The sequence below is a fragment of the Monodelphis domestica genome, chromosome 7 (genome assembly GCF_027887165.1).
Source record: "Monodelphis domestica isolate mMonDom1 chromosome 7, mMonDom1.pri, whole genome shotgun sequence".
NCBI lineage: Eukaryota > Metazoa > Chordata > Mammalia > Didelphimorphia > Didelphidae > Monodelphis > Monodelphis domestica.
This window is the reverse complement of record NC_077233.1, coordinates 221,751,738-221,823,826: the sequence shown is the minus strand read 5'-3', so window position 1 is coordinate 221,823,826 and position 72,089 is coordinate 221,751,738. Positions and strand designations below refer to the sequence as shown.

The 72,089-nt window shown below is 38.5% G+C and overlaps 1 protein-coding gene across 1 annotated transcript; it reads right to left on the bottom strand.

Moving 5' to 3' along the window:
- Window positions 1-21,658: 21,658 nt before the first annotated feature.
- LOC130455401 (cytochrome c oxidase assembly protein COX19) lies at window positions 21,659-44,906 on the bottom strand. The gene is made up of 3 exons (XM_056804317.1): window positions 44,635-44,906; window positions 39,669-39,784; window positions 21,659-21,883 (listed from the first exon to the last, which is right to left on the bottom strand). Exons 1-3 carry the CDS (start codon window positions 44,714-44,716, stop codon window positions 21,803-21,805), a joined length of 279 nt encoding a protein of 92 aa, XP_056660295.1. The 5' UTR covers window positions 44,717-44,906; the 3' UTR covers window positions 21,659-21,802.
- Window positions 44,907-72,089: the final 27,183 nt, after the last annotated feature.

Genomic DNA, 72,089 nt, shown 5'->3' with positions numbered 1-72,089 from the left:
CTCTCGGAGCTTGGGGAAGCGGCAGCCCATCCCCCCGCAGGCCGACGAAACAGCCTCACGGCCAGGGATTCTGAAGGCAACTTCCGGAAATCGAGCCAGGGGGAGAGTGTGGCCTCGTGGTCCGACCCTTCCATTCCAGTTCCAGTGAGGCATATTCAGTTTAACCCAGGGAACGCTCATAGAACCAACATCTGCCCAGGACTAAAGCCTCGGATCACCAGATAAAGACAAGAAAAGCCAATCCTCCACGTTCAGAGATGACAAACTCCACAGAAGCACAGAAGCCCCAAAATACCAAGAAAAATAAGAAGAAAGGGGCGACTCTGGACACATTCTATGGAGCCAAAATACAAAATACAGAGCAGATAGAAGAAGATATACAAGAAAATTCTCCAAAATCTTCCAAAGGAAATAGAAACTCTCCACAAACCCATGAAGAATTTGAATCAGAAAGGACCAAAAAGATGGAAGCCCTCTGGGAGGAAAAGTGGGAAATGATGCAAAAGAAATTCACGCATCTACAAAACCAGTTTGACCAAACTGTTAAAGAAAACCAGGCTTTAAAGCAAGAACTAATAAAGCAAAGCCAAAACACCAAGAAATTAGAAGAGAACATAAAATATCTCACCGACAAGGTGATAGATCTGGAAAACAGGGGGAGAAGAGAAAATTTAAGAATAATTGGACTCCCAGAAAAGCCAGAAATAAACACCAAACTGGACATGGTGATACAAGATATAATCAAAGAAAATTGCCCAGAGATTCTAGAACAAGGGGGCAATACAGCCACTGACAGAGCTCACAGAACACCTTCTACACTAAACCCCCAAAAGACAACTCCCAGGAATGTAATTGCCAAATTCCAAAGCTATCAAACAAAAGAAAAAATCCTACAGGAAGCAAGAAAAAGACAATTTAGATATAAAGGAATGCCAATCAGGGTCACACAAGACCTTGCAAGTTCTACGCTGAATGATCGTAAGGCATGGAACATGATCTTCAGAAAGGCAAGAGAGCTGGGTCTCCAACCAAGAATCAGCTACCCAGCAAAACTGACTATATACTTCCAAGGGAAAGTATGGGCATTCAACAAAATAGAAGACTTCCAACTTTTTGCAAAGAAAAGACCAGAGCTCTGTGGAAAGTTTGATACCGAAAATCAAAGAGCAAGGAATACCTGAAAAGGTAAATATTAAGGAAAGGGGAAAAATGTTATCTTCTTTTACTCAAACTCTCTTCTATAAGGACTACATTTATATCAACCTATGTATACTAATATGTGGGGAAAATGTAATGTATAAATAGGGGGTAAAGAAAGACCAAATAGAATAATGGTTCTCACACAAAGATTCACAGGGGAAGGGGAGGGGAAGAAAACTCTAGTAATGAACTCTGGCAGGGGTGGGGTGGAGTATATGCCCATAGAGAGCCCTGTACATGCCATCTTTGGCCTGAGTGCCACAGGTTTGCCATCATAGATATATATAATATATAATGTTACTAATACATTATATATAATATATATTACCTAGAAATATAATAGTTATATATCATGTTACCTAAAGATATAATTAATTTAATAATCATCTATATAATATGCATATAATTAGCTACATAATAATAGTTATAATAATGCATGATATGTATACAACTAGATACATATTTATTATAACATAATAATGTATCATATATAACAATATTTATTAAAATATAATATAAACATATTTTGTATTATATAAAATATACTAATATATGATAAAATATTTATTATACTAAGTTATATAATAGCATTTATTATAATAGAATAGTTATAATAAGATAAATATTTGTTTATATAAATTATTCCTCCCTATCTACCCCAAAGGGTCATTATGAATCTCAAAGGAGATAAAATATTTAAAATACTTTGCTAAATATAAAGTGCTATATAAACGGTTCTTATTATTCTAATAATCTAATACAACTTCCTCATTTCATAGTTGAAGAAACTGAGGCCTGAAAGGGTAAAAACAACTTGTTCCAGGTCACACAAATAGGTGGCAGAACCTTGGCTGGCTTTCAATATCAGTCCTCATACAGACTAGCAATTGCTATCTGAATGACTTCCCCAGGGTGCTGTGTAACAGTGTGACGACAGCCAACTGCAAAGATGGAGAGGTTTTTTAAAAGAAAATTTTATTGATATCTCCTAAATTTTTTCTTGTATCTTCTTCCATACTCCTCTCCCAGAGAACCACCCCATATAACAAATATTTTTTTAAGGAAGAAAAAGAAGACAAAAATTTAAGTTTGCAAAAGTAATCAATGTGTTGATTCCTGGGTTCATTCTCTGTCCCCAGATGATTGTCTAATCCTTCTCCAGCTGATGGGTACCTTCATTATCAGTTCTGTGCTACTATTAAAAAAGAGCTGCTCGGAATGTTTCCATCAATATGGGAACTTTCATAACCTATGTCTTAATTTCCACTCCTTCTTGTGGTTTTTGTAAAGCAGAAGAAAGAACAGACCAAAAATACTTTCCTATTATGTTGGGGAAGCAGGGAGGGATTAGAGTTTATCTCTCAGATATCTGCAAGCAGGAAGGCCTATTATCTTTCACAAGTTGCTGGATTTACTGCAAGAGACCACATTTTGCCTTTATCTTTGGTTGGCTTCCCTTTTGGGGGATGGTTTCTTTTCTTTCAAATCATTGCTTTTCTTGTTACAATCTTCTTGTTGGTCCATCACAGCAGACAGATTTTGCTTGTACTCTGTTTTGTATTTTACCTTAACTGAACCACAGAACAATTCTTTAAAAAACCACTTGGAAATGACCGAAGTTAAAGGGTCCATCTATAGTCATTTGTGGGTAAAATAAAAACTTCTTGATGAGTAATTCTGAATAATCCAATCAATTGTGAGCCCTTTCTGGCCTGCATTATGAAGGCTATGTATAAGGGCAGGCAAAAAAAAAATAGGAACTAACAGAACCATAACTAGGGTGAGGACAAGAAGAGCTTTGTCTTCTGTTGGGAAATTAAACAGTTACCTTCCACCAAGAGAGACTAAGGAAGTGAAGGAGGTCAAAGAGGGGGTTTAGGCTCTAGACAGATCCCGTTCCCTTCCTGGATACCAAAAAGAAATTGCCAATCACTGGCCATATCCTTCCTCCCATTTTCTTCCACCCACCTTCCTGCAATCAATCAATACAAACCTTAGTTCAAAACTTCCCTCGTGTATTAACTAGGTGTATGACCCTGGGAAAGTCATTTAACCTCCCTGTCTTAGTTTCCTTATCTGTAAAATGGGGATAATAACATTCACCTTATAGACTTCTTGTGAAGAGCAAATGGAATCAAATTTGTAAAGTGCTTTGCACATCTTTAAGTGCTTATATAACTGCTAACACAAAAGAGACCTGCTCCTTATTTGTCTGTCTGTACATAAGAACTCTCTTGGTCAAGTGCTAGATGGCCACCATTTTGGTCTGCAGTGGCCCAGTCACATGGCAGAAGGCGTTGGCATTTTCCTGGTCTATTGGTGTCCTTGGGATACTCCCTTTCCTTTGATGGAGAGAAGTTGAGATCTTTGAGTCTACTTTCTGTGTGAATGTTTTCCAATCAGAGATGTCCTGCCAGAGGGACTGAGTGATGACATCACAAGGAGTATATATTGGCTTGTGTCACAGGAAGTCACCTTATTTTTGGTCCCTTCCTTCTAGCTAAGCTACTTGAGTTTTTACTTCTCCCTCTCTCTCTATCCCTCTCCCTCTTTCTGTCTCCCTCTCTCCCTCTCCTTCTCCTCCCTCTCCCTCTCCCTCTATCCTCCTCCCTCTTTCCCTCTCCTCCCTTTCCCTTTCCCTCTCTCCCTCTCCCTGTCTCCTTCTCCCTCTCCCTATCTCCTTCTCCCTCTTCCTCCCTCCTCCCCCACTCTCATTCCCCCTCCTATCTTTCTCTCCCTGTCTCCATCTCCCTCCCTCTATCCCTTCCCACCATCCCTCCCTCTCTCTTTGTCTCTGTCTCAATCTCGGTCTTGATCTCTGTCTGTCTCTCTCCTTTCTTGATTAGCCGATTAATAAATTCACCTTTAATTTAGTTAGCCTCCCGAGAATTTCATGCATTCATTACACTAACGATAAATGACATGCATTTATCACAACCTACTCTACTTTAGGCACCGGTAATCCAAAGGATGGAACGATTTCTACTTGCAAAGATCTCACACTTCTCAACTGCATTTCTTCTGCAAGTGAAGCTTGCCCCTGTTGACAGTGAATGTTAATTACAAGGCTATACTGTGTAGAGGGCACCCTTGCTGCAGCCGGGGACCCGGATCCCATGGGTTTGCTGGGATCACCTTCCACGTTCCTTCCATCTCTCAGTCGATCCCTTACACCGCAGAGTAGCTAATTTCCCCTCCCACTCCAACTGAATTGCTCTTAATTACTTGTGCTATTTTCCCATCATGATGTAACAAAGCCAATCATGGTGCTCGGCCCAGTTGGTACTATTTCCCCAGAAAAGCTGGTGTTCAGATGACAAAATGGCTGGTAAGGGGAGGGGGGGGCAACGACCAGACTGATTGTGTGGGGGAGCCAAGGGAGGTGGCTTCTGTCACAGTTCCCCTACATTCCCTCATAGGAACCTAACAATAGACCTATGAGTTTGAAAGGGCAGATATTGTCCTTCTTTAAAGAATGGGGGTATTGAGGCTCCGAGATAAGATAAGTCACAGAGCTCCAAGGGACAGAATAAGGACTGGAACCTGCTGCCCATAGCTGGCAACAGTGTGATTTGAGGTGCACTGCCTGGGGGCAAATCAAAGTCTTCCACAGGTCCATGCAGTGAACATCTGCTAAAACGAGGAGGAGGGAAACCTGGAGGGACAAGGAAGACAAAGATCCCAGAAGGGCGACCTCCAGTGCCCTCACAGGGCAGTGTGTGGAGGAGGAAAGAGGTATGTTGTGTGACTAGGACGTGAACTCCAGTCTCCTGGTAACAGGATATTGGGGACAGGCTAGAGATGTCTTGGGGTTTTTAATTTTGCTTTATTGCAGGCTAGCTCCATCTCCCACCTGATAATCATCTAATCACCTGCACCTGGAAATTGCTACGGAATGGCACAAAAAACAATGGGCCCCAACAATTGCCCTGATGTTTCCTATCATGAAATGATTCTGGTCTTAGGTTCAGGCTCAATTCTTTATTTGGAAGGATCATATTCAGGGCACTGACAATATTCCATTTCCTGTTGTAGCTACAGACCGTGTCTCGGATAGCAGACCTTCAGAACAGGAACTCCATTTCTACTAGTCTGCATTAATTGCATCCTGCCTTTGGTGCTCAATATTCTGCAGGAAAAACTAGCTCCGATTTGTCCAAGTCTTCATGTGATGTTCTGTGGTTGTCTCCATTAGTCCACTAGGTGGTGCTTCATTATAACGTTTTTGTTTTATCCGAAAGTGAGACTGACAATGCCCAACTTTATTCATGTGAATGAATTAAAGGAAAAGAAGAGAAAGGAGAATTTTTCTTCTACAATTTTTTTTTCTACAAGTCTTTTTCTTTATTATCTCTTTGGGGTACAAACCCAGCAGTGCTATGGCTGGATCAAAGGGCACTTTTCATGTACTTATTGACTTCTTTAATTTCTTTAACTGAAAATTGCCTATTCATGTCCCTTGCCCATTTTTCAATTGGAGAATGGCTTGATTTTTTGTACAACTGGTTTAGCTCTTTATAAATTTGAGTAATTAGGCCTTTGTCAGAGGTTTTTGTTATGAAGATTTTTCCCAATTTGTTGCTTCCCTTCTAATTTTAGTTACATTGGTTTTGTTTGTACAAAAACTTTAATTTGATGTAGTCAAAATTATTTATTTTACATTTTGTGGCTCTTTCTAAGTCTTGCCTGATTTTAAAATCATTCCTTTCCCAAAGGTCTGACATGTATACTATTCTGTTTGCCTAATTTACTTATAGTTTCCTTCTTTGTATTCAAGTCATTCACCCATTCTGAGTTTATCTTCGTGTAGGGTGTGAGATGTTGATCCAAACCTAATCTCTCCCACACTGTCTTCCAATTATCCCAGCAGTTTTTTATCAAATATTGGATTTTTGTCCCAAAAGCTGGGGTCTTTGGGTTTGTCATAGACTGTCTTGCTGAGGTCATTTACGCCAAGTCTATTCCACTGATACTCCTTTCTGTCTCTTACCCAGTACCAAATTGTTTTGATGACCACTGCTTTGTAATATAGTTTGAGATCTGGGACTGCAAGGCCACCTTCCTTTGTATTTTTTTTTTCATTATTTCCCTGGATATCCTTGATCCTTTGTTCTTCCAAATGAACTTTGTTATGGTTTTCTCTAATTCAGTAAAAAAGGTTTTTGGTAGTTCAATGGGTATGGCACTAAATAGATAAGTTTGGGGAGGATGGTCATTTTTATTATGTTAGCTCGTCCCACCCATGAGCAATCAATGTTTGTCTAATACATGGTCAATTTTTGTGAATGTGCCATGTGCTGCTGAAAATTAGGTGTATTCCTTTTTGTCCCTATTTATTTTTCTCCATATGTCTACTAACTCCATATGTCTACTAACTCTAATTTTTCTAAGATTTCATTCGCTTCTCTCACCTCTTTCTTATTTATTTTTTGGTTTGATTTATCTAGTTCGGATAGAGGAAGGTTCAGATCTCCCACTAGTATAGTTTTTCTATCTATTTCATCCTTGAGCTCCTCTGGTTTCTCCTTTAGAAATTTGGATGCTATGCCATTTAGTGCATACATATTGAGTACAAATATTTCCTCATTGTCTATACTGCCTTTTATCAGGATGTAGTTACCTTCTCTCTCTCTTTTAACTAGATTTAGTTTTACTTTGGCTTTGTCAGATATCATGGTTGCTATTCCTGCCTTCTTTTTATCAGTTGATGCCCAATAGATTTGGCTCCATCCTCTTACTTTCACCCTATGTGTATCCATCTTCCTCATGTGTGTTTTTTGCAGACAGCATATGGTAGGGCTTTGGATTCTAATCCACTCTGCTATTCGCTTGCGTTTTATGGGTGAGTTCATTCCATTCACATTCAGAGTTATGATTACTAGCTGTGTATTTCCCAGCATTTTGATTTCTACTCCTGGTCCTGCTTTTTCTTCTTTCACTATTTCCTTCTACACCAATGTTTGTTTAGAGTCAGTCCCCCTAGTTCTCCCCCTTATTTTACTTCCCTTTCTACCCCCCTCCCTTCTTATTCCCTCCCTCATTTTCCCCTGTAGTCTTTTTAAAAATTTCCCCCCTCCCTCCCTTATACTGCTTCCCTCCCCACCAGTCCATTTTTTACCCTTCTACTCCCCTATAGGGCGCAAATCTATTCTCTTCCCCAATGGATTGGGTTGTTCTTCCCTCTTTGGGTCAGTTTCAAAGCACGTAAGAGTTGAGTATTTCCTATTTCCAACCTCTTTACCCTTCTAGTGTATCAATGTTCTCCCCCCTCCCACCATGAGCTTCTTTGTGACATATAAATTTACCCCCATTTGTTTCTTTTCCCATTTCTTTTAGTATTAACCTCTCTTTTTTTTAGCTCTGGTTATATATATATATATATATATATATATATATATATATATATATATATATATATATATATATATACACATACACATGTATATGTATTTATGCATCCATATATATATATATACCTATTTATGTCTTGTCCTTTCATTCTATACAGTTTGTCACTGTTCCCTCTTAAGTGTAATTCTTCTAGCTGCCCAGATGATAGCAACAGTTTTTAAGAGTTACCAATGACCTCTTTTCTTATAGGGATACATATCATTTTAACTTATTGAGTCTCTTAAAAAAATCTTGTTGTTGTTTTGTTTTTCTTTTTCCCCTATTTTTTAATTACCTTTTGATGATTCTCTTGAGTTCTGTGCTTGGACATCAAATTTTCTGTTCAGGTCTGGTCTTTTATTTATGAATGCTTGGAACTCTTCTGTTGTTTTGAATGACCATACTTTCCCCTGTAAGAATATAGTCAGTTTTGATGGGTATTTTATTCTTGGTTGTAGACCTAGCTTGCTTTCCAGAATATCATATTCCATGCCTTTCAGTCCTTCAGTGTGGATGCAGCCAGATCCTGTGTTATCCTCACCGTGTTTCCGTGGTATCTGAATGGCTTCTTCTTAGCAGCTTGTAATATTTTTTTCTTTGGTTTGATAGTTTTTGAATTTGGCTATAACATTTCTGAGTGTTGTCAGTTGGGGATTAAATACAGGAGGTGATCTGTGGATTCTTTCAATCTCCACTTTCCCCTCTTGTTCTAGGATATCTGGACAGTTTTCCTGAATAATTTTCTTTAGTATTATGTCCAGGCTTTTTCTTTTGTCATGGTCTTCTGGTAGTCCAATGATTCTTAAATTGTCTCTTCTTGAACGATTTTCTAAATTGTCTGTTTTGTGAATGAGATGCTTCACATTTTCCTCAATTTTTTCCTTCTTTTCATTTTGTTTTATACTGTCCTGCTGCCTTGTGAGGTCACTTAATTCCAGTTGTTGTATTCTGGTTGTTAAAGATTGGATTTCATCTCTGGCTTTTTTGGTCATCCTTTTCCTACTGGTCTGATTTTCTTTGAAGATCATCTTTCATCTCCTTTGCCTCATTTTTCATCTCCTTTGCCTCATCTTTCATCTCCTTTGCCTCATTTTCCAGCTGGTTGATTTTGGCGTTCAAGACAGTATTTTCTCGTTTTAGTTCAAGTGCCTCTGTTTCCAGATGACTTATCTTAATTTTTAAGTTCTTTTCCCAATTGTCTTCAGCCTCTCTTAGTTATGTTTTGAGTTCTTCCACAGCCTGTATCCAATTCACTGAGATTTCTGATTGTTTGCTGATCTCTCCCCCTCTGTTCCATTTGCTGAGTAGAAGCTCTCTATTGTAGTTTCTTTCTTTTTCTGTTGTTTGCTCAAATTCACCCCTTCTTTACTCCCCGTATTTGTCTGTGCTCTTGCTCCTCTCATTTTTTTGTTTTTTTGGGGGGCTTCTATCAGTCTCCCCTCTTGGAGCTTTAACAGAGGATCTGTAGTCTCTGGGGGAGGGTTGTTGGGGGTTTGAGCTTCCCTGGGAGGCTTTTGATTGGCTTAAAGTCCAGCAGTCAATGAGGACGGGTATGGAGCCTGGGCTTCCCTGAAACTCAGTTCTGGAGACTTTTGATGGGATTAAGAGTTCAGCTTAGTTGGGCTGGGTGTACTCTGAGTCCTAAACTTCCTGGAAGGCTGGAGCAAATATGGAGATCTCCAAAGCTCTGGCCAGGCTGCCAGGTTTATGCTCCCTCTCTAGCTCCTTCCCCGCCATCTGTGTTGGATGCTCTGTACTTGGCACAGTCCCACTCTCAAGCTTTGCCATTCAAACCAGCACCTTTGCCTGCCCAGAAGTTCCTGCTTCTGCTGGAATCTCAGCTCTCTGGGTGGGAAGGGAGATGAGTCCTGGGACCTTCCTTCTGTCTTCCCCTTAAACCCGAGTGTTCTCTGATTCCGGCTTTTGGGGGGGAATACCTTTTGAATTAAGTTCAACAGGAGGGTTCCTTGGCTCTGTCTTGTTGTTAAGATTGTTTTTCAGTCCCCTGGGAGCATTCAGTTTGTGATCGGTAAAGAAGGGTTTTCAGAGGTCTGAACTTCTTCTCCTGCTAGGCCGCCATCTTGACTCCCTCTTTAAAAAATTTTAAATTTAATTTTAAAATTCTAGACACTACAACATCCAATAAAATGAGTCTTTTCATACATATTGTAAAACAGAAGAGATTGTACATGAAACTTCAAATTTCCATTGTAGAGAGCTTGCTCTTCCTTGTAAGTAAAACACAGGAGGTTCTGGGTTCAAATTTGACCTCAGACACTTCCTAGCTGTGTAAAAATGGAGATTTGAACCCTGGACTTCAATCCCCAGAAGTCCTTGTGAGTTCCCAGATTTCCCTCTAATCTCCCTGGATCTCACTCGAGTTCGAGATCACAGATTTTATTTAAAGGGACTCCACCTACTGCTAGCTTTCTCTTCCTGTTTGCGCTTCCAAGCACATGTCTCACTCTTGGCTTCTGCATCTGGGCACACGGGGGTCTACCAGGCAGGATGTAGAGTGAGTGATTGTGAATGGGCTCTCTGGGCCTAGACATGTGCTTTCTTATTTTGTATTTTCTTTAATTCTTAATCTTTAATAAACCTCATAAAAATATAATACTTCTAGCAGAGAAACTAATTTTAACTGCTACAGCTTTGTGACCCTGGGCAAGTCATTTCACCCCCATTGCCTAGCCCTGACCACTCTTCTGCCTTCAAACCAATATTCCAGTATTGATTCTAAGTCAGAAAGTAAGGGTTTAAAAAAAAAGGAAAATGAAAATAATAGTATCTGCCTTCTAGGTTTGTTTTATTTTAAAGGATATAGGTAAAGCATTTTAAGGACTTAAAGGGCTTAAAGGACTATTTATATAATTGTTAACTACCATTCCTATTATTATTCTTATTTCTCTTTCCATTCTGGCTCTCAGAATAGACCACCTGGGATTTATTTACTTGGTTAGAGATCTCACTTCTTCATCTCACTTCATCACATTCCCTGATGGAAGACCAGCATTTTTGTTCTGGAGGAGCCTGGAGGAACTGCTCACTCTTCAGGAGCACCATATCCACCCCTTACTCTACTCCAGCAGCCAAATGCTGTGGGAGTTCAGAGAAGAGAAGTTTAGCAAATCAGAATGATCTGGGAAGGCTTCCTAGAACAGGAATAGGAACTGGCACCTAAAAAACTGGCAACCTTTGGACAGGGGTATGTAATACCTCCCCAAGGAGGGTAAAAGAATGGTCTGGATCTGCAAAAGAGTCTTTGGGATTTGGGGGCATTTGCTCATCTCCTGAGCCATGGACTGGGCAGGACCCAAGAGAGTCCAAGATAAAGAAGGAGGTAGAATACCAGGAGAGGAGTGCGTGACTGATCTTCCCAACCCACTGGGTAAGAATTCATTTTTCTCTCTGAGAGCCTAATTATGAGCCATTCATATGTTTTATAACACCAGCCTCCTTGTTCACAATACCCTGGATCTCTGGATTTGATGCATTTTTGCTGGATGTTTTCCATGCCTGGAATGCTCCTCGTCTCTCCTAACCTCTGCTGCCTAATTTCCCTGGCTTCCTTCAAAAGTTAGCTCAGAAAGAACGCAATCTATATCCTGAGAAAGAACCATGGGAGCAGAAACATAGAAGAAAAACAACTGCTTGATCACATGGTTGATGGGGATATGATTGAGGATGTAAACTCTAAATGATCACCCTAGTGCAAACATCAACAATATGGAAATAGATTTTGATCAATGACACCTGTAAAACCCAGTGGAATTGCACACCAGCTATGGGAGGGGTTGGGGTTGGGGGGGACATGAATCATGGAACCATGGAAAAATATTTTAAATTAATTAATTAAACTTTTAAAAAAAACTCAAAAAAAAGTTAGCTCAAGTTTCACCTTTTCCAGAGACCCTTCCCTGTCCTCAATGCCAGTATCTTCTGTCTGAAATTTCTTTGAAGTTAACCTTTTTTTTTTTACAAAGTATTTTTTTTTTATTTTAATATATTTTATTTGGTCATTTCCAAGCATTATTCGTTAAAGACATAGATCATTTTCTTTTCCTCCCCCCCCCACCCCCCATAGCCGACGCGTAAGTCCACTGGGCATTAGATGTTTTCTTGATTTGAACCCATTGCTTTGTTGATAGTATTTGCATTAGAGTGTTCATTTAGAGTCTATCCTCTGTCATGTCCCCTCAACCTCTGTATTCAGGCAGTTGCTTTTTCTCGGTGTTTCCACTCCCATAGTTTATCCTTTGCTTATGAATGGTGTTTTTTTCTCCTGGGTCCCTGCAAGTTGTTCAGGGACATTACACCACCACTAATGGAGAAGTCCATTACGTTCGATGATACCACAGTGTGTTTGTCTCTGTGTACAATGTTCTCCTGGTTCTGCTCCTCTCGCTCTGCATCACTTCCTGGAGGTTGTTCCAGTCTCCATGGAACTTCTCCACTTTATTATTCCTTTTAGCACAATAGTACTCCATCACCAACATATACCACAGTTTGTTCAGCCATTCCCCAATTGATGGGCATCCCCTCATTTTCCAGTTTTGGGCCACCACAAAGAGCGCAGCTATGAATATTTTTGTACAAGTCTTTGTGTCCATTATCTCTTTGGGGTACAGACCCAGCAGTGCTATGGCTGGGTCAAAGGGTAGATATTCTTTTGTCGCCCTTTGGGCATAGTTCCAAATTGCCCTCCAGAATGGTTGGATCAGTTCACAGCTCCACCAGCAATGAATTAATGTCCCTACTTTGCCACATCCCCTCCAGCATTCATTACTTTCCTTTGCTGTTATGTTAGCCAATCTGCTAGGTGTGAGGTGATACCTCAGAGTTGTTTTGATTTGCATCTCTCTGATTATAAGAGATGTAGAACACTTCTTCATGTGCTTGTTAATAGTTTTGATTTCTTTATCTGAGAACTGCCTATCCATTTCCCTTGCCCATTTATCAATTGGAGAATGGCTTGATTTTGTGTACAATTGATTTAGCTCTTTATAAATATGAGTAATTAAACCTTTGTCAGAGGTTTCTATGAAGATTTTTTCCCAATTTGTTGTTTCCCTTCTGATTTTAGTTATATTGGTTTTGTTTGTACAAAAGCTTTTTAGTTTGATGTAGTCGAAATTATTTATTTTACATTTTGTGATTCTTTCTATATCTTGCTTGGTTTTAAAGACTTTCCCCTCCCAAAGGTCTGACATGTATACTATTCTGTGTTTACCCAATTTACTTATGGTTTCCTTCTTTATGTTTAAGTCACTCACCCATTTTGAATTTATCTTGGTGTAGGGTGTGAGGTGTTGATCTATTCCTAGTCTCTCCCACACTGTCTTCCAATTTTCCCAGCAGTTTTTATCGAATAGTGGATTTTTGTCCCAAAAGCTGGGATCTTTGGGTTTATCGTATACTGTCTTGCTGAGGTCGCTTTCCCCCAGTCTATTCCACTGATCTTCCTTTCTGTTTCTTAGCCAGTACCAAATTGTTTTGATGACTGCTGCTTTGTAATATAGTTTTAGGTCAGGGACTGCAAGGCCCCCATCATATGTGTTTTTTTTCATTATTTCCCTGGATATCCTTGCTCTTTTGTTCTTCCAAATGAACTTTGTTATGGTTTTTTCTAAATCAGTGAAGAAGTATTTTGGTAGTTCAATGGGTATGGCACTAAATAGATAAATAAGTTTGGGTAGGATGGTCATTTTTATTATATTGGCTCGTCCTATCCATGAGCAGTTAATGTTTTTCCATTTGTTCAAGTCTAGTTTTAGTTGTGTGGCGAGTGTTTTATAGTTGTGTTCATATAGTTCCTGTGTTTGTCTTGGGAGGTAGATTCCTAGGTATTTTATTTTGTCTAAGGTGATTTTGAATGGGATTTCTCTTTCTAGTTCTTGCTGCTGAGCTGTGTGGGAGATATATAGAAAAGCTGATGATTTATGTGGGTTTATTTTGTATCCTGCAACTTTGCTAAAGTTGTTGATTATTTCAATTAGCTTTTTGGTTGAATCTTTAGGATTCTTTAAGTAGACCATCATGTCATCCGCAAAGAGTGATAACTTGGTCTCCTCCTTGCCTATTTTGATGCCTTCAATTCCTTTATCTTCTCTAATTGCTACTGCTAGTGTTTCTAGTACAATGTCAAATAGTAGAGGTGATAATGGGCATCCTTGTTTCACTCCTGATCTTATTGGGAATGCATCTAGTTTATCCCCATTGCAGATGATATTAGCTGTTGGTTTTAGATATATACTGTTTATTATTTTTAGGAATGACCCTTCTATTCCTATGCTTTCTAGTGTTTTTAATAGGAATGGGTGTTGTATTTTATCAAAGGCTTTTTCTGCATCTATTGAAATAATCATGTGATTCTTGCTAGTTTGCTTGTTGATGTGGTCAATTATGTGGATGGTTTTCCTAATGTTGAACCAGCCCTGCATCCCTGGTATGAATCCTACTTGATCATGGTGAATGATCCTTCTGATCACTTGCTGGAGTCTTTTTGCTAGTATCCTATTTAAGATTTTTGCATCTATATTCATTAGGGAGATTGGCCTATAGTTTTCTTTCTCTGTTTTTGACCTGCCTGGTTTTGGAATCAGTACCATGTTTGTGTCGTAAAAGGAGTTTGGTAGAACTCCCTCTTTGCTTATTATGTCAAATAGTTTGTATAGTATTGGGATTAACTGTTCTCTGAATGTTTGATAGAATTCACAGGTGAATCCATCAGGCCCTGGGGACTTTTTCTTAGGAAGTTCTTTGATGGCTTGTTGGATTTCAATTTCTGATATGGGATTATTTAGGAATTCTATTTCCTCTTCTGTTAGTCTAGGCAGTTTGTATTTTTGTATATATTCATCCATTTCTCCTAAATTGGTGTATTTATTGCCATATAATTGGGCAAAGTAATTTCTAATGATTGCCTTAATTTCCTCCTCATTGGAGGTGCTGTCCCCCTTTTCATCTTTAATGCTGTGAATTTGCTTTTCTTCCTTCCTTTTTTTAACTAGATTGACCAGTACCTTGTCTATTTTGTTTGTTTTTTCAAAGTACCAGCTTCTTGTCTCATTTATTAAATCAATAGTTCTATCACTTTCGATTTTATTAATTTCTCCCTTAATTTTTAGGATTTCTAATTTGGTTTTCTGCTGGGGGTTTTTAATTTGATCGCTTTCCAGTTTTTTCATTTGCATTTCCAATTGATTGATCTCTGCTCTCCCTTGTTTGTTAATATAAGCATTCAGGGATATGAATTTACCTCTGATTACCGCTTTGGCTGCATCCCAAAAGGTTTGGAAGGATGTTTCGCGATTGTCATTTTCCTCGATGAAATTATTAATTGTTTCTATGATTTCTTCTTTAACTAAACGGTTTTGGAGTATCATATTGTTTAATTTCCAATTGGTTTTAGATTTGGTTTTCCATGTACCATTACTAATCATTATTTTTATTGCCTTGTGATCTGAGAAGGCTGCATTCATTATTTCTGCTTTTCTGCATTTGTGTGCTATGTTTCTGTGACCTAATGTATGGTCAATTTTTGTGAATGTGCCATGTGGTGCTGAGAAGAAGGTGTATTCCTTTTTATCCCTATTTATTTTTCTCCATATGTCTATTAATTCTAATTTTTCTAAGATTTCATTCACTTCTTTTACCTCTTTCTTATTTATTTTTTGATTTGATTTATCTAAATTTGATAATGGTTGGTTTAAGTCTCCCACTAGTATGGTTTTATTGTCTATTTCTTCCTTCAATTCTCCTAGTTTCTCCATTAGAAATTTGGGTGCTATATTATTTGGTGCATACATATTGATTAATGATATTTCCTCATTGTCTATAGTCCCTTTTAACAAAATATAATTACCTTCCCTATCCCTTTTGATCAGGTCTATTTTTGCATTGGCTTTATCAGATATCATGATTACCACTCCTGCCTTCTTTCTATCAGTTGAAGCCCAGAAGGTCTTACTCCATCCTTTAATTATGACCTTGTGGGTGTCAACCCGCCTCATGTGTGTTTCTTGAAGACAACATATGGTAGGGTTTTGGATTCTAATCCATTCTGCTATTCGTCTACGTTTTATGGGTGAGTTCATCCCATTCACGTTCAAAGTTATGATTGTCATTTGTGGACTCCCTGGCATTTTGATTGCCTTCCCTAATTCTAACCTTTTCTTCTTCGGCTCTACCTTTTAGTCCAGTGATTTACTTTGAAACAGTCCCCCTTGTCCCCTCCCTTGATGTTTCCCTTTTTAGTCCCTCCCTTTTTGTTCCCTCCCCCTCCCCCCTCTCTTTCCCTCCCTTTTTGTTCTCCCTCTCCCCCTCCCCCCCTTGGTTTTCCCTTCTCCTTACCCTTGTTGGGTAAGATAGAATTCAAGATCCCAATGGATCTGGATGTTTTTCCCTCTCAGAGCTGATTTCCCTGAGATTGAGGTTTAAGTAACCCCCCCCCCCCCCTCTCTTCCTCTCCTTCTTATAGGAGTTTTCTTCCCCTCCCCTTCCCATGTGAATCTTTGTGTGAGAATGATTATTCTATTTGGTCTTTCTTTACCCCCTATTTATACATTACATTTTCCCCACATGTTAGTATACATAGGTTGATATAAATGTAGTCCTTATAGAAGAGTCTTTTATATTATCTTCTGTCTGCTCTGTATTTTGTATTTTGGCTCCATAGAATGTGTCCAAAGTCGCCCCTTTCTTCTTATTTTTCTTGGTATTTTGGGGCTTCTGTGGTTCTGTGGAGTTTGCCATTTCTGAATGTGGAGGATTAGTTTTTCTTGTCTCTTTCTGGTGTTCAGGGGCTTTAGTCCTGGGCAGATAGTTCTATGAGCTTTCCCTGGGTTAAACTGAATATGCCTCACTGGAACTGGAATGGAAGGGTGGGACCACGAGGCCACACTCTCCCCCCGGCTCGCTTTCCGGAAGTTGCCTTCAGAATCGCTGGCCGTGAGGCTGTTTCGTTGGCCTGCGGGGGGGATGGGCTGCCGCTTCCCCAAGCTCCGAGAGCACAGACTTTCACTGAGACTTGGATAGCAGGATCCAGCCCGTGAGGCTGTCTTGCCCGCCCTGAGGGTTGCTGTTGTTTTGACCAGCTCTCTGCAGCGGAAGCCCCAGGCAGTAACTTTCACTGGGACTCGGGTAGAAGGCCCTGAGGGTTCTGCTCTCTGAGCCCGGCCGGGCTGCGGCTTCCGGGAGCCTTGGACTCTGCGCTCCTACCCCTGAGGTCCGAGTGATCTCGGGTTCTGGCTTTTAAGGGGAGCCGTACCTTTTGAACCGGGTCCAGGTCCAGGAGGAGGGTTCCCAGGGTCTGTGCTGTTGATCGTTTTGAATTTCGGCGCCTTAGGAGCTTATCGTTTGAGATCGGTCGGGAAGGGTTTTCAGGAGATCTGAGCTTTAGCTTTCTCTAAGCCGCCATCTTAACCCATACCTGAAGTTAACCTTTTTATATAATGTGTGCGTACACCTGCAGACACATACTTTGTTCTTGTTCAGTTATTCAATCAGTTCTGACTCTCTTCATGACCCCATGGACTGTAGCTATCTGTCACGTTTTCTTGGTAAGGATATGGAATGGTTTTCCATTTCCTTCTCTGATGGATCCAGTGGATCCTTTTGTCAGGCAGAGGTTAAATGACTTGCCCAGGGTCCCATAGTTTGGAAGTGTTTGAAGCTAGATTTGAACTTGGGTCTTCCTGATGCCAGGCCCAGTACTCTATATTCTAAACTATTGAGTCAGGAGGATGTGGGTTCAAATCTGCCTGAGATATTTTCTAGCTGTGTGTGTGACCCTGGGCAAGTCACTTAACCCCCATTGCCTAGTCCTTACCGCTCCTCTGCCTTGGAACCAATATATAGCTTTGATTCTAAGACAGAAGGTAAGGGTTTAAACATTTTTTAAGCTCAGATGAATTATCTACAAAACTCATTAACTCTTTTACTCATTATATACACCATCACCCCAACAGTTCACTCTGGACAAACCCCTACATTTAGAATATGACTAGGTTTCCAAAGATATTGCGTGCCAGCATCTTAACTCCCATATAAGTATTCAAAATGCCAATGGAAATTTTCAGGTTTGATACAGTCTTTATTCTACCTTATGGAAAATGTAAAGAATTAATAGTCTGGGGTCTAATGATAAATGTTGGAGGGGATGTGAGAAAATGGGGACACAAATACACAGTTGGTCAAACTGTGAACTGATGCAACCATTTTGGAGAGCAATTTGGAACTGCACCCAAAGAGTTCTAAAACTCTATATACCTTTTAGTCCAGCAATATCACACTATTAGGTTTGTTTCCTAAGGTAACCAACAAAAAAGTAAAAGAACCCATATGGTTTAAAGTATTTATAGCAGTTCTCTTTCTGGTGGCAAAGAACTGGAAATACTGAAGAATGGCCAGATAAATTGGGGCATATGATTGTGATGGAATACGACTGCTCCATAAGAAATGATGAGCAGGTTAATTTTTTAAAAACATGAAAAAGACCTATATGAAATGAAGAGTGAAATGAGTAGAACTGAGAGAACATTTTATATACAGCAGAAATGTTTGAAAGATGACTTGTGGATGTCTGCCTCCAGAGAAATAAGTGATAAATAGAAAGAGGTAAGGCATAATTTTATGTATATCTTTTTGTCAAATGATGCTTTCTCTAGTGTAGAAAAGGAGGGGAGGGAGATAACTGGGAATTTTAATGCAAGAAACAAATTTTTAAATAATTGTTTTAAAAGAATTATGAGTCCCATAAGCAAAGCAGAAAACCCATAAAGGTTTCACAATAGCTCAAAAAGAATCCATCCCATTTTCCCCACGGTTATAATGCACTTTGGAGCCTTCCTGGAAGAAAAGCATACTTTTGACTACTACAAAGGCAACCTCTTCCCTTCAGAACCCTGATAACTTTACAATATAAGTGTTTAGGGAAGGGTGATAAGTTATTTAAGTGCAAGAACTTGGTTTCAATTAAACCATTTGGCATTTTGAGCCAAGCTGTTTCTCATTCTTCAAAAATCCTCTCTTGACCTTACTGTAGCTATAATCCTATAGACTTTCTCCTTTTCATAGTACAACTCTTAGAACAAGCTATTGAGTTTCACTATTTCCATTTCCTCTTCCCTTACTCACATCTTAATCCTTTGCAATAGTTTCAATTCTTATTCCTCAGTTGAAACTATTCTCTCCAAAGTTATCAAAGATTGTTTAGAAAAACTTTGATATCTTGTTTTTATATCACTTTTCTCTCCCTATGTGTTCTTGCCCCAGAAAGTCACCTCTTTTTAACAAATAAAAGGAAGGGGGAAATAAAGTGTGGGGGAAATCATCCAGCAATATTACCCAATAAATCCATTAAGTCTAATGGTCCATATTCAAGTGTTCCTCACCCATATTTGCAAAGGAGAGAGGTGCATTTTATGGCTCTTTTTCAGGACTCATCTTGGTGATTAGAAAGCATTGTTTCATATACTGTCTTATCCATTTAGATGACTGTAGTTACTGTGTGTCTTATCCTCCTGGTTCTTACTACACCTTGCATCCATTTGTGTCTTCCCATGCTTCTCTGCTTTTTTCACTTTTAGTTTCTTACTACAGCAGCATTCCATTACTCTCTTATACCACAATTTGTTTGGTCATTCTCTAATGGATGGGCATTTCCCATTTCCATTTTTTTTGTTACTATAAAAATGGAGTCCAACTGATCTCCCTGCCTTCAACTCTTCCTCCAAACAACTGCCAAAATGTTTTTCTAAGATAGTCAGTTTCCATGTTACTCTACTATTCAATAATCCCTCCATATTCAATGACTTGTTATTGCCAGGATCAATACAAACTCCTTTTTGGCATGGAGGTGGACATGCACACACTTAGCACGGCTCTTCTCTGACTTTTCCAGTTTCCTTATATGGTGTCCCAAAACTTAAAATGGCACAAAGACTTCTAGGACACCCTATAACATAATTCCCTTTCACTCTATGGTCCATCTAAACTAGCCTTAATGCTGTTTCACCTGACATTCCAAATCTCCTATTTCTCCATCTTTTCACAGACCATCCCTGCCCCCCTCATCCATGCTTACAACGTACACCCCTTCTCTTGGCGCTGAGTTTCATTGAAATATTGGCTCAAGCATCCCTTTACTTGAGGCCATTCTTGATCTGCCCTCCCACCATTTTTTTTAAATTTGTGTAAAGTTTCTACTTTCCTTCAGCATTGTACTTGGTTTGGACTCCAGGAGGCAAGATGCCCCACTCAGGATAATCTGATTATTTGAAATCTCACCACCATGCTGACTAACTCAGTTTTGGATACTCAACACCTTTCCAACTCAACTCTCAATATTATCTGCCTTCTTGGAATGGAGTAGGAGAGAGGGAGAAAAAATGGATTGCAAAATGTCAGAAAATGGTTATTAAAAAATTGTATCAAAGGGGCAACTATGTGGCTCAGTGGACAGTGAGGCTTGCCTGGAGTTTGGAGGATCTGGATTCAAATCTGGCCTCAGAGACATCCTAGCTGTATGACCCTGGAGAAGTCACCTATCTCCTATTGCCTAGCCCTTGCTGCTCTTCTGCCTTGAAATTAATACTCAGTATTGATTTTAAAACAGAAAGTAAGAATTTAAATTAAAAAAAGGAATTGAAGGCTAAAAGATCAGTCAATTTATGTTTCCTGGCCTTTAAAAAGCCAGTCAGCTCTGAAGAAAAGACACTCCCTTTAAGGAGTCAGTTGCTAGGGTTAACACCTGGCAGCTGAGAAGAGAGCCAGCTATGGAAGAAGAGCAGATCTTCGGAGAGAATTGCTCTTCATCTTTTACCTTGTAATTCTTCTGGAACTTAAATTGGGGAGGTGGGAGAGGAGTGGAGGGATTGATCTCTTCTTCTTCCATCATCAGCAAGACACCATTGCCATGGTGAGAAGGGAGGAGACAAATCTCCTTCCCCTTCCCCACTGGTACAGTGTGTATCAAAGATAGAGGAATAAACAAACATGAAAGTTGTATTTCATATCCCAACATAAAACTGTTCAAATGTTCCAGCTAAGTCTATTTCCAAATCTCCATTCTTAGAGAAGGGGCATTAAGAAGTGGACCAATCAGTTAATGCGGCAAAATACTGCAATTATTCAAGTACCATGCCTTGCCCCAAGTACATATGCCATGCATATACTTTATGTACTCAAGTATTAGTTAGGGAAAACAATAAAAAATAGTAACATAATTAAAACACTTTGTTCTTGACAGAGGACTTGGCTGTGACATCAAGATTTACAGAATTTCTATAAAAAGTAAAACAATGTGGTTTATGGGTAATGAAAAGAGCTGTGTAGATGAAATCTCAGATGTTCTATTTTTTAAGAAGTGAAAGTAGACAAGTTTTAAATCAACTTTATAAAGCCTGAGACAAACAATAAGCTGAACTATTTAGTTAGAAATATACTTGGAATCTGCTAAAATGTAATCTGAAAAATGTAGAATGACAGCATCAGAAGCCAAAATATTTCTCACTTCTTTTATATTTTTTCATTTTCTCAAAAAAAAAAAAGGAAATTTGTATATAATTCTGAATAGGGGAAGAAAATACTTTTTTTGCTGAGTAGCACTTTTATTTTCTGATAAGTTATATAAATACATAATTTTGTGGGCATTTAAATTCTGAAAAAATATTCACAATAATCTATTTAATATGACACACTTACAGGAGATAAAGGCTATTTACAAAAGAAAGTATTTTTTTCAAATCACATACAACCTTCTTATTTCATATTATGGACCTAAAAGTTGAAATGGAGAGGTTCACATATTGGCAAAAAGAAATCCACCCCCAAATCTCATATCCTTTTTAGGAGAGTCTCTAAAGAGAGATAATTACCAAATGATAAGCCTGAAAGGTTAAATTTACTTTATAAAAGTAAGCATTTTCCTTAATTTTGATTCACCTCAAGATTAAACTCTCTATCCATGGACTGACATTAGCAATGCTCTGTAATATCATTTTGATTTCTTGTCCCTTCCTTACACAATATAGGTAAATATTGGAAAGAGGGAGTCCCTCAAACAAAGCACCTTTCCCAAGTAATATTTTAATGTCGATGACAGGCAAATATTAATCTCTTACACATGACAGGAACACTTAAGAGAGAGAAAGTACAATATGTACTATGACAAAGGATTCCTGTAAGATGCAGTTCTATTGTCTTCTTCCCATTATGAGTTCTTTTTTGTTTCTGATTCTTCATCCATTAGATCTCTAAATCCCAGTTTTCCCAGTGATTCTTGAGCCATTAACTGCCTGAGAAACAAATAAAAAAAGATTTTTTTTAAAAAGCATCTTGAAAATTTTATTAATGTGTTATTACAGTGGTGCATATTTGCTGGATGTAGTTCGGAATAATCTTAGAAGGTCTGATAAATGATGAATGCTGGGTTGCAGACAAATAAAACTCACAGTTCCTCCCCTTTCATGGAATCTGGCAAATTTTGCAACTAATTTTAGTTTGGCTACCTGGACTTCTTTGAATGTCACTGGGGTCTCCAGTGAGAATTTGTTATTTTTCGGGAGAAATACTGGAAATAGGTGGTTGGTGCAGTGGAGAGAGTTGGATTTGAAATCAGAACACTTGGGTTCAAATCTCATCTTTGCCATCCCAGCAATGGTACCTGGGAAAGGATCTCTCTGGGCCTGTTTCCTTATTTGTAAAAAAAGAAGGAATGGAATTGAATAACCTTTGAGGTCCCTTTCAGCCCTAAGTCTATGATTTCTATAACCTTGGAAACCTGTTTTATAATTCTGTTTTTTCTCTGCATAAATGGTAGCTCAATTCTTCAATCACAGAAATTATTACATTGGGTACCGCTTCAAAGAAGTTACAAGAATGGCCTATGGAAGGAAGATGATTATTCAATGGGCCTTTCTAGCTCAATATCCTATGATTTTTTAGCACTCATACAGTTCTTTCCAGAATCAAAAGAATTTTTAAGCCTAAGATCACTGCTATACTCTTTGACATCACTGTTTAACCTGAAGTTAAAAGGTTAAGAGTTGGTAGAAACTAAAAAAAAAATAAATACAATCCCCTGCTTAAATGCAGGTGTCTTATAAATCCCTTCCATTGCTCTGTCTTTCCTTTCTCCTGGGCTTTATCTGCTTATTTGCTATGTGGCCCATGTTGTGCTACATAGTAAAAAAGATTCAGGGAAGCATGGTGAGGTGGGAAGGGGATGATGACAAGGACACATAAAGAGGTGATTTTGGTAGCTGGTACTAAAAACCCCAAGGTTCCTATCTGTATAACATGTCCACAAATATTCCTTACTATCACTAAGGAAAAGGATGGGCCTACCCTCATAAATGTATTGGTTACCTCCATCCCCTTCATGTTGTGTGGGTTTGAAGGAATTGCAAGATGGAGCAAGATAGAGCGACTGAAAACAAACAAAAGTGTTAGACAAGAAGATGTGCTTTATGATCCTCTTTTCCAAATCCTCACATCTTCAGTCCTTACTGAAGACTTCAAAAATAAATTCACTAGCTTTAGATTTCTTAAGCTCATACTACTAAAAAGACTGTTAGGTGATAGGGAAAGATATGATGCTAACATTTATTTACTACTTTAACATGGCAAGATGCTCTATAAACATTGGCTTATTATTTTAGCCAGCCCCATTACATAGATATTACAAGTATTAGAATCTCTGGGTGACAGATGAAGACAAAGCCTAAGGAAATTAAGGAAATTGGCCACAGTCACATAGTGTTAAAGCTGGGAAGGGATCAAAGTGCTCCTGACTCTAAACTTCAGGAAGCATACATTTTACTAGTGGGATAAGGCATGCAGTTAGCTATAATTTGAAATAGAATGCATATTAGAAAATTGCTAAACAAAGTGCTATAGAATATTTACCAGGGAAAGTTGTGACTAAATGAGGTTAGAGAAAGCTGCCTGGAAGTGGCATTTAAGCTGGGCAGGAATAGAGAACACTATAATCAAGACATAACAGAACAAGACCACCATTTTTGTCTGAAGGTGAAGAGTTCCCTAGTTTAGCTTGAAAAGAGAGAGAATAACAAAAGACAGGGAGAAGTTTATGTTGGCTTGTAGAGATCCTTGACACTAGGCAGAGGAATCTGAACCTGGTAGATAACATGAGCCATTAAAAATCTGGGAAAGAGGAGTGACATGACAGGATTAATATAAGATTATTCTGGCAAAAGTATAAAGATGACATGGGAAGAAGAAAAACCTCTAAGAAGACTATTGCAGTTATACCGGGGGGGGGGGGGGGGGGGGGAGTAGTGGGAACAGAGATGAGGAGCTAGACATAAAAGATGTTTCAAAACTGAGTCTAATTCTTAAAAAAGGGCACTCCCCAAATGACAACTGGTCAAAGGATATGAACAGGCAGTTTCTGGAAGAAGAAATCAAAGCTATCTGTAGCCACATCATGAAAAAAAGGTCTAAATCATTACTGATTAGAGAAATGCAAATTAAAACAAATCTGAAGTAACCACCTTATACTCATAAATTTGGCTAATATGTGTGACAGGAGGCTGGCACTAGAGAAAAGTGCCAGGCTGAAGAGTATGTGAAATTGATCACCTGATGGGAGAGGAGTCCGAGGGGTGGAATTGGAAGGAGGAGAAGACTCCGGCTGGGAGAGCAGTGAGTCTCTCAGTCTTGAGAAGCCAAAGAGAGAAGTTGGGGAAAAAGACTTTCTCCTGAGGGTTACCCATTTTTCCTGCTGATGACTGGAAATCTTTTCCCCCAACACTTCCCAATTGAAGGGACGTCTGAAGAGAAACCTGAGAAGACTTTACCTCAGCTCCTGTTGCCCAGGGGTGAGTCAACCTGACTTTCTCTCAGGGGGCTCAGGCTGCCAAGATCTCAGTTCCCCCCATAAACTCAAGGAGGGAGGGGAAAGGATTTAGATAAAGACAGGGACCCCCTTTCCCCACTTTTCCCATTCTTCCCTGTCCCTTATTTCCTTTGTATTACCTGATTGAGTTAACATTAAAAGTTATCTGTTCCCCAAGGTGAGTGTGAGTGAATGGATGGGGGGGGGGAAGAGGGGGGGACCTTTTGGACTCGAGTAGTGGAGGGGGGACAAGAGGGACAAGAGCAAATTGGGGAGAGCAGCTTTAGCTAAGGAGGGAAGGCAGAAGGGGGGAAAATCTTCAGAACCCTTCTCCTCTCTCTCCCCCTCTTCATATCAAAACTCCAAGCTTCCTGTAGGGGCACAAAACTTTCCTTTTTTATCTTTTTTTAAAATATATAAGACAGGAAAGGAAAATTACAAATGCTAGAGGAAATTTGGGGAAATGGGGACATTAATGCATTGTTGGTGGAGTTGTGAACTGGTTCAACCATTTTATAGAACAATTTGGAACTATGCCCACAAATTAATAAAAATGCATACCCTTGGACTCAACAATATCACTGCTACTAGGTCTGTATCACAAATACATTTAAAAAAAAAGGAAAAGGACCTATGTGTACAAAAATTTGTGGTGGCAAGGAACTGGCAAGTAAGAATATACCTATCAATTGAGGAATGATTGAATAAACTGTGGCATATGATTATGATTGGATTATTATTGTGCTATATTATGAGTCGGATTTCAGAAAAACCTGGAAAGACCTAAAAGATTTGACACAGAATAAAGTGAGCAGAACCTGGAGACTACTGAACACAGAAGAAATTAAATGCAGCCCTATGGCAAGTCTACATACCGAGAGGTACAGAAGAAGATTGAGGCAGGCAGCTTGGATACACAGGATAAACAGGAATGTAGTATATGGAAGAAACTGTATCTAGGAGGGAGTAGTCTATGTAAAAAGTTAAAAGAGGTCAGGGAGACTGAGGACTAAGAAAACAGCAATTAGAAGGTGAATGGTAATCTTTGAGAGAAAAGTTTCAATAGAGGGCTAGAGACAGAAATTAAATTACAAAAGGCTGAAGAAAGAGTAGATCATGAAGTTGTGGGAAGGGAACCCTCTGCTAGAATCACCCAAGGGATGTTGTCCTGCCTGCATCCCTGCTACATCACTTCTGTCAACTAGGCTGGTCACCTAGTTACAATACCTAGCATAGGGTTCAGGACTGTGACTCTGAACTTGATCTGAACATGAGTTTGAATTTGAACTGGATGTAAAAAGGGATAAAAGGTTTGAACAAGGAAGTGCCCTCTCTCTCTCTGTATCTAGTGTCAGGCCAAGGTGGCTGCTGTTGGAGCTCATAAAGGGAGAATCCACATGGAAGTAAGCTAGATTAGGCTATTTTTACTCTTATCTTTCTAACTGTTTCTCATGTTTTACCTATCCAAGTGATTCTAATAAACTTAGTTAATTTAAGGCCAGTCTCATAATTTTAATTCTTACAAGCAAACAGAGGCTTTGAGTGCAAACTTTTCCAAGAAATTTGGCAGCAAGAGGGAAAAAATAGACAGGACTATAGTGATATGGATGAGACGGGTCAAGCATAAGTTTTGCTTTGTTTTGAATAGAATGGGAAGACTTGAGCTTGTGTACAGGCAGGCAAGACATCAGGGATGAGGCTGAAGACATCTGAGGAAATGAATACTGAAGCTACTGAAGTCCCAGAAAAGAAAATCCTTGCTACCCAAGTCCTAGATATTGTCAAATGGTTCAATACCAGAAAATATTATTTAATTAGTGGAAATAAACAAAGGGCTTTACTGTTTTTATTACTGAACCCTAAGGTCCATGGGGCCTTTCCATCTTTGCAGTTGAAATCTTCTATATGCATTCTCTCACCCATTTAGAATGTGAACTCCTTGAGAACAGGGACCATCTGACTTTTTAATTTGGTTTCCCCAGTGCTCAGCACAATACTTTGCACATAGTAAACACTTAACAAGTGATCTCTAAAAATAAAATTCAAAGTCTTAGAGGATGGAGAGAATGGAATTGAGGATGCCAGTAAAGGGTTGTACAATGTACAAATAGTAGGTATCTCTTTACTGTGATAGGCAAGAAGAGATGATGATACTCCCAAGGCTGGTGGGAAATATATAATCCAGGAGAGAGAGTCACAGGATCTAAGTTTAAATCCTAGCAGATTTGCTTATTACCTGTATGATTGTGGATAAGCCATTTAAATTCTCTGAGCCTCGGTTTCCTCATTGATAAAATGAGGGAGCTGAACCAGATGATCTCTAAAGTCCTCTCCAGATCTAGACCTATAATCCTATATTTGAAGACTGAAGACTCAGGAACTGAGAGAGGGGGGTAACACCAAATACTTCAAACTTCTCAGTAAAGCAAAGAATTATCCTCTGTTGTGTGCTTGAGTGTATGCTCAGAATGTTCTGTGGTTAGAAAAAGAAATTGTTTGGAATGTGATAAGGAATCAATTAAAAAATATGAGTAGAATAGAAAGGACATACCAGAGGTTATATGGCATCCTAAATGTTTCTGCTTGCTATAGGTAAACTATAGGAAACAAAGCAAAAGTTATAACTTCCTTAAATACTTTTTTGGAGTCATGGTCTATTCAGAAGCCAAAATCCCTGAAGCTCTAGAAAACAAAGTTCTCAACACCAGTTCTTGTCTTTGTCAAATGGTTTAATATCAGAAACAGATATGATTTCATCAATGGAAACAAGACTAAAGATGCATCATTGTCTGAATTGCTATGGTACCCTATGGACAATTGGGCTTTTCTTTCCATCAGCCTACAGCTGAAATCTCCTCTATGTGCTGTCTGCCCCTATTAAAATGTGAATTTCTTAAGAGTAAGGCGATCTTGACTTCCGGGTAAGCATGGTAGCAGTCTAGACGCAGGACACCACCAATATAGACTACCTCAAAAGACCGAAAAAACTATTTTCATAAGAACAAAGGGACTCTACAGTAGGGCACAGCATTGAAGGTACATGGGATTTGGACATTTCCTTACTATAAGGGGGTGAAAAAATTCCCACCCAAATGTAAGCCGATCTACCCTTCCCCACCCCACCTACGGAGCCAGAGTCAGAGCCAGAATGCATCAGAATCAGAGAGTGAGCGAGGGGAACCTCTAGAGTGGGCAAGGGGCACCTCGAGATACTTGGGAACTAACTAAGACCACCAAAGACCTACCCCTGAGAGCAGCTACACCTGAAACCATGGCAGGCAGGGGAGCGCAGACCATAGGCACTCCCAGGAAGGTAGCACAGAGAAGAGCCGCGAACAGCAGAGGCTGTGGAGATTCGAGAGCTTGCCTCAGGCAAAATCCTTGCTCATTTACTCCATACACAGAGAACCTGCCCATCTCACTCAGATTTCTGACTAAAAAGGGAAGGAAAATTTTTCACAGTGATGGCAAATTGTACACAGGATCAACAAATGCCCTCCAAGAAAAACAAACAACAACAAAAAAAGGCAGTGACCCTCAAAAATTTTTATGGAGGAAAAACCCAGGCTACAAAGGAAATACAGGAGGAAATTCAAACAAAGAGAAAACCTTCTTTAAAAAATGGAAATTATCCACAAACTCTGGAAGAATTTAAATTGGAGCTTATCAAAAAGATGAAAACCTTCTGGCATGAAAAGTGGGAAATGGTTTAAAGAGAAAATCAAAAAAATTATAGCAGAAAATAAAAAAATTAAAGCAGAAAACTAGGCCTTAAGGACCAGAATTGAGCAACTGGAAACCAATGATCTTGCAAAACAGCAAGAATTAATAAAGCAAAGTCAAAAGACTGACAAAATAAAAGAAAACATAAAATATCTCACTGACAAGGTGACAGATCAGGAAAACAGAGGAAGGAGAGACAATTTGAGAATCACTGGTCTACCTGAAAAGCCAGAAATAAACAGAAATATTGACATCATACTACAAGAAATCATCCAAGAAAACTGCCCTCATGTTCTTGAACAAGGGGGCAAAATAAACATTGAAAGAGTTCACAGAACACCCTCTACACTAAATCCCCAAAAGACAACTCCCAAGAATGTAATTGCCAAATTCCAAAGCTTTCAAGCAAAGGGGAAAATTCCACCAGATGCCAAAAAAAGACAATTCAGATACCAAGGAGCACCAATCAGGATCACACAAGACCTGGCAGCTTCCACACAAAAGGACCTCAAGGCCTAGAACATGATATTCAGAAAGGCAAGCAAACTGGGTATTCAACCAAGAATCGCCTATCCATCAAAACTGACTATATACTTCCAGGGGAAAGTAGAGGCATTCAACAAAATAGAAGATTTCCAAGTATTTGTGAAGAAAAGACCAGAATTAAGTGGAAAGTTTGATATCCAAACACAAAAATGAAAAGGGAAATAAGAAAGAAAGGGAAAAGGAGAAAAATGTTTTTTTTTCTTTTATTCAAACTCTCTTCTATAAGGGCTACAATTAGATCAAATTATATATATTAATATATGGGGGAAATGTTATGTGTAACTCTCAAAAATTGTATGCATTAATAGAGTAATTAGAAGAATCACTCATAGGAAAAGATTGGGGCATTAAAGGCTATGAAATGATATGCAAAAAAAGAAAAAGGGGGGAATCAAAGATGGTATCAAGAAATACTTGAATAAATAAAATAAATAGGATAATCTTTATCATACAGAGATACACATGGGAAGGGGAGGGGAAGAATACTCTTATAAGAAGGAGAGGAAGAGAGTGCTAATAGGTAATACTTAAACCTTAATCTCAGTGAAATCAATTCTGATAGGGAAGAGTATCTAGATCCATTGGGATCTTGAATTCTACCTTATCCTACAGGGTAAGTGAGAAGGGAAAACTAAAGGGGGGAAGGAGAGAGGGAGTACAAAAAGGAGGGGAAGGTGAGGAGGAGAGGGAACTTAACAGACCCTAAAAAAACAAGAAGGGAAAAAAAGGGAGGGACCAGAAAGGGAAGCATATTAAAGGAGGGGATTAGGGGGACTGATTAAAAGTAAACCACTGGTTTAAAAGGATATAGCAAAAGAAGAAAAGACAGAACTAGGAGAGGATATCAAAATGCTAGGGATTTCACAAATGACAATCATAACTTTGAACAGGAATGGACTCACCCATAAAACGTAAATGAATAGGAGAGTGGATTAGAATCCAAAATCCTACCATATGTTGTCTATAAGAAACACACCTGAGGCGGGTAAATACTCATAAGGTCAGAATTAAAGGTTGGAGCAAGACCTATCCCAATAGGTCTTCAACTGATAGAAAGAAGGCAAGAGTTGCAATCATGATATCTGACAAAGTCAAAGTAAAAATAGACCTGATTAAAAGGGATAGGGAAGGTAAATACATCCTGATAAAAAGGAGTATAGACAATGAGGAAATATCACTAATCAACATATATGCACTAAATGCTATAGCATCCAAATTTTTAAAGGAGAAACTAGTAGAATTGAAGGGGGAAATAGATAGTAAAACTATTACTATTTGGAGACCTGAACCTACCACTATCAAATTCAGATAAATCAAATTTAAAAAAACAAATAAGAAAGAGGTAAATGATGTGAATGAAATCTTAGAAAAATTAGAGATAATAGCTATGGAGAAAAACAAATAGGGACAAAAAGGAATACACCTTTTTTTCAGCAGCACATGGTACATTCACAAAGACTGACCATAATAGGTCATAAAAACATGGCAAACAAATGCAGAAAAGCAAAAATAATAAATGCAACCTTTTCAGATCATAAGGCAATAAAAATAATGATCAGTAAGGGTCCATGAAGAGCCAAATCAAAAATTAATTGGAAATTAAATAATATGATTTTCCAAAATAGGTTAGAGAACAAATCATAGAAACAATTAATAATTTCATCAGAGAAAAGGACAATGATGAGACATCCTTTCAAACTCTATGGAATGCAGCCAAAGCAGTACTTAGGGGAAAATTTATATCCTTGAGTTCATATATTAACAAATTAGGGAGGGCAGAGGTCAATGAATTGGACATGCAAATCAAAAAACTTGAAAGCGAACAAATTAAAAACCCCCAGAAGAAAACTAAATTAGAGATCCTAAAAATTAAGGGAGAAATTATTAAAATCGAAAGTGATAGAACTATTGAACTAATAAATAAGACTAGAAGCAGGTATTTTGAAAAAAAATTGACAAAATTCTGGTCAATCTAATAAAAAAAAGTTAAGAAGAAAACCAAATTAACAGTATCATAGATGAAAAGGGAGAGCTTACCTCCAATGAAGAGGAAATAAAGGCAATCATTAAAAATTACTTTGCCCAATTATATGGCAATAAATATACCAATCTAGGTGATATGGATGAATATTTACAAAAATATAAATTGCCTAGATTAACAAAAGAAGAAATAGAATTCTTAAATAATCCCATATCAGAAAAAGAAATTGAAAAGGACATCAAAGAACTCCATAAGAAAAAAATCCCTAGGGTCTGATAGATTCACAAGTGAATTCTATCAAACATTCAAAGAACAGCTAATTCCAATACTATACAAACTATTTGACATAATAAGCAAAGAGGGAGTTCTACCAAATTCCTTTTATGACACAAACATGGTACTGATCCCAAAGCCAGGCAGGCCAAAAACAGAGAAAGAGAACTACAGACCAATTACCTTAATGAACATAGATGCAAAAATCTTAAATAGGATACTAGCAAAAAGACTCCAGCAAGTGATCAGGAGGGTTATTCACTATGATCAGGTAGGGTTTATACCAGGAATGCAAGGATGGTTCAATATTAGGAAAACCATCCACATAATTGACCATATCAACAAGCAAACTAACAAAAATCATATGATCATCTCAATAGATGCAGAAAAAGCCTTTGACAAAATAGAACACTCATTCCTATTGAAAATACTATAAAGTATAGGAAGAGATGGGCCTTTCCTAAAAATAATAAACAGTATCTATCTAAAACCATCAGCCAATATCATCTGCAATGTGGATAAACTAGATGAATTCCCAATAAGATCAGGAGTGAAACAAGGATGCCCATTATCACCTTTATTATTTAACATTGTATTAGAAACACTAGCAGTAGCAATTAGAGAAGAAAAAGAAATTGAAGGTATTAAAATTGGCAATGAAGAGACCAAGCTATCACTGTTTGTGGATGATATGATGGTCTTCTTATAGAATCCTAGAAAAAGCTAGTGGAAATAATCAACAACTTTAGCAAAGTTGCAGGATACAAAATAAACCCACTTAAGTTATCAGCATTTCTATATATCTCCAACATCTCAGCAGCAGGAATTAGAGCAATTCCATTGAAAATCACCCTAGAAAATGAACACAACTACAAAACACTTTCCACACAACTAAAACTAGATCTGAGCAATTGGAAAAACATTAACTGCTCATGGGTAGGACAAGCTAAAATAATAAAAATGACCATCCTCCCCAAACTTATCTATTTAGTGCCATACCCATCGAACTTCCAAAAACCTTTTTTACTGAATTGGAAAAAAACCATAACAAAGTTCATTTGGAAGAACAAAAGATCAAGGATATCTAGGGAAATAATGAAAAAAAAATGCAAAGGAAGGTGGCCTTGTAGTCCCAGATCTCAAACTATACTATAAAGCAGTGGTCATCAAAACAATTTGGTACTGGCTAAGAGACAGAAAGGAAGATCAGTGGAATAGACTTGGGGTAAATGACCTCAGCAAAACAGTCTATGACAAGTCCAAAAATCCCAGCTTCTGGGACAAAACCCCACTATTTGATAAAAACTGCTGGGATAATTGGAATACTGTGGGAGAGATTAGGCTTGGATCAACACCTCACACACAAAGAGGAATTCCATGTAAACTGGAACAACATCCAGGAAGTGATGCAGAGTGAAAGGAGCAGAACCACGAGAACATTCTACACAGAGACTGATACACTGTGGTACAATCGAATGTAATGGACTTCTCCATTAGTGGCAATGCAGTGATCCTGAACAACCCAGAGGGATCTATGAGAATGAACACTATACACATCCAGAGGAAAGTGGGAGTAGAAACACTGAAAAAAACCAACTGCTTGACTACATGGGTCGAGGGGGATATGATTGGGGATGTAGATTCTAAATGAACATCCTAGTGCAAATACCAACAACATAGAAATGGGTTCTAATCAAGGACACATGTAATGTAATGGCTGTGCATCGGCTATGGGGAAGGGTGGGGAGGAATAGAAAATGATTTTTGTAACCAAGGAATAATGTTTGAAATTGACCAAATAAAAAAATGTTAAAAAAATAAAAAAAGAAATGAATACTATGAAAGACTTAGCTACTCTCAGCAAATACAATGATCTGGGACAATTCTGAAGGACTTATGACAAAATGCACTTTCCTTGCTAGAGAAAGAACTGTGGGAGTCCGATGCAGATCAAAGCTTACTATCTTTCACATTAGTTTATTTATGATTTTATTTTGGGGTTTTGGTTTTATAGGAGTATTCTCTTATAACAATGACCAATATGGAAGTATATTTTGCGTGATAATACATGTATATCCCAGATCAAATCTTACCATCTCTGGAAAGGGAGAGGGAAGAGAGAGGTAGGGAGACAATTTGGATCTTTCAGAATTTCAGTATTTCTTTCAGAATTTCAGAATCAGTAATTTCAGAAAACGTATATTGAAAATTGTTATTACATGTAATTGGGAAAATAAAATGTCTTTGAATTAAAAAAAAAGAGTAAGGTGGTCTTGATTTTCTATTTGTACTTCTGGTGCTTAAAACGATGTTTTGCACATAGTAAGTCCTTAATGTAAAGGTTGTTTCACTATTCATTGATCACATATTCATTCATATAATTCCAAAATTCAAAGTAGCAAGCAACAATCTTAATGTTTGTACTACAGCTAAAATGTTAGCATTTGTTGGGGACAGGAAGCCTTTTTGTCTAACAAGAATGACTTTTATAATGGAAACAGAAGAATAAAAATGTCTAACAGAGAATTAATAACAAACATAAATAAATAGGAAGTAGAAGAGAATTACATTGTCCTTATTGAATTTAAGTTATTTGGCCTGGTTAAAATTCCATTCTTGGGTACTGGAAGAAGTGGTAGATGTGATTGCCATTGTTAGATGATGGAAAACAGAAGGGGAAGTCTATGCAGGCCTGGAGGACAAAAGTTATCTTAACTTTCAAAAAAAGAAAAAAGTCTGCCAACTATAGGCCAATGAACCTGACTGATTCCTGGGAAAGTTTCAGAAGGGATTATTAAAGAGATGGTTAGAGAAAATCTAGTAAAGGAAGCAAAGATCACAAAGAGTCAGAATGGCTTTAACAAGAGCCACTCATGCCAGATTAAACTTATTTTGGGGGTGGGGGGAGGGAGAGGGGGAAGTAGGGTTACTAAACTATTAGTTGAGGAAATTGCTGTAGACATTTTACCTATATTTTAGCAAAACATTTGATGAAATATCTCAAACTAACTATCCTTCCAGAAAAATTGAAGAGACATAGACTAAAGGATGACAAATAAGATGGACTTGGAATTGAATGGCCAGATTCAAAGAGTAATTGTTAATGGTTTAATGTCACCTTGGTAGGTCTGTACTTGGTCTTGGGCCATTTTAACATTTTTATCAATGACTTGGATAGGTCAGAAAACATTAAACACACAGATTATACAAAGCTGAGAGGAAAAATTAGTACCCTGGATGACTCCAAATGAGTTATGACTCCAAAAAGATCCTGACAGGTAAGAGCGTAGGACTGAATCTAATAAGAAGTTCAACAGGAGTAAATGCAAAGCCTTACACTTGGATTAAAAAAAAATCAACTTCAAGTACAGGATAGGGAAAGCAGGTATAGAACAATATGAATGAAAAAGAGCTTGAGGTTTTAGTGGAACACATGCTTAATAACAGCAATGGTTATGTGGTAGCTAAAAAAAATCTATACCACAATGTTGGAGTATACAAAGAAATGCATAGCTGGGGGAAGGTAGGTGGCTCAGTGGATTGAGAGCCAGGCCTAGAGATGGGAGAAAGAAAAGCACAACTTTTAGGAATAAAGAGATGAGTATTCCTCTGTATTCTCCCCTGGACAGATCTCATCTGGAATATTATGCTCAATTCTGGGTAGCACAGTTTAAAGACATTAATAACTGCAGGGCATCCAGAAGAAGGTAATAAGATGGTGAAGGACTTTCATGTGGTTAGATTGAGAGAACTGGAAATGTTTACCCTGGAAAAGATATCAAGAAAAGATGATAGCTACCTCCAAGCATTTGAAGAGCTGTCTTGTAGAAGTGGAATTATTTATTCTGGTTAGCCTAAGAGAGAAGAAGCGGGTATAATAGGCAGAAGTTGCAAATAAGCAAATTTAATTGATGTCTAGAAAAGCTTTCTAACAATTAGAATTATTCAAGAGTGGAATGCATTGTGTTGCCTCAGTAGGTTGTTCCCATTCTTGAAGGGCTTCAAGTATAGACTGGATGATCACTTGTGGGGTATGTTATATTGGGGACTCTTTTCAAGTATGGGTTGTACTAAATGGCTGAGGTTTCCTCCCAACTTTTAAAATTCTGTGATCTTATCAGTATAAATTAACTCCTGGTAAGAAAACATTTTCTTCTGATGCAGATCAGCAACTCACCTGCATCTTAAGAGTTTAGAGACCTGCCTCCCAGAGACCAAGGAGATTAAGTAATTCGTCCATGATCACATAATTAGCATATGTCAGAGGAATAATTTAAACATAGGTCTTTCCAAGGCCAGCCCACTATCCACTAGATGACAACAATAGCATAGAGAAATCAAATTTTATGATATAACACTTTTATTTTTAAATTTGTTTTATGCCTATATTCCTCCATTAAAGTTCTACTCAAATGTCTTTTCTATTTCATGGACATGACCTTTGGCTCTTGGAAAACTATGTTAATAGAACCCAGGCTTTCAAAACTCCTGTCATCATTTAGTTGTTTTACTGCCTTACTCTTCATGATTCCTTTTGGCAAAGACACTGGAGTAGTTTGCCAAAGCCTTGCCTTTTCCAGCTCATCTGACAGATGAGGAACCTGAGGCAAACAGAGTTAAGTGATTTGTCCAGGGTCGCAAAGTGTGATGGAGACATGAAGAGAGAGAGGTTTTGCAGGACAAGCCAAGATGCAGACCAAGGCTGGAGACCTGTCTGTCAATCAAGAAGAAGGTTCCAAACGGAATGTTCCCAGGAGGAGAGGCAGTTGAAGGTCTGGCCACACTGAGGGAAAAAGCAAAAACTTGGTTTTGATTTTATCTCTGTCTCTCTGACTCTGGGCAGTTGAAGCTGATAAGGAGAAACTTGGTTTTGAGTTGGTTGTCTCTTTGAGAGTTGAGCTGGCCAGGAGAAACTGAGAGACTTTGGACTTTGTTTTCTCTCTTGGAGAGTTGTCTCAGACTGAAGAACCCTTGAGGGGCTTCTGAAAATAAGCTGAGAGATCCTTGCTGACTTTGTGAAGAAGAAAGAAGTTTAAACAGCTGTTGTCCTCCATCTCTCTGTCTTAGAGTCACAGTTTGTGACTGGACTACCTTCTCAAATCCTCAATTTTCTCTCATCTTAGATTAGGGACATCCTCATCCCTCTCACCTCAGTTTCCCATCCTGTTATCCCAATAAACCCCTTGACTTGAAAAAGGAAAAGAAAAGAGTATCTTTATAGTTTACTCAAGGGGGGGAGGGAAGAAGCCAAAGGCTTCAGGAAGAACTGGGAGGTGAGGGAGGCAAGGAAGGAGAGGGTTGGAGAAGGGGAGGAGGTTAGGAAATAGATTGATCCATCAGCCATCAATAGGGATCAGTAGGCAGAACCCCAGAGCAGTTCCCCTGTGTGGCAGCATCCCTGTATCAGCATCCCTCAGTATCTCTCATTCAAACATCCATTACAAACAAGAAGTTTCAGGTTCCCTTCTAGCAGTTCTCCAATCACAGCCTACAGTCTCAGGTTCCCTTAGCAGCTCTCTCTAGTCAAAAGCCAGAGGACAGCAGTCATTGCAATGAGAAACAGTTTCCCTTCAGTTTCCTCAGTTTACTTATTCTATTTCAAAAGCCAGTGTCTGAGGCCACAGCTGAACTCAGATCTTCCTGAGTCTAGGCCTACTATCTCACTTATCCTTTAAAATTTACACTTTAAAAAGTCTATAGAACTTAAAGTATTTAAAACACTGACCAAACTAGAAAAGTCAACCAGTTGGTCAATAAACATTTAAGTGCCTATAATGTGCCAAGTTCTGTGCTAAGCTTTAAATACAGGCTCAGCACAGGCTAGCTAAGCTCAGAAGGCCTCACCACTAGGATAACTTTTTTTTTTTTTGCCATAGCAGCTCTAGAAGACTGTTCACTAAGGCATAGAGTAGCTGTGATTTGTTTGGTGGGAGACAGTACCTACACCAATGAAATCTTTAAAGAACTATATCTAGAGACAGTGCTTCAGAGCCTCTGAGATATATATATTTAATGTGTTTAGTACATTTAAAATGACATGCATTTATGTAATTCTTTCAAGTTTACAAAGCAATTTCCTAGTAACAAACCTTTGAGGAAGACAGTATGAACATTATAACAGCTGAGTGAACAGGTTATCCAGTGAAATGACTTGTCTAGGGTCACACATTTCATAAATATGCAGACCAGGATTCAAACCCAGATTGTCTCTCAGATGGATGCTCTCCTATACCATTGGATTTGTGTATCACATTTATAATTGTGCACAAATGGCACATACTTCCATAGAAACAGTCAAATGAAGGAAAAGTCTAAACCCTAGGTCTGAGTACTATCTCTGGTACTTCCTAGCTTTGTGACCTAAGACAAGTCACTAGCCTCATGTGCAAAGAAGATAAGAACCCTGGCACTAGCTTCTAACATGATCCATGCAAGTAAAGCATTAGTCAGAGTAAGGTATTACTCTTGGTTAGGAACACAGTCTCTCATTTTGACATTGCTCCTATGAGAAAGAACTCTGCAATTCTGCTTTATAATATGGTTTCTATGTAAACAGTAAAATAAAAAATTAGGAGTGTCTATTTTCCTGATTTAAAGCAACAAACATAAGTTCTCAATTAAACAATTTTTAAAATTCAGATGACCCAGTGTGGGGAAAAATGAATTAAGTCATATCAGATAACAAATCAAATGATTTAGCATCAAATGGCTAAAAATCCAAGTAATTGATTTTTAAATTGAAATTTTTTCATTTTGTTGCTATGATGCCATGCTTCAGAACCTGCATATTTTAAAACTTCCATTTGAAAATGACAAGAATGAAGCACAAACTTGTAAATCAAGCACAAACACATAACTAGCTAGCATTTTCTTTTTTAACTCAGTAGTAACTGATTGCTTGAAGGAAAAAAAACAAACAAACCCAAATGACCTCTTATTAGATCCCTTACATATATGAAGGTACTTTACAGTAGACAAAGAGCTTTTCTCATAACAACATGGTGATAGGTAATACAAATATTATTCTCCCCATGTTACAGATAAGAAAGCTGAGGCTAAGTGAGTGAGATTAAGTGACTTGGTTAATGCTCATCAGTGCTAAGTAATTCAGCCTGGGCCACAAAGCACATTTTTTTACTCCAGGTTTAATGTTCTCTCCATTAAACCACAGGGACCAGAAAACATGGAAGCGTTTAACAGTAATCTTACCACTCACTGCACCACCAGTGACCACCAGTGACCACCAGTGAAAGGGGTACCCCTTCCGGAAGTGCAGTGGGGGCTGGATACATGGCCTCAGGGGCCTGCATGTGGCCTGAAGCCAGTAGCTAGGGGAACCTTGTTTCAGTGGATAGTGCCAGACCTAAAATCAAGAAGACTCCTCTTTCTGAATTCAAATCTAGCCTCAGACACTTACTAGCTGTGTGATCCTGGGCAAATCATTAAACCCTTTTGGCCTGAGTTTCCTCATCTGTAAAATGAACTGGAAGAGGAAATGGCAAACCATTCCATTATTTTTCCCGAGAAAACACCAAATGAGGTCACAAAGAGTGGGACACAACTGAAAAACAAATGAATAACAATATCTATGTTTTGTGTGTGTGTAAAAAGAAGAAAAAAATCACATGCTATTTTTAAGAATGGTGGTAAAATTTAAGACATTTGCATGACAGTTAAAACATTTTTAGTTATTTATAAATACATTATTAAGTAAGATCTTTTCAGACTTATTTTGTTCTTCCAGAGAACTAAAGACTGACTACAGGGTTTAAAGTATAAAAACAAAACCATTTTGAAGGATCTTCCAACTTCACCTAAAACTCTTAAACTGCTTTGTTGACGTTTCTCTCAAACACTTCTGTGTGAGGCCTGAAGAGAACTGTAATATATTTTAGCCCTGAAGGAAATTCTAAGTTTGTTATGGGAAACTGAAAAATGGGGTTTAAAATGGATTGGCTTATATCAAGCTGTCACTGGCAGAGACAACCAAGTCTGAAAGCTGAATTCCTCAAGGAGCTAATGATGGGCTCAGATTCAGTTAAAAAGCAGAACTAAGTGGGTTTTAAAAAACTAGCTATTATAATTAGTAGCTACATACTTTCCTTTTTCACTTTAGAGAACCTAAAAGTACCTCCTACTTAAATTTAAATCTCTAAGGATCATCTTTGGGTGGGAGGTTTGTTTTAAAAGCAAATTTTAGTGTATTTTGGTCAAGACAGAAAGAATCTCTCATCTTTCATCTCTTTTAAAATAAGCTATTGTCTTCTTCTTCACATACCAAGGAGCCCTAACTCTCAGTAAATCAAAACAATGGAATGTGTATTTTTACAGTCTGGGAATAAGATAGAAACTCTGTACCCACAATTTTCAAATCTTTTTGTGCTGTCAGCATTTTTTTTTAAGTGCGATTTGAAAACCTGAATGACTAAGTTAATAGCACTGTCCAGGTTTGGAAAGCAAACACAATAGAGGAATGCAACCCCAAACCCCACATAATTCTATCATTCAATAAAATGGTCTCAGGATTGTTAAGTATCCTTTAGTACAATTTAATAGATAATCCTCAATTTCATGGGAAAATAATTCTATAGCTGTGGAATACTGTAGTTATGCCAGAAGCCTGGATTAGGCTCATTGCAATGAACTCCTAGAAAAAAATGCCCATGTGCAGAGATATTAAAAGTTGACATGTACTTGCCTCTCCATTCTGCATTCCAAATATTCTTTTGATTCCTTTCTGCACAAAGTATTTTCAAAATTATTATCACGAAGACACTTCATGAATTTTTCTTTAAAAGCTTTACATTCACCTAGAATTTAAAAAAAAATTTTCTTAAAAAAAAAAACAAAAAAACCCCGGGGAAGCAACAAATTGGGAAACAATCTTTATAACAAAAATCTCTGACAAAGGTCTAATTCCCCAAACTTATAAAAGGAGCTAAATAAATTGTACAAAAAAAATCAAGCCATTCTCCAATTGATAAATGGGCAAGGGACATGAATAGACAATTTTCAGTCAAAGAAATCAAAACCATTAATAAGCACATGAAAAAGTGTTCTCAATCTCTGATAATCAAAGAGATGCAAATCAAAACACCTAGCAGATTGGTTAACATGACAGCAAAAGGAAGTAATGAATGTTGGAGGGGATGTGGCAAAATTGAAACATTAATGCATTGCTGGTGGTGTTGTGAATTGATCCAACCACTCTGGAGGGCAATTTGGAACTATGCCCAAAGGGTGCTAAAAGACATAGCACTGCTGGGTTTGTAACCCAAAGAGATAATAAGGAAAAAGACTTGTACAAGAATATTCATAGTTGCGCTCTTTGTGGTGGCCAAAAATTGGAAAATGAGGAGATGCCCTTTGATTGGAGAATGGCTGAACAAATTGTGGTATATGTTGGTGATTGAATACTATTGTGCTCAAAGGAATAATAAAGTGGAGGAATTCCATGTGAACTGGAACAACATCCAGGAAGTGATGCAAAGTGAAAGGAGCAGAACCAGGAGAACATTGTACACAGAGACGGATACACTGTGGTACAATCGAATTAATGGACTTCTCTACTAGTAGCAATGAAATGATCCAGAACTATTTGGAGGGATATATGAGAAAGAACACTATCCACAACCAGAGGAAGAACTGTGGGAAAAGAAACACAGAAGAAAAACAACTGCTTGATCACATGGGTCAATGGGGATACGACCGGGGAAGTAGACTCTAAAATCACCCTAGTGCAAATATTAATAATATGGAAATAGATCTTGATCAATGACACATGTTAAACCCAGCAGAACTGCACGTCAGATACAGGAGGGGGGTGGGAGGAGGGGAGGGAAAGAACATGAGTCTTGTAACCAATGGAAAAATATTCTAAATCACCTAATTAAATAAAATTTTCAATAAATAAATCAATGGGGAAAAAAACCTGCCAGCATAAAATGAAATTAATCCTTGTGAAAAAATTCCCCCCAGAATAAGTCTATTCAATGCTAAAAAAAAAATTACTTACAAATATGTTTGCTAAAGTTTCGATTTTATCTATACCTTCCTACTGCTGAATACTCACATTAGGACTTTAGTCATAATCATGTATGTTTTAGTAACATTTTTAAAGCTTGGACTAAGTACAGTGGAAGACTTAATTTTAAATTCAAAGCCATTCCCATATTAATTGTAATTTTTTATAATTAGTAAAAATAATTATGTAAAGGTCATTTCTCCAAAGAATTCAAGTTCCTAAACTATTTAACATTTCTGGGAAAGAAATCTCATATTTCAATCAACATAAACATGACTATAGATCTATATAAGGACATGGTATGTATTCCAGGCAATTTGACACAGAGTAATTTGCAAAGACTATTGACTGAAAAAGGAGTAAATATCACAAACTAAAAGAATGCCAAAATGAAAAGGGAAGTATGCCTCCACTTTAAAGAAACTGAGATGAGAACTCCTAACTTACAGAGGTTATTTGCATTATATAGTTATTTATAGCAAGACTTTTAGCATATATTTTATTTGTATATAAATGGTAATATATTTGTTAAAATATTCTTAATCTTAAAACAATATACACATACAAAAATATTGATAACAGTCCAATAAACCATACAAGGGCTTCATAAAGTTAATTGCTCTGTTCTATTTTTATTCAATCTAATCTTGGGGAATTAAGTATTAAAAGTTAGTACTAGTTTATGTAACTTCTTTTCTAATTCAACCTAAGTGGCTTCTTGACTAAAAATGATCAATTTCTGCCAATGCCCTAAATAATGAAAAACAATTTTACTACTGAATCCTTTTCAACTTGCTAGAAATGCTAAATATCAGTTTTTAAAACCTCTATATACTTTTAAGGTCCTCTGCATATTGAATAGATTCCCTTTACCTTTAACCCAGGAGTATGTATATAAGGGAGGAAAAAGGACAAAAGATAGGTCGTGAGGGTTGGACTGCCATCTCACAGGGAGTACCCAAATCAGTAAGGTCACAGTTCCATGGTAAGTATCAAAGTACTTAAAGGGAAGTTGATGACTGGTTTTTTTAAGATAGATTCATAGCAGTTTTTTAAAAAATCTTTTTTGTGAGTCTGCATTAGTCATTCAAGAAGGCTAATCAGATCAAATTCTTGCTCGTTTTATTAATTCCTTCAAAAAACACCTTCCAACTATATACAATTCCAAAGTACAGCAATTTTAACACCGTGTTAGTAAATTAAGAATCAGACTTTTTTCCTCCCTATATTTTTAGCTTAACTATGAGAGAATAAACGGAATAAAGCTCTTTTTAAAGAAACTGCAGATGATATGTACTTTTCTGTTTATATTTAGAAGGAAAAGGCTTAAAAACAACTATAGATGTTTGGAGAATGTTATAATGTATATAATATTTGCACCATGATATATGTGACCCTGGTATCTTCTGATGACAATGATATATGTCTATCTTCCTAATTATGTTGGGAAAAGTCTATCATCTCAGGAAAGAATTTTGCCTTTAAGAGGAAAGATAATCCCTGTGTTAAAATTGAAATTTTGGTAGAATCACAAAAGCATTAACAACCTATCATAAATACAAATTATACAGGGCATCCCAAAAGTCTTACAGACACCCTATGGTTTTCCCCTTATGTACTTATCCAAATTTAATATATGTTATGTAAAAAGATTCACTGACTGCATCTTCTTATAATCTTCTAAAGCAGCAGGTGCAAACTGTAATTCTATGGAAGTCTGGCTTATCCAGCAATGGGGTCAGGGATTCTGTGAGAATAATTGGCATGAGTGACATTTCTCTAACATTAAATATAAAACTGTTTGAGTGAAAAGTATTTATTATAACATTTTTCTCCATTAGCATTAAGGCAGAAATGAATCCTATTTTGTTCCAAGATTTTTCTAACCTTGTCCCCTCTCCTTATCTACCTAAAGACTCCTGAGAATATTTATGGGTTTGTTTAGGGTTTTGGTTTGTTTGTTTTTTTTATTTTAGGTCCAAAAATGCTCTCTGGGCAAAACAGTTTAGGAAATGTTATTCTAATGCATTTAATAGTAAAAACCGGATGTGTGGGAGGGAAGCTGAAAAATGAACTGGACAATTAAATTGTAACCACTATTCATGGGTTAAGGGGGAAAAGAATAGTAAGTGAAGTGCCTCCTAACCACCTCTATATCTGTTCATTTTAAGTCAATTAACCTTTGGGAATGGGTAAGGAAGAAAATTGTGGCAGGTAAACTATAGTGGAAAAATCTAGCTGAAAATTACACAGGATTGAAATTACTTTCTCTCCGGGAGTTAGCATACTGGGTGGGTGGTATAGGGTTGGCTCTCAACAGGACCATGATCTAGCAGAAGGACTAGGTGCTTTGGGGTTTACAATTCCCAGCCCTAAATAGGGCTAAAAAAGAGCATCCTCTAGGCATTTGTTTCTTCTTCTAGTCTCAGGATCTGTCCCCAACATTCTCTTTGAGGAATAAGGTGAATCATAAATTTGAGAGAGATTAAGAAGCCATCTAGTCATATCTCCTCATCTAAAGAAGAGAACAAAGAGGTCTGCTCAAGGTCAAACAGGAAGTAAAAGGGTTTGGGTATGAATCATCCCAAATCCAAGGTGAATTCTGTGGGAGTAGATGAGGGGAAAAGGAATAGGATAGGCCCAATTTTTATCAGACTTTTTCCCCCTTCTCAAATGCATAAAGCATCCTCAGATAAGTGACCAAGTGGGCTTGGAAGGTGGTGGTGGTGGTGATGGTGGTTATTAAGCAGTTTAGCCTTCAGGGGACACCTCTCACCAGGGCCAAGTGAAGGCTGGGGGCTTTCAGGGTAGAAGGGGGAAAGAGAATTTTAAAAAGGGGGGAAATTTTTGGTGAGGAAGGGGAAGAGAGAGGTCAGGAGAAAAGGGATGAAGGGAAGATGGAAAGGGGAGAAATAGGAGGGGGAGATGAGAGGAAGAGGTAAGGGGAAAGGAGAAGGGAAAGGGAGGGAACAATGGGCAGAAGGAGAGAGAAGGATGAGAGGAAAGAGTAAAAGAGGAAGTTGGAAGGGAAGTGGGGAAAGGTAAGAAGTGGAAGCAAAAAAGAGGGGAAAGGGAGGGAAGGAGAAAGGGGGGCAGAGAAAATGGAGAGGGAGAAGGGGGTGGGAAAGAGGGAGGGAAGAGAAAGGAGAGAAAGAAGGGGATGGAGAAGGAGGAGAAGTAAAGGAATGGGAAGAAGGTCAGAAGAGGAGGAAGAGGAAAAAGCAGGAGAAAGGAGAGGAGGGGGAGAGGAGAGAAAAGAAGGGGAAGCGTAAAAGAGTGGGAGGGACGGAGGAAAAGAGGGGGAAAGTATAGTAGAGGGGAACTGGACAAAGGGGAGGGAGATAAGAGAGGAAGACAGGAGAAGGAAAAGAGGTAGGGTGGAGGGCAGGGAGAGGGAGAAGGAAGGAGTAAAGAAGAGGGAGACAAGGAGGGGAGGAGACAGGTGGGGGGGGGGGATCAGGAGAGAGGAAAGAGAAGGAAAGGGGAGAGGGAGAGGAGGAGGGGCACAGAGGCTGGGCCCGGGGGAGGGGGCTCCTCACACCCACATCCCTCTTCACTCCAGATGCCCAAGCGCAACCCATCTCTCACCACCCTATCACACACGCCCTTCTCCCAGGCGGCAGCTCTGCCGCTCACCGAAATGGTCCAGCGGGAAACTGCCTTTATCTGGGGGCCGAGGCTGGAAACTCTTGGTCCCGAAGTTCATAGCCGTAGACATGGTGACTAAAGGCTACTAATCACAGCACAGCGTGCCAGGCAGCCGTGAAACGCTGAGCAGGAAGTGGACGAACAGGCTACGCAGCCTCAGCTGAGCGTCGAGATGATCGAGCGGGACCAATCAATGCGTGCAGCCTGCCTCCGCCTCCCTCAGCGCCCTCCCCTTTTCTCCTCCCTTTCCTCCCCCAACGATTTTGTTTTTTTTAAACTTCGTGGAATCGTGGCTGGAGCGTGGAGGAGACGCCTCGTGTTTTGAGACAAATTCATAGGATCTTAGATTTAGAGGTCATCGAGTCCAACCCCCTCATCTTATAGATGAGAAAGCTGAGACCCAGAGGTTTAGTGGCTTCCATAAATTCAATTCATGTATGAGTCAAGACATCCCTAATGATGTCATCATTCCTCTTCCTAAGGAAGAACAACAATAACTTTCTTTGGGCCAAGCGTTGTGATTGATCCTGGAGGTACAAAAGGGATACAAAAGAGTTACAGAATTCCAGAGGTGGAAGGGACCTCATATTCAAAAAGATTTCTTCTGCAACATACACTACAAAAAGTCACACTCCCCTACCCAACTTTTTATTTTTATTTTTAGAATCTAAAGTTAACAACCCAGGAATTTTCACTTTGAATCCCATCTACAATATCCTAAGCAATTAAGGACCTCTTTTAAGAATACTCATTGATAGTGATTAGAAAACCTTCACTATAATCAACAGGAAATTCTTCTAACTCAGTTGACCTGTAGATTATATTTTTATATATAAACATAAATACAGATATACATATATAAACATTTATATAGTTATATAAATATATAATATGTTATATATGGATTATACATTATAATATTACATGTAATATTGATTTGATATGGAGTTCTCTATGGAGAACTAGCCCAGATACTCCTTCTAATGATGCAGATCAGCAACTGGTATATAATTTATAATTATTATCATTTATATAGTGCTTTAATGTTAACAAAGCATTAAAAAATATTATTTCATCTGATCCTCAAAAAAACCCTGGGAGGTCAATGCTAGTATTATCTTTATTTTACAGATGAGAAACAGAAGCAAATAGAAATTAAATGATTTGCCCTGGGTCACACAGCCATCTCTGAGCTCAGGTCTTTGTGACTACAGGTCAAGGGCTCTATCCTTTGGGCTATCTTGCTGCTTTATAGTATTAGAGAGACACTCAGAGAGGTACCAGAGTGCCTAATGGCTGATATTTATAAAACTTTAAGATTTGCTAGAGCCCTCTGTAAATTGAGGGATGTGATATGATCCTCATTGGTTGTATGATCTTCAACATGGGGCAGATAGGCAGCTCAATGGGAAGTGCCCAGAGTCAGGAAGACTCATCTTCCTGAGTTCATATCTGACCTCAGACGGGGGCTAGCTGTGTGACTCCAAGCAAATCACTTAACTCTGTTTATCTCAGTTTCCTCATTTGTAAAATGAATTAGAGAAGGAAATGGAAAACCACTAGTATCTTTGCCAAGAAAATTCCAAATGGGGTCACAAAGAAACAGACTTAACTGAATCGACTGAACAACAAAACGTACTTACTATTTTGAAGGGATCTTTGGATCCCTTCAGCTTTCTGGCACTTCAGTTTCTTTCTTTGTAGGATGAGGGTGTTAGACTAAATATGCTCTAAATTTTTCTCCTGCTTTAATCCATAATCCTATGATTCTGATTTGTTTATAATCTTGAACAAATCACTTATTTTCTCAGGATCTCTTCTTTGTAAAGTGAAAGGATTGGGCTAGAACAGATTACCTTGGTCCATATGAATAAAAAAAATAATTCTGGACTTGGGCAGCTCTTGAACTAGATTGTCTAAAAAAATAACCTTATGTAGAATAATTTATCTTTTTGCTGTTAATCAGTCTAATGTGGTGTTATTCTGGTGTAATGGGACAGGGATTAGGGAGATCCAGAGCAGGGAAGGAAAGAAGGAAGGAAGGCAGGAAGGACAAAGAAAGGGAGAGAAGGATAAAGGGAGAGAAAAGCAAGGTAGAGCCATCAGAAATACAAGCAAGGCTCCTTAAGGTCAGGGGCTATTTCCCTTTTGACTCACTGCCTCCCTCCTCTCTCTCTCACCCCCTTTCTTTCTCCCTCTGTCTGACCTCCTTCCTGTCTCTCTCTCTCCCTCTCTGTCTTTCTGTGTCTCTCTGTCTCTGTCTCTTTCTGTCTATCTCTTCCTTTCTCTTCCTCCCTCCTCTCTCTCTCTCCCCCTTTCTTTCTCCCTCTCTCCCTCTCTCCCCCCCCTCTCTTAAAAAAAAAAAGCACAGTGCCTGACACATAGTAGGTGTTTAATGAATGCTTGTTGGTTGAATTTGGAGGACATTAATCCAGGATTTGAGAGAGAGATCAATGCTTTTAAATTTTATCTTTAATTTTTAGTGCTACCTTTTGTTTTCAGATCACCTTCATTTCTATCTCCTACCAAGTAGACCATCCATTAAAAAAAGAAAAAAGAAAAAAGGAGGAAAAAAATCAGCTCAACAAAATTAACCAACAAATCAACCTAGGCTAATAGTATATGTAATGTAGTAGATTCATAGTCTCACACATCTCCAAAGATGGGCCCGAGATCAGTGCTTTCTGGAGGTCTTGATTCCAGGCAACTTCCAGAGCCCCATGGGAGTGAAGCTGGAAAGAGAAAGGGTGTATTGTTTTTTGTTTGGACAGTGAATTTGCAGGACCCATTTAAAATCACAGATGGAAAATGACACCTTGTCCTTATTATACAAACAACTGTTTTACACAGCTTAAAATAAGTGTGGGCATCCTCTGTTTTATTCATTAATATGTTTCCAGAACTGTGAACAATAGATGTTTTTATTATAGAGCAAATACCATTTTTCCACTTGACTTCATTATACCACTTAGTAATAAAAGCCACAGCCCTCTCCCCAAGAGGGCCTAGATACCACACCCAATTCCTCCTCCTCCTCCTCCTCCTCCTCCTCCTCCTCCTCCTCCACTCCCCTTCCCCTTCCCTCTTGCCCTCAGAGTGATGACTGATAAATGCTAGATCAAACAACACTACGGTACAGCCTTATCTGAATTGATTTAAAGGAAATAACTATTTCTACCCAAAGTGCTTCAGTTTATTTGGTGCCTAGGACTGTATTTTGATTTGCATTTCACAGATGGAGGAACCTAGTTAAAGGGTGGCTAAAGGGGTGAGGTCAAATGCATATAACCAACTGTGGAGCTAAATGTAAACTTGTCTCCCAGAATTTTATTGTTTCCATTATATTTCAGACCAGGTGAAAAATTAGTTTTTTGGATGCCTTTTGTTTTTATAACTCTCCCTCCCTCTCCCTCCTCCCCCTTTACTCTCTCTCTTTCTCTCTCTCTCCCTCTCTTTCTCTCTTCCTCCCTCCTTCCCTCCCTCCCTCTCTCTCTCCCTTCCTCTCTTCCCCCCCTCTGTCTCTGTCTCTGTCTCTCTCTGTCTCTCTCTGCCTCTCTCTGCCTCTCTCTCTCTGTCTCTGTCTCTGTCTCTGTCTCTGTCTCTGTCTCTCTCTCTCTCTCTCTCTCTGTCTGTTTCTCTCTCTGTCTCTCTCTCTCTGTCTCTGTCTCTCTCTGCCTCTCTGTCTCTGTCTCTGTCTCTGTCTCTGTCTCTGTCTCTGTCTCTCTCTCTCTCTCTCTCTCTCTCTCTGTCTGTTTCTCTCTCTGTCTCTCTCTCTCTGTCTCTGTCTCTGTCTCTCTCTGCCTCTCTGTCTCTGTCTCTGTCTCTGTCTCTGTCTCTGTCTCTCTCTCTCTCTCTCTGTCTGTTTCTCTCTCTGTCTCTCCCTCTCTCTCTCTCTCTCTCTCTCTCTCTCTCTCTCTCTCTCTCTCTCTCTCTCTCTCTGTCTGTTTCTCTCTCTGTCTCTCTCTCCCCCTCTCCCCCCCAACCCCTTTCCCTCTGCCCCAATAGCCATGTCAGACTGGGTATGCAACATTCTGTACCTATTATCCCCCACCTCACCACAAAGAAGGATAAATACAATTTCTCATCTCTTCTCCTCTCAACATCGACCATTATATCTTCACGGGGGAACATTATCTTTGTCATTAATTAGGCATTCTGTTTTCTGTTTACCCAGCTGTATAAACGATTACTAGGTAGTTAAATGGTCATGTGGACATCGAGTCAGGAAGACCTGAGTTCAAATTCAGCACCAGAAACTTACTAGCTTTGTGCTGGTGGGGCAAGCCTCTTAATTTCTGTTTGCCTCAGTTTCCTCATCTATAAAATGAGGATAATAATAGTACCTACCTCCCAAGGTTGTTGTGAGGCTCAAATAAGACATTATGTTTATAAAGTTTATACAAATTTAAATGCTAAGTATCATTATTGGAGGCAACCAGGTTGCACAGTGGATAGAGTGCTGTAGTCAGGAAGAGTTGAGTGCAAATTCAGCCTCAGACACTTACCATCTGTATCAGCCTGCAAATCACTCTGACTTAATCCACTCGTGAAGGAAATAACAAATTAACCCAATATCTTAGCCAAGAAAATCCCATGGACAGTATTGATGTGGCATGTTACGTGGGGTTACAAAGGACTGGACATGGCTGAACTTCTGAACAACCTTATTATTATTTTTATATTCTTACCTTCCATCTTGGAATCAATATTGTGTATTGGCTCCAAGGCAGAAGAGAGTGGTAAGGGCTAGGCAATTGGAGTCAAGTGACTTGCCCAGGGTCACACAGCTAGGAAGTGTCTGAGGTCAAATTTGAACCCCAGATCTCCTGTCTCTAGACCTGGCTATCAATCCGATGGGCCACTTAGCTGCCCCCAACATTATTATTACCAGTCCTACCTCTAGGAATTCCCTATCTTTAGTAAATACTGAGTAAATAATTTTAAAATGTTTACATGTTGATATAATTTTAAATAATCATTTTCTAACAATTTTTTATCTGTGTTCTCTTCCTCCCCCCCCCTTCTCCCTCCTACCTGAGGTGGCAAGTAATATGATATAGGTTATACTCATGTTATCATGTAATATCTCTTTTCATGTTCGTCATTGTGTGAAAGGAGATATATCCCTTATACAAGAAAAAACTTATGGAGGGGATAAAGTGAAAATGGTATGTTTCAATCTGTATTTAGACTCCATCAGGCCCTTCCATGATGGTGGATAGCTTTTTTCATGATGAGTCTCTTGGAACTGTCTTAGAACCTTGTATTGCTGATAATAGTTGTTATTCACAGTTTATCGATTTATATTTTTGCTATTACTCTGCTCTGGTTCTGTTCACTCCACTTTGCATCACTTCATACAAGTTTTTCCATATTTTTAAAATGATCATCCTGTTTGCCATTTTTTATGGCATAATAATATTACAATCATTTTGTTCCATCATTCCCTACTTGATGAACAGCCCTTTAGTTTCTAATCCTTTGCTACCACAAAGGAGCCTTTATAAATATTTTTGTACAAATAGGGTCCTTTTCCTCTATCTTTGATTTCTGGCACATAGACCTAGTTGTGGTATTGCTGGGTCAAAGGGTTTACATAGTTTTCTGGCTCTTTGGACATAGTTCCAAATAGCTCTCCAGGATGGTTGTATCAGTTCAGAGCTCCATCAACAATATATGTGTCCCAATTTTCCCACGTCCCTTCTGACAGTTATCATTTCCCCTTTTTGTTATACTATCTGATAGATGTGAGGTGGTACCTCAGAATTGTTTTAATTGCATTTCTCTAGTGATGTGGAACATTTTTTTATATGACTTAAAGGTAGCTTTATTTTCTTCCTCTGAGAATTGCCTATTTCATTCTTTTGACCATTCATATCTTTTGACCATATACCAATTAGAGAATCACTTGTATTCCTATAAATTTGACTCAGTTCTCTATATATTTGATAAATGGGGCTTTTATCAGACACGCTCGCTTTAAGATTTTTTTCTCAGTTTGTTATTTCCCTTCTAATCTTTGTTGCATTGGTTTTGTTTGTGCAAAAACTTTTTAAATGAATGTAGTCAAAGATATCGATTTTACATCTCATAATGTTCCCTGACTTGTTTGATCATAAATTCTTCCCTTATCCATAAATCTGACAAATATACTATTTTGTGCTCCCCTAATTTGGTTATGGTATCATCTTTTATTTCTAAAATACATATTCACTTTAATTTTATCTTGTTATATGGCATGAGATGTTGATCTATGCCTAGTTTCTGCCATATTGTTATCTAGTTTTCCCAGAAGTTTTTGTCAAATAGTGTATTCTTTTTCCAAAAGCTTAGATCTTTGGGTTTGTCAAACACTAGGCTACTGATTCACTACTGTGTGTTGTATGCCTAATTGGTCCTGTTAAATTTAATTCATGGTTGGACTCTACATACTTATATAGGTGGTTGCCAGGGATTTAATTTCTAAATCCCAAAATGAATTACTAAAGTAAATGGAATTTATGGTAGTTTATTTACAATAGAGGAAAGATATTAAGGAATGAGAGAGAGAGAGAGAGAGAGAGAGAGAGAGAGAGAGAGAGAGAGAGAGAGAGAGAGAGAGAGAGGAAACTCCAGCTTCCTCTGAGCCAGGTAGAAATACTAAGGCCCTAATCAGGGAAGAGAGTCTCAAGACATGGGTCTTTCCTGGAGGCTTCATGCCTCCAAAAAGGCAGGTCACTAAATCAGCCTTTCACTCACCAATAGTGACCATCTAAATGGAAAGAAGTCTGGGTGTCTGCCTTCCAGTCGCTCCTCAAGTGTCTGTCTTCCAGTTTCTCCTCCAAGTCAGAGAGCTCTTCAATCTCCTTGAATTGAATATCTCCGATCGAATATATCTTCTTCTGGCCTCTTGTCCTCTTTTTAAAGATCTTTTTCTCTTGTGTCACCTCCCCTAAATTTCACGTCTACCAATCACAGCAGATGCTTTTCTCCAGGACTGCCCACTCTTTACTCACACTTTACTCACCACTCACACTTTCTTTGGTTAGATTATATCTTTTGGGTTACTTAACACCTTTTTTGGTTAGTTCACCTTTTTTGGTTACTTAACACCTTTATTTTTTGCTTAAAATGGGTAGATATAATTAAAATACTGGGTTACAATTCAATCTTCCCAATAAAGGAAGAGCTAAGTATTTTCATTCTTACAACCAGAGGATTACAATTTAATCTTCACAGTCCACTGCTCTATTTCTCAGCCAGTACCAGATTGTTTTGATGATTGCTGCTTTATAATACAGTTTGAGACCTAAAACAGCTAGGCTACCTTCCTTCATATTTTTTTTTCATTAATTCCCCTTATATTCTTGGCCTTTTATCCCTCCAGATAAATTTTGTTGAGTGAATAATTTTTCACATATTTACAATGTCCTGTGCTTTATCAGACAACTCAGTAAGTAAAACTGACAAGGGATTAAGAATCTCTTCTGTTGATGTTCAGTCATGTCTGAATCTCTGTGACCCCATTTGGAGTTCTCTTGGCAGAGATACTGGAATGGTTTGTCATTTCCTTCTCCAGCTCCTTTCACAAGTGAGCAAACTGAGGTATACAGGGTTAAGTGACTTTCCCAGAGTCACACAACTAGTAAGTATCTAAGATCTGATTTGAACTCAAGTCTTCCCGACTCCAATCCCAGTGCTCTATTCATTGAACCACTTATAACTTCTAGGACACAAAAATTCTATTTGGCTTTCACCAGATCTATCTCTTAGCTCTTTACTGGTGTGATAGCAACTCAACATCATTTCTATGGATTTAGTTTTTCTCTTTCACTTTAGACACCATTTAAACAAGTTTGGGTATATCACTGGAAGAGAACAGAATATTTATTTGGTTTCCCATTTCACATCAGATTAAAGAATTAGGGAAGAGAGAAAGTAAGGAGGGTGGGGGGAAAACTGGATCAGGTGAAAACACAGGATTTGTCCTTGTTCTTGCTTTGGGGACATAGTATTCAGTACCTGGTCAACTGGCACTTTTCTCATATCTCTTCCCCTGCCTTCTCCAGATTAGCCACTGTCTCTTCTCTGAAGTTCACCAAGAAGTTTACATGCTTTTTCTTGAGACAACACCCCCAGTGGAGAGAAGCAACTATTCCTGGCTAGAAAAGCCAGCACTGTACCCAAACCTCCTGGGGCCCTCTTTGGGACCTTCTCTCAGAGGGAGAAATGAGATCAGGAGAGTAAGTAGTTCAGCCTCTGTTCTGGGAAGGGTTGGACATTAAGGTACAGAGCTGGAAAGGACTTCATTTTAGTCAGTCAATAAACTATTATGTGTCAACAACTGTGCCAATGTCTAGGGATACAAATATGAAAGGAGAAAGACAGTTCTTGTCCTTATGGAGCTTATAATTTAATGTAGAAAGGCAAAATGCAAAAGGAAACTGAAAAGGGAGTAGATAGAAGGGAGAGACAGTCAAATTCAGGATGTTGGTAGAAAAATCAGTCCAAGAAGTCTCCAAGTAATGTGGCCAGGAGAGAAATGAGATTTCTCAGCTGGGCTTCCTCCTTAAATAGAGGTGTGGAGTTCATGGTCCCACCCTCTAGTCAGAGGGGCAGAAGAAGATGATGAGGTGTGGGGAAAAATGAGGAAATTGAAAATGGAAGAATCAAGATTAGGATGAGAAAAATGAGAAATGATACATGAGGAAATTGAGACCCAAGGAATTAAAGTGACTTTCCCATTGTCACAGAGGTAATAATGATCAGATGCAGGATTTGAACCTAGGTTGTCACTCCAGAGTCTCTGTATCTGTTCTCTGTCTTCTAGTGTCTCTGTTTCATATGTCCCTTTCTGTCTCTCATCTCTGCCTTCCTGCTATTCCGTTTCTCTATTTTTCTCTTTTTCCATTTATTTGTCTCTTTTATCTTTCCCTTTCTTCCTTTCTTTGTGTCTCTGTCATCTTGTCTCTATATGGTTCCCTGCCTGTCTCTGTACCTTTCCATCAATCTCTCTCTGTATGTTGGTATTCTTTTCTCTCTGCTTTTTTGTCTCTGTCTCTGTATGTCTCTTTCTCTCCCCACTTCTCCTTTCCTAGATTGTTTTTGTCTTGGGTGGAAAAAAAATTCCTACTTAAGCCTCTGAGAAGAAGTCTGATCTCTTTAGTCGAAGGGCTTGTTTGTCCTTGTTCCACTGGTACCTGGCAGCCAAAGAATTACCCAGAGGGAACTGAGGTGGCCAAGAATGGGCTCATGATTTTTCATAGCAATGGGAGTGCTCAAAACTGAAGTGAGTTCATTTAGAGGGGAAGGGAAGGAGTTCACATGAAGTGAAGGAAAGGCATGGAGATCCCACCAAGGTCCATGCATACCTGCATATGTGTTTATTCTCAGTATCTCCTATGAAAGGTGTGGTCTTAGTCCCCAAGACCAATAATGACAAAGGTGTCCCTAGTCAGGTACAGAGGCACAAAGAAGGGGTGTATCTCAACACTTAGAGATTCTGGGTTGCATCTTTACAGCACAGTCTATGATCCCCAATCCTCAATCCAATGACTCCTAGGAAAAGACAGTGTTAGAGAGAAAACAGCCAAACACGTCATCCTGTTGTTGAGCCTGTTCATAATTGAGTAGGCTCATCCTTGAAATATGATTGTGCCCATGAGAGACATATTTGATAGAATGGAATACACTTTTATTAAGCACTATGTGGCAGAGTGGATAGAGTGCCAGGTTTGATGTTAGGAAGATTCATCTTCCTGAGTTCAAATCCAGTCTCAGACAATTTCTAGCTGTGCAATCTTAGGCAAGTCTCTTAACCTGGTTTGACTCAGTTTTCCCTATCTGTAAAATAAGTTGGAGAAGGAAATGGCAAACCACTTCAGTATCTTTGCCAAGGAAACCCTGGATACTGTCACTAAGAGTTAGATTCAACTGAAATGACTGAATAACAAAAAAATGTGCCCAGCACTGTGTTAAATACTTTATAAATATTGCCTTATTTTTACAACTCTGGGAGATAGGCATCATTTTTATTTCCATATTAAAGTTGAAGAAACTGAGTTGGATAGAGGTTAAATGACTTGTCCAGGGTTATCCAGCCAGTGTTTGAGACTGAATTGGAACTCAGTTTGATGACAATATGGCTCTGGGAGTAGTGGGTGACTCAAGATCAGGTGATGAAATAACTATGATTGCTCAGGCATGGATGAGGACTGCTTAATCTATAGTCAGTGGGTCCCCTGACTATTGTGAGAAGGAAGTTTGCCCCCTGGTTATTGGTACCCTGGGACAAAGCCCCTATCTTCCTGCCCTAGTTATGACTCTGCCATTCCTTATCTTTTGTTGTATTTGCTGCATCCAGCACAATGTCTTGCACGAAGTAGTAGGTGGCTAATAAACACTCATGGATGATTTTTTAGAAAGTAAATTTGTTCCAGGGATCCAGTTTAAACATATCCTATAACAAAGCTAGAATTTCACTGAAATGCTATTCCTATTAACAAGGTTGACCTCTTATCTATAGGGTAACTGGACAGTTGAGCTAGAGGATTAGAACTTGCATTATTTTTCTTTCTACTCACTAGATCCTTTACTGTTTGAATAGCATTTGGATTGCAGAATTCCTAATAACAATGAAATAATCTTTTCTCAGTCTCTCAATGTCCCCATCAAACTATGTGAATAGCATTCTTAATGTTTTTGAAAACTTTTAGAAGTAAATAGAAAAGGGGACAGTAGGAGGTAGAGTGGAAGGAATTCAAGGTCTGGAATCAGGAAGGTCTGATTTCAAATCAGGCCTCAGACACTTATTAGCTATGCGACCCTGAGCAAGTCTTTTAACTCAGTTTGCCTCAGTTTCCTTCTCTGTAAAATGAGCTAGAGAAGGAAATGACAAACTGTTCCAGTATCTTTGCCAAGAAAACCCCAAATGGGCTCAAGAAGAGTCAGATATGACTGAAAAACAAAATTAAAGGTTAGTCTACCATTACCAAAGTGAATGGGGGTTGAGCAATTATCTGATAAATCAAGGCATGGATACTTCTGATTATTTGGATCCAAGTTGTTCCAATCAACTGCTGGGAGGAATGAATATTTATTAGGTAATTTGATCAATCCTTTGATTCACTTCAATGGCAGAGCCACTCCTTTTAAATCCTCAATTTAACTAACTTCAGTTTGCAAAGAATAAGGAATAGAGTTAGAAATGGAATTGGGAGGGGTGGGTAGAGCTAGATGGCACAATGGAGAGGGAGAGCTAGATGGCAAAAATGGGAGGATCTCAGTTCAAATCTTGCCTCAGATGTTTCCTAGCTGTATGATCCTGGGTAAGCCATTTAACTATTTGCCTAGCACTTACTTACCCTTCTGTCAGAAAGAAAGAAAGAAAGAAAGAAAGAAAGAAAGAAAGAAAGAAAGAAAGAAAGAAAGAAAGAAAGAAAGAAAGAAAGAAAGAAAGAAAGAAAGAAAGAAAGAAAGAAAGAAAGAAAGAAAGAAAGAAAGAAAGAAAGAAAGAAAGAAAGAAAGAAAGAAAGAAAGAAAGAAAGAAAGAAAGAAAGAAAGAAAGAAAGAAAGAAAGAAAGAAAGAAAGAAAGAAAGAAAGAAAGAAAGAAAGAAAGAAAGAAATGGAATTAGGTTAGAAACAGAATTAGAAAGAGAATTAGGAATGGAACAAGACTAGTCTGGGTGCCATCTACAGAGCACTGACATGAAAATACATGCATTGTGATTTAAAGACAAATTCCATGGAAAATGCATCATTGTAGCTCAATTCAGATGAAACAGGAATCTCCTGTTTCTTTCTCCAAACTACCTATTTCTATGTTGATCTAAAAGAATTCCCAGTGATATATCAGAGGTTATTCTGAGCCTGAGCCTGTATACCTTCTTCTTGAATTCTTCTTTTGTCTGTCTCTTTCTTCTAGAGGCCAGTGTATCTCTCTGAGCTTGCATGGATGCCTCATGGTATTATGGGAAAGAAATCTGAACTAGAAAATGAAGTGGGTTGACAGTGGGCAGTAAGGAGTAGTAATAGGAATTCTTCATACTCTGAAATCTTGCATTTCTCAATAGTTAGCACTGGTTAAACATCAATTACAAAATCTATAATTTCAGCATTAGTCAAGCATGAACTGCAGATTGTTCAGTTATCCACTCTGGATACTGAATCTGTAACATTCTATACTAGGCATCAGCTTTGTGTTCTTAGAAATAATTAATTACCTATAATGGCCCTCCAATGTGCTGCATCCTTCCCCAACCATGTCCCCACTCTAGAAGGGCGGCAAGACCTCTCCTGTGTTGACAAATGACAAAGTGGACAATGGAAGAACATGGAACCTGTGTACTGGGGACTCTGGCATTTCAGAAGAATCCCCCAGTTTTGTGCATGCTCCTTATTCCCTGTGTTCCCAAAACATTTCTCCACCTGAGTTTGGGAAGGGAGACGCTAAGCTCCTAGATCCCAATAAATATGCCAACCCTGATGCACAGGGTAGTGAAGCTGCTACTCCATGGTGGAAGCTGTCACTGTACCATGGAAGCTGCCACTCTACAGCAGAGCTGCTACTCCAAACTATCAGCTCCAAAAAGGCTGCTCTACTAGCCCCTGGGCTTATCCATCAGCCCTAAGGCTACCTGATTAGACTATTCCACCAGCTATTATACCACCCAAAACCATTTCTTCTTCAAATAAGATTCTTTTCTTACTTCTGGATTGAACAGAGTTTGAGTCTCATTCTTGGGGTGAATCCCTGCTACAAACTTAGATGTGTTTCTCCCACATCAAAAGTAAGGATAAACAGAACCTTATTGTGTCATCTTTGGCAAAGTTGTTTACCTTCTTTAGGTCTCCTCGTCTTCCTTTGGAAAATGAAAGGGTTGGAATAAATGATCTTCAAAATCCCTTCCAGCTCTATGATTCTTCAAGCAGAATTGTGGCAGCTTGATGAGAATACTTTCAGTCACGTGCTTCATTTTGTTTTGTTTTTTTTTCAAAATGTGATGCCTTGGGATGTGGCCTAAAATCACCCAGAAGGCCACAAAACTGAGTGGACAGCTCAAAAATCTAATGTCTCCTTTCATGGCCTCAGGTGATACTCTGCAGAGGAACATAGGCTTCTGGAAGAGGCTGGCATTTCTGGTAAATAGATCAGCCTATTACAAAGTCCTGAATTTATGGGCTTCAAAAGTCTGCCTAGCCCTGGAGGCTCTTGGTATTTTCAGCTACATCAGGCCCATAATGATCACAATGCAGCATACAGGGCAGGAGGTTATGATAAATGACTATTTTCCTATCCCATTTGTTTTTCTTACAATCACATCCACGCACCACCAGGTAGAACTATGATTGCAAATGCCTGTTACTGTGGTGTCAGGCTAGGGCTGTAAAATGCATGATTTATTCCTTTGATTTTCACTCCTTAAAAGCCAAGAAAAAAAATCCTTAAAGAAACATTTCTTTAAAGAGACTTATTTTACTTTTAAAATTACAGCTTGTGATTGACAGATCCTAAAAGAGTTCAGGAGGCAAGAAAATATGTATCCTCATCTTATTCTGGACCTCAGTCATCATAAATACTGAGATAGGAAAGCAAGAAAACAGAAAAAGAAAGGAAAATATCAAAGGCTGTCCAAATTTGAAGGGCTACAGAAGAGATGGGCTACAACCAGCTGGTACCCCAAGCATAATTTTTCCAAACTGGATTATTCAAATTTGGCATAACAGGTTTTGAGAACTTTTTGGAAAAGGGGTAAAAGCAAAGGAAATATATGTGTTTAGACACTAAATGAATCGCTTCCAAAAGACTACATAGGTAAAATCATAAATAAATGAACACCTGACATTTTGACATCACAGGTATAAATTAGGAAACTGAGGCCCAGAGAAGTTAGATGATTCAATCAGGTAGATTACAGAGCTGGGATTGGACCCCAATCCTTCCAACTCCAAGTTCCAACTCCATTTGGCTAGAATGTAGGATACATAAAGGGCAGCTTACGTGAATAGAGTGCTGGGCCAGGAGTCAGGGAGACTCATCTTCCTGAATTCCAATCTGAGCTTAGACACTTAACTAGCTGTGGGACCCCGAGCAAGTCACTTAGCCCTTTTTGCCTCATTTTTCTCATCTGTAAAATGAACTAAAGAAGGAAATGGTAAATCACTCCAGTATCTTTGCCAAGAAAATCCCAAATGGAGGCATGAAGAGGAGACACAACTGAAAAGACTGAACAAGAAGAAGACTTGATTAACCCCCTGAGATTTATTTGAATTCTGAGATTCTGAGGTACTATGATTCCAGGAGTAATGAGATTAGGTAAATACATTAGGAAAACTTTGAAGAAAGCAGCGAGGAAGGTGGATTAGGGAAGGGAAAGACTAGAAGTAGGAAGGCTAATTTGGAAACTCTTACATTAGGTGAACCAAGAAAAGATAGTAATCTTAGTGAAAAGAGTGAAAAAAGATAATAAAGGTAGTGAAAAAAGACAGAATATGAAATGGTGAAAAAAACAGATATGAGACATTTCTAAGATGTAATCAAAAGGGCTTGATGTCTGTTTAGATTTAAGGGTTGCTGGAAAAGGTCATGTCTAAGATGACTCAGCTTCTGAGCCTATGTGACCAGAATAACAGTGGCTCCCTCAATAGAGGTAGAAGAGCTAAGCAGGAAAGGGCAGATTTTGGAAGGAAGAGAATGAGATGATCACCAATACTTGTCTCCACTCATTAGATTGTAAGCTCCTTGAGGGCAGGAAAGTCTTTTGCCTCTTTTTGTATCCTCAGCACTTAGCAAAGTGCCTGGCGCATAGTAGGCACTTATAGTCATTCTCGGTGACTTATAGTCATTCACCGAGAGACTACCACTAATTTATTGACTGACTGTCAATTACGTAAGGATGATAATTAAAGTTGTGGGAACAAATGAGATTGCCAAGAGAATGAAAAGAGAATAGAAAAGGGGCAAGAACAGAACCTTGAGAGACATGCAAAGACCAGAAATAGCAAGAAGATTTACCAAGAGAGTCAATCAGCAGCCAGAGAAGTAGGACAAGGGCAGCCCACACTATGTTTCACTTTATTTTAATCACTTTTATTTTGTTTTTTCAAATTTTCATTCATGGAATGACTAATATGGAAAGGTATTTTATACCATTACATATATAAAATCTATATCAGATTGATTGCCATCTTAGGGAGGAGGTAGGGGATGGAAGTGGGAGAAAGGAGAATTTGACTCAAACTTTAAAAAAAGAATTGGGGGGCAGCTGGGTAGCTCTATGGATTGAGAGCCAGGCCTAGAGATGGGAGGTCCTAGGTTCAAATCCAGCCTCAGACACTTCCCAGCTGTGTGACCCTGGGTAAGTCACTTGACCCCCGCCCCCATTGCCTAGCCCTACACAGTATTGATTCCAGGACTGAAGGTCTGAAGGTAAGGGTTTAAAAAAAATAAAAGAATTGAAAATTTGTTTTTTGTATAATTGAGGGGGAAAAAAACCCCAGTGTATTAGCATCCCAATTTTCCCATATCACCTCCAACATTTTCCTTTTCTGTCATATTAACCAATCTGACCGTGGTACCACAGAGTTGCTTTAATTTAAATTTCTCTAGCCAAAAATTATTTTTCTGAAGCCAGATTTGAACTCAGAAAGAAGAGTCTTCCTGTCTCCAAGTCTGGCACTCCATTCTACTACACTACTTAGCTGCCTTTTCTTTTTGCTCATATATTTTGTTCACAATACTACTCCAGGGCAAACATATACACCAGACAATATCCTGGGAAGGTGTAGGGGGATTGCCAGGGATAATCCTAGTTGGTCCGGGTGATGTACAGGGCAAATCACAATATCAATTGCCCTTCACATAACACGCCTGGAAAAAGTGCTTTGGGCATAAGTGAACTTCTGAATTTTCTGAACTTCCTGCTTCTGGTGTCCTCTTTTACATAAATCACTACCTGATTCCATCTGAATTCTTATGAAATTAGATTTCACTTCCTGGTGGGCAGTCACCTTGATGATTAAAGAAATAAACATATTAGGAAATTGAATCTCCAGTTGAATAACATCAATATAATCCCAACTTTTTTATCTGGCCATTTTCCAAAGCCTTGGTAGGGGATACCAGCTGAAGGTCCCAGAGCCAAGGGAATCTGAACATGCCTTCAGCAGGGGTGAGCATCTTCCTATAAAGGCAGCACCTTTGGCTAGTTCCACCTCCAGATGCTACCGTGCTAACTGAAGGAAGATGACAGTGTACGAGATTTTGCTACAGGGTCTGACTGCCTCATCTTTGGTCTATGGGGTACTGGGCTTGATGATTACCTCTTATTTGATGACTTTGATTGAGAGATACAAGAGCAAGTTGCCTCCTGGACCTCTTCCCTTACCCCTCATAGGCAACCTGAATTTAATAAATTTGAACAAGCTGTATTTATCCCTGGTACAGGTAGGTTTTACATTCATAAAGGGTGGGGGTAGAATGTGGGCCAATAAGGTCTCAGTGCTAGGAGAATTCATATTTGGTAAGCTGGCTTCTGCACCTTCAGTCTGTTTGTGAACCATCAAATATTTATAATAAATTATTTTCAAAATGTTAAAAATTGTTTTTACATGTAATTAAAAATAAAATAAAAATATTATATAAAAATATAGGTGATATGTGGCACAGAGAATTAAAGCAGGGTGCAGAGATATGTAGCAGTTAAGAAAAATCATTTCAGGGGGCATCTGGGTGGCTCAGTGGGTTGAGAGTCAGGCCCAGAGACGGGAGGTCCTGGGTTCAAATCTGACCTCAGATACTTCCTACCTGTGACCCTGGGCAAGTCACTTGACCCCCATTGCCTAGCCCTTACCACTCTTCTGCCTTGGAACCAATACGCAGTATTGATTTCAAGACAGAAGATAAGGGTTTTAAAAAAGAAAGAAATATCATTTCAAAAAGAGGGGGCAGCTGGGGTGGCTGAGTGGAATGAGAACCAGGTCTAGAGACCAGAGTTCCTTGGTTCAAATCTGGTTTCAGACATTTCCTAGTTGTGTGACTCTGGGCAAGTCAACCAACCCCCATTACCTGGCCCTTACTGCTCTTTCCAGTACACAATGCTGATTCTAAAATGGAAGGTAAGGGTTAAAAAAAAAAAAGAATATAGGCTACAGGGAGTTTTTCTCAACTACAAATTGTTATATATTTTGCTTGCCCAACAAACTATAGCAGTAGTTGATGCTAAAACCAAAATAGAATTACTTAGATTGAAAGTTAGTGAAATATTAATTTGCTCTTATAACAATGACCAATATGGAATTGTATTTTGCATGACAATAAAAAATAAAAATAAAAAAAAGTTAAATAATTTTGATTGGCAGAATTGGAACAAGAATCTAGTTTCCTGTTCTTCTAGGGAAGGCCCCTTTCCACTGCATGATGATGAGGTTTATGCATCCCTTAGAAAAGGGATCCTAGGGGAAAAAGAGGGAGATACTTGGTGAGCCAATGGGAAGCACTAGGAAAGGGTGACAGAGAATCTACCTCAATAATAAAAACATCATAAGAAGAGGAGGTGAGAGGGCACCAAAACCCTCCACAAACAGTTCATTTTTTCCCTGGGTACCCACATTAATCTTCTTTGTCTTCCATATATATTTAGCTGTCCAAGACTTATGGAAATGTGTTCACTGTCTATCTGGGTCCAAAGAAAATAGTGGTACTCGTGGATTATGATGCCATAAAGGATGCTTTTTTAAACCACAATGAAGAGTTTGGAAATAGGCCAGAAGTCCCAATATTTAAAAAGATCGGTGAAGGACATGGTAATTAAATTTTTCTTCTTCCATATCCTGAGTCCCTTCCAAAGGAAACCATTTTTTCCATATATTATTCCACTGCCTTGTTAAAAGTTCCCCAGTTTACTTTCTTGTATGACCTTCAGAAAATTCCTCACTTTTTCTTTGTCCCCAACATCTCCAAATATACCATCACAGAATCATTGAATTCCTTCACTGAAAGGAATCTCACAGATTACCTAGACCAACTCTTCATTGTACCATAACATTTTAAAACTGAGAGACATTGATATCATCATTACTATGAATCCATAGGTTATGGAGATTCAGCTTACAAACTGGTTTTCTCAGAAATAGCCTCCTGAGGTAACAGCATATTAATATTTCCATTTAAAAATGAGAGATGTTCAGAAAACTGTGACTTTCCCAAAGTTCTGTGAGAGGAGGGATGATATTTAGTTCCATGTTACGTGATATTTCTGTTGTTGAGCCATATGAATTTCCACATTTTATCACGACTATAAGATCTTTCCATTGCTTGCAAAAATGACATCATTTACAGCTGGAAGGACCTTAGAGATCACCCAACTCCTTCATTTTATAAGGAGGAAATCTGGGGAGAAGGGGAAAGAAGGAAAGAGACATAGCTAGTCTCAGACTAGGAGTGTATCTTAATAACTAATTCATGGCCCTCTCTACTTTCCACTGTCACCCTCGTTCCCTTTCTAATTGCCTCCTCCTAGCTTTTCCCTTTCCCTTCCATAATTCACCCTACCCACTACTCATATATGCACAATGTGACAATACTCCCCAAGTTCTATTATATTGATAGAGATGCCTTCTAGAAGCCTATATCATTCAAGAAGTGAGAACATATTAAATGTTGAGAATGAAGCAGGGGCTGCATTGGGGGACATAATTCTGCCTCTAAACTATGCTTTTGTATTAGGTATTGTTTTTAGTAATGGAGAACAATGGAAAGGATGAGAAGATTTGCCTTAAGTAATCTCCGTGATCTTGGAATGGGAAAAAATAACTCATAGAACACAAGATTCAAGATGAACTACAAGCCCTTACTATGTATTTTGAATCTCACAAAGGTTAGTATTGACTTTGATGATTAAATGAACAGCAACTAAAAATTAGATAAATGAGCAAGGTTCTTCCCCAACCCAAACTCAACTCCAAAATGATAGCATTTTTATTTCCTTTTTGGAGTTCAAAGTTTCTGTTGCCAGGGGATGCCCTCCATCAACACAAATCATAGCTTTGTGTATTGCCTTTTCAAGGTGTGATGAGAAAAAAAAAATCCTCATATTGTGTTCAGTCTCCTGGTAAACATAGATAGGATGGTCTTTGGATCACAGAAACAGAGTGTGCTGCTAGGCAAAAACTCAGAACTTTCCAGCCAGTGATAGGACCATGCCAGGGTTGTCTTCTAGCACCTTAATATCTTTTTTAGATTCTTTGTGTGTGTGTGTGTGTGTGTGTGTGTGTGTGTGTGTGTGTGTGTGTGTGAGAGAGAGAGAGAGAGAGAGAGAGAGAGAGAGAGAGAGAGAGAGTAAAAATACAGTCCAAAATAGATTTCTTATTGTTTATATTGGTACTGAATTCTTACAGCCAGATCCCTGTCCCCAATTCTCAGTTTATCTCCTTAATCCTAGAGCTGACCTTTTTCTAATCTGGAACAACTCTAATCTCACCGGAAAAAGAAATTCACTGAGATCTTGTTTGTGGCCATGAAGATGTAATCATATATTTAATACCCAGCCTTTATAGGCTATGTCACTGTTATGTGCCACTGGTGACAAAGGAGGAGGCAGACATTGTAAAGTGATAGAAATCCTTGAAAATTTATCTTTAGTTTTGTAGAGAACATTGAAACCTATGATCTATGGTGAGATTGTAAGTAATTCATCAGCTCTGAGCACATAGACTGGAGCGTCCTTGGGTGGGTATGGTATAGAGGAGATTTCTTTGGTGGATCGGTTGGATTACTTGGCTACTGAGGTCCCTAAGAACTCTCAGATTTTGTAATTTCCTTCTTCAAATCATAGCATCCTTGCTCTTCTCTTTAACGTTTTGGGATGCAGGTAAACCCTTTGATACATCAATCATCCTGAAACATGCTACAGCAAATATCATCTGCTCCATACTTTTTGGCAACAGATATGAATATAACAATTTGGAATTTCAGTATTTGTTGAAGATCTTGGATGAAAATGACAGACTATTGACCTCTCCTTTGATTGAGGTAATTTTGTCTTGTTCTTGATATTCTTTTCTTACTGTTCTTGTCTGTGGCTCAATTTCCTCAACTGTGCAGCTACCATAATTCATGTGGAGTGCCATGACTTGTACCCTCATGGAATGATAGAAGAGGCAACATGGTGTAGAGGGAAGAGGATTGTACTTGGATTCAAAAGAGACAAGGCTAAATCCTCCCTCCGACTTTTTAGCTACATGTTCAGAAAAGTTACTTAACTTCTGTTTGCTGATCTGTGAATTAGGAATAATACCTGTAATGCCTGCCTATTTCACAGGATTGTTATTAGGCTCAAATAAGATAATGTATGTATCATAGAACATCTTCCCATGTTCCAAATCTCTCCAAAACACTTCCATTATATCTCATCATGGCACTCTTAGATGCAGTCCCTCTCGGCTTCTTCCAATGAAAAGGTTAGACTTATTGATGGTGCCTCCCAGCCTTAAATCAATGAATGATGCTACTGAAGAGTTTAATGGAATCTAAGGAGACTCAAAAGAGATTTCTCAGGGAAGCTGGAAATTAAGTCATTGTCTAAATTTACTAGGGGAAGGAGTGTGGAGGGGAGCTTTGCGTGGGGAATTGTATGTGCTCATAAGGACCGAGCTTGGTGGCAAGTCCACCATTTTATGAAGAAGGTACTTTATCCAGTTTTGAAATGCCATATACATTTTCACAATTATTTAAATGAGATACTGACTAGAAAAGTACTTTGCAAACTTTAAAGTATTATATAAATGTCAGCTTTTCTTGTCATTAGTTGAGGTTTTTTTTAAGAGCAAGAGGGGACTTTAGAGATCATCTAGACCAGTCTCCTTTTTTTAGGGATGAAGAACCTGAAGCCTACAAAGAGAAAGTGCTTTTCTTCTATCCCACAGAGTTAGTCTAGTTAGTACTAGATTCCCCTCATGATTAGTTCAGTGCTTCTAGGTTTGCAGACACATTGTACACATTACAACCTCTATATGTGTGTGTGTGATATTATTTTATTTTTATCCCTACAGCAACATTGTGAGGTAGGTGCTGTTGTTACCCCCCTTTTATAGAAGGAAAAACTAGGCTTAAGGTATAACATAATTTTAGCTAGAACAGAAATTCTTAATCCAGGGTCCATGGATTTATTAAAACATATTTTATTTTTTATTCATTTATAATTATATATATAATACATATTATATATATAATATAAAATAAAAAATAATAAATAATTAAAAAATATAATTAAAAAATATAAAAAAATAAATTAAAACATATTTAAAACTATATATTAATCTAATTAGTCTTCTTTGAATTTTATTTAATTCCTATAAAAACATTCAGAGAATGGATCCAATGGTTTCACCAGACTGCCAAAGAGGTCCATGACATAGAAAAAAGCTCAAGAACTTCTGGGCTAGAATTTCTTGACTTCTTAATGATCCTTCTACTCTACTCTTTTTTCCTAACCCATTCCAATCTCCATAACAACTTTTCCAAACCTTTTCCTCTCTCCTTAGGCTCCCATCCATACTCCTTCCCTTAGTAATTAAAGCAAATGACTTAGTTTCCAACTTCACTGAGAAAATTCCTTTGAGTCTTCCTCTTATAGTCCATGAAATTTGTCAGTAGCATCCTTCATTGATTTAGGGCTGGGAAGCACTTTCATCATCAGGAAATCTAACCTTCTCATTTAATAGATGACAAAAATGCATCTTAAAGACTCTTAAATGGGGAATTCCCATGTACATGCTCCCAAAGACTGAGCTCAGTGGTAAGCTCTCCATTTATATATATCTAGATATAGATATCAATATAGATAATAGGTAGGTAGGTAGCTAGCTATTGCTCTAACTTGAAATGCCATATAAATTTCAGCTACTATTTAAATGAGATGACTGAGGCCATAGAGCTAGTAAGTATTAGTTCTGTAGCTAGTGACTAACCAGATTTTCCCCACACTAACTTCAGTACCTTATTGACTGCCATACTGCCGACCAAACAGTTAGTGGCTGCCATACTTTCTATTAAACAGGTACTGACTGCCATATTGTCTATCAAACAGTTATTAAATACCTACTATTTGTCAATCACTATGCTAGGCACTATTCTTCTATGGCAGAAGATGGACCCCTAGAGCTCAACCAAATGAACATCTCTACCGTTGTCCTTGGTTTTACCCTCTTCTGCTGCCTTCAGCAGTTTCTCGCTGTAGCTCTCCTCTGCTGTTCCTTTCCACAAATATGTTCAATTTTTCCCTCAAAGGTTCTTATCCCCTTACTTTCCTCATCCTTTTCTTTCCCAAAGTTTTAGGGAAAAATTTCTACATCCAATGCCACCACAGCCTCCCCATCCACTCCTTCGGGTGCTTGCAACTTTGTCCCCAGTTTACTTACACTACCCTCAAAGGTTACAATCCAATATTCTTACTAAAGTCCTCATTGTTGCTGATTTCTCTCTAGTTTTGATATTGTTGCTAATTCTCTTTCTGGATACTTTTTCCTTCCCTTGGTCCTCTTGCTGTCATTCAAATTGATTTTTATCTGTCTCTTTTGACTACTTGTGCTTATTGTCTCTCTTTTCCTGCTCAGTCTTATCCATCTTTTAAAGTCCAGCTCACATACCATCTCTGCCATGAAGCCTTTCCTTATATTACCATTCAGTTAATGACTTTTACTTTCTTGGCCTTGACATAGCATTTTGTTTGTAATTCTCCAGGTACTTATCTATTGTTTTGCATTATTGTTATCTATGTATGAATTATATGAATTATTATATTTCATAGTCTTGGACCCAACCAGGAGGGCTGGATATAGAGTTTGACCTAGAACCTCCACATCTTTTTCTTTGGGTTGGTTCACACACTTCAATCTGTCCTCACACCAGCAGATCTCCTTTTTCTTTTTCCCCAGAGGGGGCCAGTCCTGGCCACAACCACTCAAACTCTTTCTTTCAGGGTTCTAGAGATAACACTGGTATGTATGCAGGAGATTAGGATCTGGTATAGAAGGAAAGGATGAAAGGGATTCAGTTCTATCATTGAATACTGTGGCTCCTGACCCACACTGGTATGCTTCTTATCTACACAAAATGGCATAATTGACTCTAAATTTTGAAATGTTTCTTTGAAAATAAGGGAAAAGCAAGAATATTCATAATATTTACATAATATATGGTAAAAGCAGGAACCACCCAAACCCTTACTCAACAAAAGGTAAGAACAAGAAAAAGTAAAATATTACAGTCCACTAATAAATCTGAATCACACTCTCCCATTAACTCACCAAATATCTGTGGAGGATAGTGGGCAAACACTTGAAGAGATCTAGTGGGGAGGCATATGAATATAGAAACCCCACATAGCACCTTGATATCTTTTCTAGATTCTTTGTGTGTGTGTGTGTGTGTGTGTGTGTGTGTGTGTGTGTGTGTGAGAGAGAGAGAGAGAGAGAGAGAGAGAACATTGGAATATAAAGGAAAGCAATCATAATGAAATATGGTTGAACTTAGGGCAAATATCTGTTTGGCTTAGCTTTCAATAATTTGGAAATCCCAAACTCAAGATAACTATCAACCTCACCCTTCTGACAACAGGAATAATGGGCATGTGCTACCATGTCTGACAATAACTATAGGAGTAGGGGCAGGGATGGACCAGGTTGCCTAAGGAAGGGCAAACTGCTCTAGGTCAGAAACTAAGCTAGTCAAAACTCCCATGCCAAATCCAAGCGGGAAAGGGCTACTGTTTTTCTAGCCTGGCCAAGAGAGAGAGAGAGAGAGAGAGAGAGAGAGAGAGAGAGAGAGAGAGAGAGAGAGAGAGAGAGAGAGAGAGAGAGAGAGCAGAAAGAAGGAAGGAATGTAATTTTCAAATTTTTAAAAATGTAATAATAAAAAGAAAAAAATAATAGACCCCATGCTACTCCATATCACCATCTGGACCAAATTTTCTTTTTGCTATCTACTAACCTGTCTCCTCCTCACAGCTTTCTTGTGAGGCAAAGATTAGTTATTCTCTGTTACTCTCAGTCATTGATGCATTTATAATGTCATTTTAGTACATAGCTACCCTTTTCAGGGGGCTGAGAAAGTGTCACACTTTTTTAGTATCAAGTAGTTTTCCTAAGCCAGAGTCTTAAACTCCATAGATCTCACATAGTGTGTTCTGAGGCTTTCAGGATTTTCTCCCACCCAAACTGTAGATAGTGACAGAATTACACATTATTTCAAGGAAAGAGCTCACATTCCACTAGATTCCTGTGCTCCCAGATATGTCTGTGTGAGGGTCAAAATATAAGGCATAAAGAGTATTTATTATTGAAAATCTTCTAAGATAGGAATTCTCAGTCCTCTGTGAGTTCACAGTTGCTTTAGGCTATTATACAAGAGATGTCACAAGTCAATTTATCTTTTTTTTCCCTTTCCTTTCCTTTCCGTTCCTTTCCTTTTCTTTTCTCTTCTCTTCTTTCCCTTACCTTCTCTCCTAGAATCTACACTGAGTATCAGTTCCAAGGCAGAAGAATTATAAAGGTTAGGCAATTGGGCTTAAGTGACTTGCCCAAGATCACACAGCTAGAAAGTATCTAAGGTCAAATTTGAACCCAGGACTTCACATCTCCAAGCCTGGCTTTCTATCTATTGAACAAACTAGCTGCCCCTAATTTATCATTTCTTACCAAAAGAGTGGTGTAAATACTATGTAAGTTCAAAGGAGAGAGAAATGCCTTTCAGGTGGAGATGATGCAGGAGGACTTCCCACAGCAAAAGGGATTTGAACTAAGATCGGTAGGATAAGTAAGATTTGCATTAATCAGTCCATCCACAGGCATTCAGTAAGTACCAACCATTCTCCAAGCACTGTGTCAGGCTCTGGAGAGAAGTGAACTAGCTCCTGCCCTCAATGAGCTTACATTCTAGGTGATGGGTAGGGAGCAGGGAAGAAACAACACACTCATAGGTAAATATATCTGAAATACAAGCTGTCTCAAAAGTCAGTACATTTTAAAGCTTTAATGGCTTAAAATTCGCTAAGGCTTTTGGGACTCAATATAGAACAACTCAATGGATTGAGGGCCAGGCCAAGAGATGGGAGGTCCTGGGTTCAAATCTGGCCTCATATACTTCCTAGCTATGTGATCTTGGGCAAATCATTTAATCTCCACTGCACAGTCCTTCGCACTCTTCTGCCTTGGAACTGATACTCATAATTAATTCTAAGATGGAAGGTAAGAGTTAAAAAAAATAAACTAAGAAAATGAATGGAGGGTAATTTATTGAGGAGTGGGTATTGGTGGGGAGGCACTTGCAACCAGTCTGATCAGGAAAGGCTACATCTGGAAAGTAATGTTGAATGAAGATTTTAGGGAAACTGGGGACATGTGGGGAGAAGGATGGCTAGTGTTTCAGGTGGGGAAAATGTCATGCTCCCAGGTGGACAAACAGCATGGGACAGAGGTGGTTAGTCCCCTGATGGGCATGATTAGAAATAGCAGACACCATGCCTTTGGTAGGGCAGCACATTCCCTTGGAAAAGTAAAAGAATCAAAGAAACTTGCATCTATGTCAACTCAAATACATACTTTGGAAAGCATATTTGAGCATGCCCAAGCATATTTTATTAGTCACTATCAAGGCCATCACTTCAAACACATATTGGTCTAATTAGATTCAAGTAAACGTTTTTTTAAAGAGAACATTAGCAGGCATTTATTCTTGGAGCTTTCAAAAATGCTCTGTTAAAAAAGGGGGGGTATTAAAAAAATGCTCATGGAGCCGAGTCCTGAAAGTGAAGGGGACGTATAATAAAATGTGTTAAGGTGGGACCATGAGGATTGTCAGACCTGCTGTGAGGAGAAACTATTTTATACAAAAAATACAAGCAGGTTTCATTCTGTTCTCCCAGATGGCAACTATTAATCTATGGTAATCAGCCTGCTTGTGATAGCTCATTTTTCCATTTTTTCCCTACCTAGCTATATAATTACTATCCGTTTCTGGGATTCATGATTGGAGCCCACAGGACAGTTCTATGGAATGTTCAGGAGCTGAACAATTTCCTGAACAAGATAATTAAGAAGTATGCCCTCCAACTTAGTGCCAGCCACTTAACAAGCTTTGTGGATTCCTTTCTGTTAAAACAGCAACAGGTAAGCGTGGTTTTTATGTTAAAGGCAGAATCACTCCTTGACAAGCCATGATTTTGAGCTGTCCCTTTTCTTGGCAAATTTTCATTGTCACATGGGTAATGATTTGATCCTTTTAAGAAATCCATGTGATCGATCCATTATTATTATAACCATTTATTAGATGAGGAAACTGGACCCAGGGGTTGAGTGATTAGAGTTAGCAGAGCTTGGATCATCTCTAAGTAACTAGTCTAGTTACCTAGCAGAGACCAGATAGTGCAGTGGATAAAGAATTGGGCCTGGAGTTAAGGAGACCTAAGTTCAAAACCAGCTTAGATGCTTACTAATTGTGCAACCCTGAACAAGTCATTTGAATTTTATCTGACTCGGTTTCCTCAACTGTAAAATGGGGATAACAAAAGTATCTACTTCCCAGGGTTATTGTGGAGATCAAAAGAGATAATATTGGTAAAGCACTTAGAATCATACATAAGGGTGGGCTTAATAAATGTTTGTTTCCTATATCTTTCATTCTTTCTGGTGCTGCTTCTGGCACTAACCCAAATCTTCTTACCACAGAAATCTATCACTATCTGGGACATTCTTGCAGAATTTTTGTCCCTTGATAGCAAGCCTGAAATCTATTTTCTGCAACTGTACCTTAGAATAGAAGCATCCATTTGCCTTATAGCCCAGAATCACATTATCAAAGGCATGTTAGAACCAGCATATACAAGCTTGCAAGCCCAAGTATCAAATTTTCATTGCCAGGTATTTACACATCAGAAATAGGCAAATGCTAAAAATCAATGCTTTGATTGGTTGTGTGGTTGATTGTCTAGGCTTAATAAAGTAGAGGAAAATAGGCTACTATTGCATATTAGAATCAAAAGTGTGTCCTGTATATCTTTTCTCCCCTGGGAGAGCTGATTACTAAACATTTGCCAATGTATTTAATGCATTTAATGCAACTCATAGAATTAGCGAAGGGTGACAGTGAACAGTGGCTAAAGATGATGATGTATGGGTTGTAGGAAATCCAGACTGAATTCCATGAAAAGAACCTACTCTTTTCCACATTGGATCTTTTTGCTGCTGGGTCATAGACGTCATCAACAACACTTCGCTGGGGCATTTTACTGATGACGAAGTATCCTGAGATTCAAAGTAAGAATCATGGATTCTTACTTTGGTGGGAAGGAACCTTCAAATTCATCTAAACAAACTCCCTCATTTTATAGATTGAGCAATCAGAAAGCACTTGACCATTCAATTGTTCTGTTTATTTATATGTTTTAAGAAGCTGAGGCTTTCTATCTTG

What these genes read in the sequence shown, in the direction of transcription:
- LOC130455401 (XM_056804317.1), bottom strand. Translation starts at nt 44,716, where the DNA reads ATGTCTACGGCTATGAACTTCGGGACCAAGAGTTTCCAGCCTCGGCCC. An exon ending in TTTCCCGCTGGACCATTTCG is followed by an intron (nt 39,785 to 44,634) that starts GTGAGCGGCAGA and finishes TTTAAATTCTAG; the next exon opens with GTGAATGTAAAGCTTTTAAA. An exon ending in AATGCAGAATGGAGAGGCAA is followed by an intron (nt 21,884 to 39,668) that starts GTACATGTCAAC and finishes TTTCTCAGGCAG; the next exon opens with TTAATGGCTCAAGAATCACT.